The 72,089-nt window shown below is 37.6% G+C and overlaps 1 long non-coding RNA gene across 3 annotated transcripts; it reads right to left on the bottom strand.

Moving 5' to 3' along the window:
* Positions 1–48,854: 48,854 nt before the first annotated feature.
* Positions 48,855–56,782, bottom strand: LOC149199437 (uncharacterized). 3 transcript variants are annotated; one of them, XR_016253782.1, is made up of 4 exons: positions 54,990–55,553; positions 54,568–54,779; positions 49,124–49,281; positions 48,855–49,003 (listed from the first exon to the last, which is right to left on the bottom strand). It is a non-coding gene; the product is annotated as an uncharacterized LOC149199437 (long non-coding RNA). The 3 variants fall into 3 exon arrangements; XR_016253783.1 differs by lacking the exons at positions 48,855–49,003; positions 49,124–49,281 and adding an exon at positions 52,040–53,750 and having other exon boundaries at positions 54,990–55,140; XR_016253784.1 differs by lacking the exons at positions 48,855–49,003; positions 49,124–49,281 and having other exon boundaries at positions 54,512–54,779; positions 54,990–56,782.
* Between the last annotated feature and the right edge of the window lie 15,307 nt (positions 56,783–72,089).

The following is a 72,089-nucleotide window of genomic DNA, read 5'->3' as shown; positions in this document are numbered from 1 at the left end:
ATTGGCAACAACCCTTTTCGGGTGCGCTTGGGGTTCCAGCCACTATGTCCCATTGATGTGGCCATATCATTTGCAGCTACTCAGGCAGATTCGGCTCATGTCTAGTCCGAAGCCGATAAGGCAAAAAACTTCATTGAGCACATCAAACATATCTTCCAGCAAATCCGTGACATTCTGGAGAAATCAAATGCCAAGTACAAGCAATGACATGATCAACATCAGGTGCCACACAAGTTTCTATTGGGCGACAAACTCTAGTTGCATTTGCAAAAGGAAAGCCTTACCGGAGCCTATCGGAAACTCAGACCACTCTGATATGGTCCTTACACCATTACCAAGGCTATGGGAGACAATACATTTGAGTTCAACATTCCCCCATTCCTTGGCCTGCACCCAGTGTTTAATGTGGACTGCCTTCGACCATACTTCCCACCATTGTTATACAGATAAAACATTGCATAACAACTCACACCTATAGAGTTAAGTCCAGACTGTATGGAACAAGCCACAACTAATTGGATCATGGACACGCAGGTTAAGAACACCCGAAAATAAAGGATCCAACTATATTGAGTTGTCAAAGTAGGCCAACTCCTTCACCAATGACCAAGTTCAACAGAAGTTTCCTCATCTCATGGAGGAACTCAACGCAATGGGGACCATTGCTTCCTAGGGGGGAGGAATGATCTAGGTAGATATTGGTGGCGACCCACCTATTCCACTTGGACCCTCACCATTGTTTCTTTTAGTTTTTTTAGTTTCCTTATTTGTAGCACAATTTACTATTTTTGGTAGTTTTTCATGTCCTAAACTTCCGAAGCCGTTTTGAGGCCCTAAACGATGTTTTTTTGGGAAAAATGGGACCAACATGTTGCTTTGATTGATGTTGTTCATTCAAAAGTTGTATTTCTCAGATAGATCTTTCTAACGAGGTATTTTGCGCGTCAAATGGAGATCATATGCCAAAGTTACGACCCCGTGAAGTTGATGTACCAATTTACCCAAATGGGGCCCATAGTTTGGCGCTTCATCTCCTAACGTTAAGTTTTTGGATGTTTAGGGTTTTCCATTGTTTCTCAGTAATAAATAGGCCTTTGAGCCTCATTGTAACACAGTTCAAAGGCATGTAGCCGCCACATCTCTTCTCAAAGATAAGCTACCATCGCCTGAGCTAGTCTTATTTCCAACATGTTTGTAAGCATATTTCAGTATTTGATATTAATGAAATGAAGTGTTATTTCTCCTGCATCTTTGTATTTATGGTTATATCTGTAATTTGTTACGTTCCTCTTTAAATCTGGATCACAAATCCAGGAGTTACTGCAAAAATGGCACATCTGACCAAATTCCTCACCTTGTGGGATCCAAATTGTACTTGTACCAAAGAAGGATGGGATTTGGAGGCTCTGCATTGATTATCGGGCATTAAATAAAATCACTATCAGGAACAGGTATCCAATCCCATGGATTAATGACCTATTGGAACAACTTAAGGGGGCCAAGTACTTCACCAAGATTGATCTGAAGTTAGGTTATCACCAGGTTCCAAAATAGCCTACAGATGTATGGAAGACCGCCTTTAAATCTAAGGAAGGCGTTTTTGAATGGTTGGTTATACCCTTCGGGTTGACAAATGCCCTTGCTACTTTTATGAGGCTAATGGATGACATATTGTGGCCCTTCACCAACTCGTTCATGGTGGTTTATCTGGACAACATCCTCATCTTTAATAAGATTTGGGAAGAACACTTGCAACACATTCAGCAGGTTCTTCGAATCTTTGACATAACAAACTATGTGCCAACTTGGAGAAATTCACCTTTAGCATGAACTAGGTCCAATACTTGGGTTACATCACAGATGAGCGTGGTGTGCATGTGGACTCGAGTAAGGTCCAAGTCATTAGGGAATTGCTAGCCGCGACCACTCTAATAAAGCTTCGTAGCTTTTTAGGCCATGCAATTTTTTATCAGAGGTTCGCATTGGAACTCTCCCATATTACTTGGCCTTTGAGTCAGATTACTAAGGTTGGGGCGAAAGCAAAGTTTTCTTGGTTCGAGTCCCAACATAAGCCGTTTGTTGAGTTGAATCACTGCCTCTACTCTGCACTGGTACTCACACTGCCAGACCTGCAACAACCATTTGAAATCGAGACAGACACCTCAGATTATGCTATTGGTGCAGTCTTCACCCAACATGACCATTCAGTGGCCTATCATAGTGAGACACTTTATGATACAATTCAGAAGTACCCCACCTATGATAAAGACATTTATTCCATTGTGCAGGCTTGCCGACAATGGAAGCACTACATTCTGGGGAAGGAGATGGTCATCCACACCGATCACTGACCTCTTTAGTTTATACAGACATAGGGGGATTTACATAACGATCACCATTAGAAGTGGTCTACATATCTACAACAATCCCACTTGAACATTAAATACAAAAAGGGCAACACCTATCATGTTGCAGACTACCTCAAATGAACCCCAGTTGCAACACTTACTACTGTTCTCAACTCTTGTGGTCATGAGACCTCTGGATGGCTGCAATTATACAAAAATGATCCAGAGTTCGCCTCCACATACCAGATGCTAGTAGATAGAAAAAAATTTCTTTATTTCCACCTCTAGGATGCATTATTATTCTACCCAGGCCACCTTTGTGTTCCTTCAAACGAGCGTGCCCAGTTGATTTGGGAGGCGCACTATAGTCGGGTCGCAAGACACTTTGGTGTGGAGAAAATTGTGGTTGTACTACAAAAGTACTTCTATCGGCCCAAAATCTGACTGGATGTTGGGAGATATGTCATATCCTGCATCACTTATGTCATCGCCAAGTCAACCATCAAGAAACAAGGCTTGTACACTCATCTGCCTACTCTCAGCCAGTCGTGGAAATCCATCTCCATGGACTATATGTTTGGCCTCCCTTCTACCAAGCATGGTAATGACTGTGTATTCGTGGTCGTGGACATATTTTATAAGATGGCAATATTGGTGGCCTACAAGAAAAGTATCACCGCAGAGGACACTGCCAAAATCTTCTTTGAACGAGTATGGGTACATTTTTGGATCCCGTAGACCATTATATCAGATCAGGATAACAGTCTCCTGAGCACATTTTGGTCAAGCCTCTGGACACTATTAGACACCAAGCTCACCAAGTTGATTGCTTTCCATCCCCAGACTGATGGCCAGACGAAGGCCGCCAATAGGATGATAGTGCACATACTCTACATGTACAACTCCAAGCATCGTCAAACCTAGGATGAGACACTTCCATATGTGCAACACAATTATAATAGAGCTCTCCATAACTTGACTGGTCACAATCCATTTCATGTCGGTCTAGGATTTCAACCATTGTGTCTAAATGATGTTGTCATGCCTCACGCAACTCCACAGTCAGAATCCACACATGTATTTCCCGAGGCAGATAAAGCGACTAAATTTATTGAATTCATCCAACACATATGCCAACAGGTTCACGACATCCTAGAGAAGTCAAATTCCAAGTACAAGCAGTGACATGACCAACATCAGGTACCACATAATTTTTAGGTGGGCGACAAAGTTTGGTTGCATTTACAGAAAGAACGGCTTACCGAAGCCCATCGGAAGCTCAAACCACTCTGATATGGTCCTTACACCATTACCAAGGTTGTGGGAGACAGTGCTTTTAAGCTCATCATTCCCCCTTTCCTTGGCATGCACCTAATGTTCAATGTGGACCGCCTTCGACCATACTTCCCACCATTACTGGACACATAAGACATCACAGATTAGCTTACACCAATAGAGTTAAACCCAGACTACATAGAACATGCTACAACTAATTGGATTATGGACACACAGGTCAAGAACACTCGCTAGCAGAAGATCCAACTATATCGGGTTGTCAAAGCTGGCCAACTCCTCCACCAAGGCAAGTGGCTCACGAGGGACCAAGTTCACTAGAAATTTCCTCACCTCATGGAGGCTCCACACATAATGGGGGAGGAATGATCCAGGTGGATATTGGTGGCCACCCATCTATTCCACCTAGACCTCCAGTTGGTTTCATTTGTTTCCTTGTTTATTTCAACATTTACTATTTTTAGCAGTTTTTTGGGTCCCGAACTTCTGGAGCAGTTTTGACCCCCTAATCGACGTTTTTTTGAGGTCTGCTGCAGGGATGTAGCCATAGGAAAGGGCCCATGGAAAAACCTATAGTACTCAGAGAGACCTTTCCAACAAGGTATCATACACATCAAATATAGATAATATGACCAAGTTATGACCCCGGGAAGTTGGCTGCCCAGTTGACCCAAACGGGGCCCACAAAATTTTGGCGTTACATCTCCTGGGTTAGGGTTTTGGTTGTTTAGGGTTTTCTCATTTTTTTCAATAATAAATAGGCACTTGAGCATCATTGCAACATAGTTCAGAGGCATGTAGCCACCACATCTCTTCTCAGAGATAAACTACCATCGCTTGGGCTAGTCTTATTTGCATTTTGTTTGTAAGCATATTTCAGTATTTGATATTAATGAAATGAAGTATTATTTCTACTGCATCTTTGTATTTCTGGTTATATCTGTAATTTGTTGCGTTCTTATTTAAATTCAGATCAGGGTTGCAACAAAGTCTATAGATTAAGAGATAGGAAAATTCCTAACGGTGTAGGTGGAGATATTCAGTGGCATCCATGCTTGTTTATTTCCTAGTGATCTAGTGAGGATTACGGTAAAGCCTAATTCTAATGATGAGGGTGAGATCATTTATCCTTGGGAAACATTGATTGGTTCTTTTGGTTTGAGTCCCACATTCATGCTTGGAATATGGCACGGGGGTGATTAGCTGAAGAGAGACTTGGCTCAACCAATCTACGGTCGGGTGGAGCGTGGTAGTCCCATACCAGGTTAGCTTTTGCATTCATTAATAAGAGTTTCTTTCCTTGGTATTTTATGAGAAAATGTAATGGATTATATGTGGCATCTATGGATGTTGTATCCTCATTATTTCTATTGTTTATATGTTGGTTATGAATATGTTTTATGATGGTGAAAATGTATGGTTGTCATTATGTTTTGATTTGTGAATGAATGAACAATGAATATATGCCCTAATAGATGATAATGCAACTAATGTGATAAGGCACCAATGATTCTTAGTGATTCTCAGACAAGTATGAGACCCCTATGCCTAGACTCGTTGTTTAAACCTATAAATGCATATTTGTGATATGTTTAACGAAATGCTTGCCATAGCTAGTAGGGGTCCAATCAAGTCCTTGTTTAAGAATTTGCATTGGCATCATTGTATCTATGTTTCTTTTCATTTCTGTGAAGTCCATGAAGTTTTGAGCAGTGACTGGGTCTTAGTCTTGTAGTCTAGCCTTAAATCTCGTAGTCGCTAGCATAGTACTAGAAGAAAAAGGTTATAGTCACACTCAAGCAGGCTCAACGGAGCGACTGGGACCCTCTGTCGCTTGGAGGGCTTGGAAATAGAGCGACTAGGGCTCTAGGTCCTTGAACTTCTTAGTTTACTCAAGGGTTGGTCACCTGGAAAGGTGGGGTAGCTCCTAGAGGTTTTGTTGGATGTGTGGATGGTTAGTTTGGTTGTGTTTTGTTGGTTCCACTTCCTTAATCTGACCTAGGAGGTTGAATCAGATCATAGTAGCCTCTTGTCACATGTCTACTGCGGTTGGTCGGTTACTTGGGTAGATGTGGGAGGAGGGTGTTACAATAATTAGGACCCTCATTTGTAATCAAATCATCTCATATATTCTTGTATGTATTGTCGATGTTCTATCTACAATTACTGTCAATGATGATAAGACATTGAAGTAATTGTTGCAAGCATAAAACATACCATAAACATTAATAGTTTTGTAAATCAATGTTGGTGTAGGGGGGTGTGGCATTGGAAAATTCCTTTGAAGATTATTATTTTTGGTTGGCTTGCATGGAAGTATCACATCCTCACTTGGGATAATATTTGTAAAAGAGGTATCAATAGTCTAGGATGGTGTACTTTATGTAGGGTCTCGCAAGAGAATGTCCTTTATTTATTCTTGTAGTGCCCCTTTTTTATTGTGGTGTAGTTAGAGGCTCTCAAGGGTTTCTTGTTGTCTTTAGGTTATCTCTCTCTGGAGTTGGAAGGGCTAGTTTCCAATTTTGCAAGTGGTTTGTGGTTACCCCTGTGATCCTCTTTTCAACCTAGAGGTAATTACAGGGTGCTAACAAGAGGCATGTTTTAAATGGTGGTTTAGTAGGCGAGGGAAGTATAAAACATTACCTTTGTTCATCACCTAGGAATTATGGTAGGCAAGGAACACAATGATTTTTGAAGGATACCCTATAGACATTGCTAGAATCTGTAATAACATACGAGCTCATTTTGATGAAGGAGGTCAGATGAAAAAATTGGTTAAGGTGCCCAAAATTCTAAAGAATTTCCATCAGATGGTGCGCCCAACAAGATATTTTGATGGTGCTACTCAACATGGGCGATGTGGTTGCGGGTGTTGTTGGGAAAAGTATCCATTCAGAACACCCCTATCCCACTCTAAGGTGTGATAGTGCCTTAGCAACAAACAAGGAAAACTATCTTCGTATTCTTCTTTATGAAATGTAAATGGAGAAGAAGGATGTAACTAACCTGTGTCTTTCGCTAGTTTGTTGATCCACTCGTTCTCCTCATTGTTCGCTTCCCACTGCCTGCTCCCTCACTGGTCCAGCTCACAGAAGAGAGAAACTACACGAAAGACATAGATTTACATTCATAACTAGTTTAGGATCAGATTTAAACTAAACATGCAAATATAACAAAGCATCATTGATATACAAGCATATAGGAGAAACTCAAATAGTTTTATTGATATGATAAGAAAGTCCAAGAGGAGATACAACCAAGTGAGTCCCGATCCAGCATCTACCTCCCAGCAAAGGAATCCCTTCCTCTCCTCCAACAAAGCATAAATCACCCAATGCACTAATCTCAATCTCAAACCAACAACAATTCTCTGCAAAGTACAAAATTCCAGCCTCTGGATCTCTTGGATGAGGGATCCATATATAGATGTAAGCAGAGAGGATGAGTCAGCTTATGTTTTGACTTGTGGCTTCTCTCTGTCAGTTCTGGCTTCCACTTGGAGGCTGAGAGCCTCTTACTCATCACTGGTCGAATTCATTGAGGCAAGTGTCATTGAGGAAGATTCTGGAAGCTTCCAGTGTCTGTACACCTCGCGGAATGACACTGCCATTTGGAATTTATCGCTCAGCGCACCCTGGTAGTGCATTTAGGTGTGTTGCAACGCACCTAGCTAGTGTACTGGGGTGCATTGCAACGCAGACAGCTAGTAGAGCATCTGAATTGATCCTGATTTGACTAGTTCTGAGTGGTTTTTGGTGGAGAACTTCTGGGAGAAGCTGTCATTGGTTGACCTTGTTCCTTTAGGGGCAGGAACAACTCTTTTAGGGACTTTGGATCCCTTGGATTATGGACATTTCATGCTCAATGCTGTAAGGCACAAAAATGTCTATAATAGTTGCCCCCTAAAGTATGAGGCCGTTTATCGGGTGAAATGCTTTATTAGGAGGATCCGAAGTTCTTTCAATGCTGGGAGGAGACTTGTAATAAGATACAATACAATACATTATTTTTCATACTGTTTTCATGATCTAGCTGAGGCGGGCATTCCCATGCTCAGCTTTATAAATTCATTTTTATGTACATAGAATAGACAATCGTCTGATGGTAGACTAATGATTTTGATGAAATAATCATCCTTTTGGTAGGATGATTATCTGTGCTACAATGTTGTACATGTCAATGTCTTTATTTTTCCTGAATATATATCGCAGCCCGGATGGATGAAACTAGATCCGGGGTCTTCAATCTCGTCCGATCTTCACTCTAAGTACAAGTCGATCCATGTGAGAAATGTTCTGAAGTCGAACATGGAAAGACATCGCTTGATTACCAGTCAATGATGTAAACTGTTAACAAGCGCGAGAGGAATCACCGATAATGGTAATGACCCTCAAGGTACTGTAGTACAATTCACGTGGTGTGAATAAAGGACTTGGTGTCGAACACCATGCAAAATCTTTCGGTCGAAGGTCATTGATGTATACCTGTCGTCGGAAGTGAGAAACTTGCCATTGAGGAATGCAAGCTTCAAAGTACTAAAGGGGGTGTTCCTAGATCAACTTCTTTGATAATGAGCTGATGTCGACAAGAAGCGATCCGTCAAAGGAGGGCCTTAATGTATCCCACATCAGTGACATGGAACGAAGCAAATGATTTTGATGGAGGTGAAAACGATCTGATGATATATGGTTCAGGGTGGCGGTCATGAAAGAATGAAGGATAATGTATGGTAGTGGATGGGACACGGGTGACTTCTCTGGATGACTTCTCTTGAACATATCGACGACACTTATATGATGGATTGGTAGCATTTACCCCAAAGGTGGATGGTATGGCGAGACCATGGTGATGTGACCGGTGAATGAAACAACCCAACCCGACTCAGGCATGGGGTGGAAGTGTCATGTTCAAGAGCGACTTGCTACCAATAAAAGTTCTTTGAGTTTCTTCCCAATTTTTGCCCAGTCATTGCTGACCAGTACCTATTTATTTTTGTCAAGCTTGAGGAGGATAACATATGCTTGTTCTATAATTTTCCCTTCGGGCAAACCCATCACTATGTTTTAATGAGCCTAGCGATAGTGAAACTCGTTCTCGTCTAAAGACAAGTTTGTCGCTATTAATGTTTTTAACGAGTCTAACGACAAAGATAACTCGGTCCTTTTCATTTTTAGAGAGTCTGAAAAGGTACGTAAAGATAACTCTGGAAGTCCTTTTTCGTCATCTAATCCCTTAAGTCCGAAAAAGCATAAAACAATACAGAAGGGATGAGTTTTCAATAGTTTTAACGAGCCGAACAAAACAAGCGCTCGATCTTTTTGTGCAATAATCCCTCAGGTCCAAAAAGATTAAAATCTAGAGGAGGGATAGCACTTCCGGTCGCTTTAACGAGCTGGAAGGCAAAAAATCGGCAATCTTTTCATATTTTACGAGTCAGATGAAAAGAGCTTAAAGAAGACTCGTCTTTTGAGGAACGGGTGATAAAACGGGTAGCAGCTGATTCCAGGTAAGGGTTGGAATTTTCCAATCACGGCAGTGTCACAAGGATGGCTAGTGAAATCACTCTTCGCAACTGTTCCTCAAAATGGGTAAACAATCAAATGGAGGTGAATGATCGGCCAATGGAAAAGTGGAGGTGACGGTGCAAACACGACCAAGGCTTTAATGGCTGATAATGTTACATTCACAGTGGTTATTTACCGGAGGATAGTTCATTTTTTAACGAGCTTAAACGCGGATTGAAACACTTGCTCGGTCTTATGATTATTTTTTAACGAGCATGAACTATGTGCTAAAACTGCTCGATTTTGTGTTTATTTTTTAACGAGCATGAACTATGCGCTTAAACTGCTCGATTTTATGTTTATTTTTTAACGAGCATGAACTATGCGCTAAAACTGCTCGATAACTTGGTCTAGTTTTGATTTTTTACCATAAATAGCTTTGCCTTTTCAAAGATAGTACTGTACCCTCAATTGCTGCATCAAACTAGTTAGAAATGAATAACATTTGCTTGAAAATGAGATTAAAACGCTAATATTTCACTTTGAACTATGTAAAAAGCAATTAAAAAGTGTTTTTACCTCTCATTTTACCATTTCATTTGAACTTGGTTTGTTGGAGCTTTGGAGGTGCCTCTTCCCCCTTGATTTTCATCAGCTGATTTCGGGAGATTCTGTGGAGGATTCCCGGCGCCGTCTGGACTAGGTAGGAGCTAAACCTGAGCTCTTTCATTTCATGGTTTCCTTTCTGCATTCTGTGCTTCATTCCCTGCTTTTCTGAGCCCCTGGGGTTTGATGGGCTCGTTCTGCCATCAGCGCACCTTGGGCACTCGAAACCTGCGCTGAATGTCAAGCAGTATGAAGGCAATTTGACCTTCAACGCAGGTGGAACACTGTACAGGTGAGTTGGGCGCAGAAAAGGATTTTGTTGCATAGTTTTTGATGAAATTTTTTACCTGTTTCTCATCAAAACCAGGATCTAACTCCCCTCTTGTTTGTTTTTCAGAGATCTTGGAGAAAAATGACCCTTACATGGCGAGAACGAGAACATGAAGAAGAGGACATGATTGCCCTACATGATCCAGTCACGGTGAACGCGCTGCGGAAATGTGGTTTGTTGAAGTTCTTCCGCATCTCTAGCATGAGACAGCAGATCAACCTACTGCAGTATTTGCTCGATGCTTGGGATCCTATCAATCAAGTTTTCCAGATTAGGGGAAAATCTATCCCCTTGACCGTAGTAGACATTTAATTCTTGACTGGCTTGTCGAGGCGGGGTGCCCCCATCTCTTTGTCAGGTTCGGCCCGAGGGAGTGACTCTGTGAGATATTATGTCCGCCAGTATTGCAGGGAAGGATCTCAGCCGAGTAAAGACGGCAAGATCATCATCCGTGATGTTACTGACAGGTCCCTTAGGTCTATCCTGTATACTTTTGGTAGGATGGCCAGGAGTGCGTCTCTTCATGTAGCCAACAGATCCTATATGCAACATGCCTTGGAATGCCTCCAACCGAAAATATTCAACTGGTGTGATGCAGTACTTCTTGTGATGAAAAGTTAGTTGACCAAGATAAAGGACGGGAGGTTGAAGAACTTTGGGTTCGGTTCTATTTTGACCACCTTTGCCTTGGAGAAGATACCACTGATGCAGCCGCAGTACATTGCACTTGACTTACCTTCTCCTACTGAACCACGCATGCAGAGATGGGTTGACCATATGTCTAGGCATGCTGGTCAATCTCAGATTTCTTTCTCTGATACCTTCTTCAGGTGGTTTGAGCGTCAGGAGATGGTCTATTCCGAGTATCCATATGTTGGCATGGACTTCCGGGGTGATCCGGATTTGGTACTGCCGGATGGCGAGCAGTGGGGCGCTATTGGTAAAATATTTGACCATATCACTGTTTACTGTTTTATTTATAATGTCCTTGTGCTTTATTCTATCAAGACTTTAATCAAACTCATGTGTGCATGCAGATGTTGGTCCTGTTCGTCCAGTAGTTCGCCTGAGAGAGCCAGCCGCTGCCCCAGCAGGAGAGGGCGCTGGGAGGGTTATCCTTCGTGACCTTGATGTGGCCGAGACTCTCACAGCTGTGCAGGAGCAGGTTGAGAGCCTTACTCTCGGTATTCCAGATGTGAGGATCGACAAGCTACCTTTGCAGTTACAGTGGCATACTACTGGTGTGCCTAGACGATGGACTCGTCTCTTGCGCATGATCGCACAGGCTGTGACTTGCTATCACGAGCATCACTAGACTAGGGTGCCCCCTAGCATTTTGAGTTTTTGGGTCATGTGACCGATTTTGTCTTGGTTACAGAACATTATATGTAAACCATAAACAGCTATATATGTATATTTTGATTTTCGGGGTTTTATTCTGGTTGAGTTATATGATCCACATGTAAAACATTGATGATGTGTTTCTTTTTATAAATGTCGCAAATGTCTATCTAACACATAGTTTGCTAATGAGTCGGTTAATGTGTTTAAGTTTCTGGAAATATGTTGATATTGAATCAAATCAAATTGTCTTTCCAAAATCTTAACCCTTAGGAACATGCGATAAATGGCCGGGTTTCGGACGGAATATATACCATTAAGTTGTAGTATTACGAGTTGTGAGTCTAGCCTGACGATTAGTCGGCGTATACCATGGGTGATGGAATCAGAGAGAAGTTCTATCAACGCGCTATACTCAACGATGTTATTTGTTGATTGACCGATACATACACCTCTGAAACTTACTAACTCACCGCTTGGATAAAAAATGGCCCAGGCTGCGGAGGACAGGTTCCGCGAACTACGACTCGCTCCGTCGGCATATCCAACACATGGTTCCAATGGGTTTGACATCTGCAATAAATGTAAAAAGGTGGATTACTCGACCAAAACGAACACTTTAGCGAAAACAAAATACAACAAAAGCATATTGGTCACTATTTAAGCATAGTAACACTTGAGGTACAACCCATTACGAGGTTGCGCCAGTGGAATTCCGTCATAATCCATTAACTCGTAGGCTCCTTTTGCTAACACTCGTTTAACAATATAGGGGCCCATCCATAAAGAATTAAATTTACCTGCTCCCAATTTATCGGATTCTTGGTCGTAAAGCAAGACCAAGTCACCTTCTGAGAAGACACGGGGTTTGACATTTTTGTCGAACTGCGCCTTGACTCGTTTCTTATGGGCTTTGTTAGCCAAAGCGGCATCACGACGGGTTTCATCCAATTGTATTAATTCCAAGAAACGAGCCTCTTCTTCTGAAGTTCCGGGGAGGAGATCGATTGCGAGTTTAAGAGACGAGATTTCGCACTGGACTGGTAAGACTGCTTCCAGGCCATATACCAGTTGGAAGGGTGTGAACCCAGTCGCATTCCTTACTGAAGTTCGGTAAGCCCACAAGGCTTAGTACAGGATTAGGTGCCACCTTCTTTTGTGAACTCCGATCATCCTTTGCAACATACGCTTCAGGACCTTGTTGATCGCTTCAACTTGTCCGTTGGCTTGCGGATAATACGGAGTAGAGCTGTCTTGAGACAATCCTAGTTTGGCAGCTAATTCGAGCATCATGTGATTGCGAAAATGAGATCCATGATCCGTAACTATAGCCTGTGGTATGCCGAATCTGGCGACTACATGATTGAAAAAGAAAAGGGCAGCTGTTTCACCAGTGTTATCTAATGTAGGCATCGCCTCGGCCCATTTGGTAAAATAGTCAACGACGACTATAATATACCCATGCCCCCCGGTCAAGGTGGGGTTACATGTCATGAAATCGATGCCCCATTTGGCGAAAGGCCCAACAGCAACTATTGGCTGTAAAGGTGCGGGAGGTCTTCTGGTTTTGCTATCAAAAATTTGACAAGCATGGCAACTTCTGACTGCGGTTATGCAATCTTTGAAAATGGTTGGCCAGAAGTATCCTGCTCGTAAGATTTTTTGTGTTGTAGCATATCCAGATTGATGCACCCCACACGCACCTGAATGACACTCATTCAGGGCTTTTTCGGCCTCCTCAAGGGTGAGGCACCTTCTCAGAACTGTATCGATACCACGCCGGTAAAGCGTATCACCGACGATCATGTAGTCTTTTGCTTGGTATCGTATACGTTTCTATTCAGAGTGAGAGGTGTTAGGCCTAAACTTTTGGGTTTGGAGATAAATTATTATATCTCCATACCACTCATTGCTTGTAGATATCAATAACAAATTCTCGTCCACGATTGATTCTTTGGATGTTTCATCGTTGGACGACAATGGGAGATCGCATAATAGTTCTGCAAAAGCTAGAGCTTTCTTTGATTTGGATTTTACAAATTCCAGATCAAACTCTTGAAGTATTGCTATCCATTTTGAATATTTGCCCCCTAGCAACTGTCGCGACAATATATAAGTCATGGGGTTGCAATCTGACAGAATGGTAGTTTTCCGAAAGAGGACATAGTGCCGAAATCTTTGTATCGCTTGAACAGCTGCAAGCGCTAGTTTTTCAACATAAGAATATTTGCTTTCTGTATCATTTAAGTTCTTACTTAAATAATATATAGGGTGTTCAATTCCATCGACTTCTTGAACTAAAACCATTGCGATGGTTGTGTCTGCTGCAGCCAGATACAGGTTAAAATCTCTTTGATAATCGGGGGCGTACATTAATGATGCTTTTATTAAGGAATCTTTTAAAGCATCAAAGGAAGCTTGCGCAACCTGATCCCAGACGAAGGGTACCTCCTTTTTCAAGAGATGTGTATAACCTTTAGCAAGTTCGGCATAATTTGGAATGAACCTCCTCAGAAAGTTTGCTTTCCCTTGGAGTTTCTGAATCTGAAGCAAATTTGAAGGTGGAGGCAAATTTATGATTGCCTGGACCTTGCAAGGGTCGAGACGAATCCCATCCTTGGAGACTACAAAGCCAAGTAAATGACTAGAACCGACGCAAAATACACATTTGTGCGGATTGAGTCGTATCTTGTAGTGTCGGCAACGTAGAAATATCGCTCTTAAATGCTGCAGATGATCAGTCCGCTTTCGCGAATGAGCCGGAAGGTCATCGAGGTATGGTTGAACGATGTTCTTGATGTCATGGAAGGCATAATTCATTGCCCTCTGAAAGGTCGCCCCTGCGTTCTTTAAACCAAAGGGTAATTTTCGATATGCGAATGTTCCCCACGGACAAATGAATGCAGTCTTTGACTGGTCCTGTGGGCAGATGTTTATTTGATTATACCCAGAAAATCCATCCATGAATGAAAAGATTTCGCATCCGGCGCATTCATCAATTATCTGGTCGATGAAGGGTGTAGGGTAGTTGTCTTTCGGACAAGCTTGATTTACATCCCTATAATCGACACACACTCTAATTGTCCCCTGTTTCTTCATAACAGGGACAATATTTGATACCCAATCGGTTAGAGGAATCGGGTAGATGAAACCAGCATGGAGAAGTTTTTCAACTTTTGCCTTAATGGCAGCGGCTTTCTTGGGGTGCACCTGCCTGAGCCCTTGTTGTACTGGTTTGACATCTGGATACATCTTAATTTCGTGTTCAACGATACTCGAGTCAATGCCTAGCATTTCACCATATGACCAAGCAAAGACATCTCTGAACTCGCGAAAAAGAGCGTTATATATTTCCAGTTCTGAAGGAGAACAACATTTGCCGACATAAATATTCTCTACAATATTTGTTTTAGTCGAGATATTTATGGCTATAGTCTCTTCAATATTGGATAAGTTTCGCTCGGAATCCACCGTATTTACAATATTTGATAGGAATTCAAAAAGTGAAGGATGATAAAGGTCATCTTGAGTATCTTCTTCATAATCTGGAAGAAGGGAACGATGGTGGCAATCATTCCATGGTGTCCCTTCAATCAACATTGATTGTACGATTCCTTCGTCGGTTCCATGCACTCGCGACCAAGGATCTGAAGGGGTACCATATTCTCTAGACCTATCTACCCAAACGCTTGATGAGCGTTGATTTGGGTTTGCCTCCCATGCTAGAAACATTGATTGCTACAATATTTCTATTGGGCTTGGGGGAAAAACCATTGCATGATCCATGTTGATATCGTCTTCTGAGATCTTCGTGGAAGATATCATATTGCAGGTTCCTATCGACGCTACTTCTGCCAAGTTCATTGGAGGCGGAAGAGCGAAAGTTTCCATTAGTATAGGATCTTTTAGTAGGCCTACTCCGATATTCTGAAGCAAATGGGGGCTTCCATGGATCATGGGAATGCTTCCTGTAACTTGTGAACCATTGGGGAGGAAGTTTTGTTGGTTGACGATTGTAATCCCTCCTTGAAAGGGAAATGCAATCTTTCTAAAATAGGTCGACACAACAGCTGCCATGGCATATATCCACAGTCTTCCTAGCAGGATGTTGTAATCAAGATTCCCATCGATGACTTCAACATCTATTTCTATTGTTTTTCCCCCTAGTTCAATCTTCAAGTTATTTAGTATACCATATGGGGTATATGTCCTTCCGTCGAATGCTTTTAATGTCGTCGAAGATCGCGACAAGGTTGGAGATCCTAAAGTTTTCCAACAACTCATTGACATAATACATGTAGATGCCCCCTCATCAATAATTGTTCGATGAACAGTTTTGTTGAGGGCTTTCACTTGAATAAGGAAAGATAGTTGAGCTGGTAACTGAGGATCGTATCCTTTGTGGTCAAAGGATACAAGATTGGAATCCTTAGGATCAACCCCACCAATGGCTGATAACAAAGCCTGCCTTTGGGATGGGCAATTTTGTAGTACTTCAAGAGTTGACATAGCGGATGGCGATTGGGCCAAATCTTCCACTATGTTATAATGATGCGCCGCTCTAGCGCGAGGATTAAATGTCGACTTGTGCACTACTCCCTTTGGCGGTTTTATTGTTAATTCAGGAATGATGGGTGGTACAACTTCTGTCGAAGTTGTTGTCGAACTACTTGGTTGATATTTATCCTTGTTGTTCGACAGCTGAGGATTCCCGTAATCTTTGTTCCTTGTCGAAATCAGAGCATCATTTTGCTGCTTCGAAATCGACAACATCAGCACTTGCGACATGGAAGCATTTCCACTTTCAACCAGATTTGTTCCTGGATTTGGAAACGGATCAGTTAACACAGCTGAGGTTTGCGAACTTTTAAAGAATCTTTTAAGCTCAGCTTTGTATGGACATTCTCTCGTCCAGTGATTCTCATCGCATATCATGCATGGATATTTTTGTTTCCTATTTCCAGGAGGGTTTGAAGAAGTTTTTTCAGGAGATGATTCACCCTGTTTCTTCTTCTTCCCTTTGCTTTGTTTCTTCTTGCTTCCTGGTTGTTTGGTTTCTTTGCCTTTATCTGCTGATACGACATTTACCTCCGAAGCAAGAACTTCGTCTTTTGCATTTTGATTTGAAATCTTACGGGCTTTCTTGGACGTAGCCTTTGTCGATTTCGCGTTTGTCGTGCCAATCACGCCATCGCCGGCATGAGAGTCATTGTTTGATTTAGGAGGAGGAGGAATTGAGAATTCCGGTCTAGGGGCGTCAGGTATTTTGTCGTAGAGCGTGCCGGACTGAGTATAGACCAAGTCCAGATATTGCGCATGAGCGATAACTTGCTATTCCGTTACGACTCCCCCCTTTGCCACATCTTCCGTTATAGCAGGAAGTAATGACTTGATAAACCATTCAGCTAATAGCTGATCGGGAACGTACGTTTTTACCATCCTACGACGTCGTCGCCACTCATGTATATGATCAGATATGTGAGTGGCCGTTGTCTGTTTGAAGTTGGTTAAGATTTCCGTTCCCGTTGCATACCTTATCCGTAATTGAAAATGGGTTAAGAAAGTCGTGGCTAAGGTGCTGAAATTGTCGAACGAAGCTCTAGGCAATTCAATATACCATTTTGCCACTGGACCCGTTAACGTCCTCTGAAAAAGGCGAAGCCTTATTGAATCATCGTTTAGGGTGTTTGATGAACACCATAGATGAAATGTCATCACGTGTTTTGATGGGTCTTCACCTGGATTTCCATTAAATTTAGGAATATATGATGGAATTTTATGAGGAATCGCTGGCCACCAAGGGGCGTAAGTAATTGGATCGTTTGTTAACCGGTGTAAATCGGGTAACTCTAAAGTTGCCACGAATGGTAACTGTTGATTCAGGTTAGGTGAAGCATACCCAGGATACGATGGAATTGCCTGAGCAGTTGGCCTTTGCATACCAGCATAATGTAGTTGATGCTGGTACGACTGGTACGGTTGGTGGACATGACCACTGTAAAGTGGTTGATTTTGACCGTTTTGAATGTATGGCGATCCACTGTTCGCAAAGATCTGCTGCTCAGAACCTTGGTACACTTGTTGGAATTGTGGTTGTTGGTATTACACCAGCCACGGTTGTGAAGCCATGTTCTGTTGTGCTATACTAACCGTTGGACCAAGGTGTGGGGTAATTGTACTCGTTTGGACCTGTGTCGTCCCACCAGCTGGCGATTGTGGTTGAGTCACAGGGTCAAGGGGCTGTTGCATTACAACCTGAGAAATCTGAGGTTGACATACAACAGGCAGCGTTTGAACTTGTGACACTGTCACAATAGCCGGTGTAGTAGGTATATTCGACACAGGTACGCATTGTTGCATCGAATATACAACCCTTGGTTGTTGGGGTAGTATAGGTACCCAACCACTTGATGTAACTCCAGTATAACCTGAATACTGTTGTGAAATCCCGTATGGATATCCTCCTGGAGGGGGTAATGAAAGGGCATACTGCCCCCCATACGGTGGTAATCCGGAACTCAAGGGGATAGTCTGCCCTTGGGGACTGGATTGCCCAAATTGACCTCCAAATGGATCAATTTGTCGAGTTTCAACATAAGAGTTGCGGGATATTATTCTGGAGGAACAAACAGGAATGTACCATACTGTCGAAATAGTCCCTTGATGGACTCCTTCTAGCGGTTGTGAGCTAGTCAGGACAGATGGCACGCCGGCAAACATTATTGAAGTGACGACAGGGAGTTCTGCTGTCGTTATGTCAGTCGACACAGTCCTAGATGTTGACGGTTGCTCAGACATTTTGAGTCTATCCAAAAGATTACCTAGCGATTCTACAGGAACTTCTACTAATGGTAGACTAACTTCTGATGTCGAAGGAAATAGAGTGACCCCGACTCCAAAATGTGTTGGAGTACTTGCTTGCGGGTCTTCTACAATTTCCTCTATCACAATCAATCCAGGTGGAAGGGGAAGACCGTCAGGTCCGTAAAATATTTCTGGTGCCAAAGAAGGGGTTGAATCGACAGCGATAGATGTTTGAGGAGCCAGACTCTCCGAACTGGTTGCAAATGGAACTGGCTCAGTAACACAAGTGTTTGCTCTCAGACTAGGATCAGTATCACTGTCCCTCTGTGGCTGTTGAACTTCTTCTGTAGAGGCAGGGTTTCCAGAAATGTTTGGAGTAACCGGAATCTCGGATGTTGTTGGAACACTTGTTCTAACTTTAATAGGAGATTTCGAACCGGTTAAACGAGTTCGCTTTGTCCGTACTGTTTTCGATTCCGGAGACAAAGACGGTTGACTCGTAAGCCTCCGCGAACGACGGGGTTTCAATTGACTTTCTTCCATGATTGTGGATTACTCGATCAACAAAAATACAAAAGGGGAAAATGTGTTTCCGAATTAAATGAATTTTTAGACGCTTTAGACACAACTTGCTTTTTCAATTTTAAAGAGTCGAGAAAAAGCAAAAGATGACTCTAGTCTCCTTCGATTTTTAATGAGCCTGAAGTGACAAGTGCTCAGATGGACCTTTTTCGTTAAGGAGTCTGAAAAGGAACGAAAGGGACTGCTCTGGAGTTCTAGGTAGAGTGTGTGCCAAACTTTTCGCAAAACCGTAGAATACTTTTTAAGGTACGGGCGGTCAATCTTCCCGAATGCTGTGTTCAGTGCATTGCGATCAGTAGGGCGGCCGACACAGATTCCTATGGATAAAGGTTTTATGCCTATAGGGGTCTCCCAATATATACTCGACGGTACGTGGGAGCACAATCCATACTGGCACTTGTTGTCTCTTAGGAGGAATCACCCAACCATCAGTGAGGCAACAGTTACCAGGTTTTACGACGCCGGAACACGTCTCTAGCCTAGACCTCTATGTTGTGCGTTAAGTTACAAAGCGTTGTTAAGTTCATTCAATTTATTTTAGGTTGATCTTTCTTAGAAGTTTGCTTTTTTGGATCACCACGAGATGTAGATACAATTCCTAAATGCAGTATAAAGATGATAAGCAAGCTTTTATATCTTTTCAACAATGAAAATCCTAGCTACAAGGGGAAAAGAAAGACACAATCTTTTCTCAAAGAGCATAGAGCACACTGTAAATGCACTTTTCCTAAATCAATCCATACAAACTGTCAAAATGCAAATGCACATATGCATGTATTTGTTTTCACTTTCTTAATATTGATGCCTAAAAAGAAAGCTGTTGTACAAATTTGAATTCGATTTCAAGTGAAAAACACAAACAAGCTTCTTTCGAAATCAAAAAAGATGATTACGACACTTTATGATTTTGAAGTAAACACTTGTTTCAACACTATAAATTCATAAATTCAAACCAAAAGACAAAAGTAAAAGCGTAATCAACTGTCAACAGCAAACAAACTTACTCCTAAGATCAAAATGACACTTACAACAGGTCTAGATCTAAGGGCGACAGTATGACTAGTTTAATTTTGTAATGGGAAACTGCAAATGATGTAACAAATACACAAAAACAAATACAGTTTCTTTTATACAACCGAGGCAGAATTAAGGCAAATAAAAGGGGCTTTCAGATAGGTACACACACTGATAACATGCTGCAAAAATCAGAGATAAAACTGAGCAAAAAGAAGCAGAGAACCACAATTGCACAAGGCAAAGGCTGATCAATGCACCCCTTCCACAGAGAAACTGAATTGCAGCACAGGTAGCCCTCTCGGGACCTGCGTTGAAATGCAAAACCTCTTCACAGAGCCTGCGCTGAAGCAGAAACGAGAATTGTCTCTGGGTTCTGGGTCACGGTTTGCAGTTTAATCTACGGTTTTTGGCCGGATAAAAGCTATCAATAAGGTACAATTAGAGGGATGATTTAAAGGAGGACTAAGAGCTATCACAAAGGGCTGTTAGAGCATTTGTGGATCAGCTGTTCAAATCATAAACAGGTCCAGCGAATGGACTAGAGTAGCAGATCTCTACTTTGCATTTGTAAATGGCAAATGCAGTTCGATTCGACACTCCTGAGTTTATGAGATGAACAACAATAGAAACACAAATAAACTAACAAGATACGATCCCCAGCGGAGTCGCCAATTTGTTGTTGGGAAATGTATCCATTCAGAACGCCCCTATGCCACTCTAAGGTGTGATAGTGCCTTAGCAACAAACAAGGAAAACTATCTTCGTATTCTTCTTTATGAAATGTAAATGGAGAAGAAGGATGTAACTAACTTGTGTCTTTCGCTAGTTTGTTGATCCACTCGTTCTCCTCTTTGTTCGCTTCCCGCTGCCTGCTCCCTCACTGGTCCAGCTCACAGAAGAGAGAAACTACACGAAAGACATAGATTTACATTCATAACTAGTTTAGGATCAGATTTAAACTAAACATGCAAATATAACAAAGCATCATTGATATACAAGCATATAGGAGAAACTCAAATAGTTTTATTGATATGATAAGAACGTCCAAGAGGAGATACAACCAAGTGAGTCCCGATCCAGCATCTACCTCCCAGCAAAGGAATCCCTTCCTCTCCTCCAACAAAGCATAAATCACCCAATGCACTAATCTCAATCTCAAACCAACATCAATTCTCTGCAAAGTACAAAATTCCAGCCTCTGGATCTCTTGGATGAGGGATCCATATATAGATGTAAGTAGAGAGGATGAGTCAGCTTATGTTTTGACTTGTGGCTTCTCTCTGTCAGTTCTTGCTTCCACTTGGAGGCTGAGAGCCTCTTACTCATCACTGGTCGAATTCATTGAGGCAAGTGTCATTGAGGAAGATTCTGGAAGCTTCCAGTGTCTGTACACCTCACAGAATGACACTGCCATTTGGCATTTCTCGCTCAGCTCACCCTGGTAGTGCATTTAGGTGTGTTGCAACGCACCTAGCTAGTGTACTGGGGTGCATTGCAACACAGGCAGCTAGTAGAGCATCTGAATTGATCCTGATTTGACTAGTTCTGAGTGGTTTTTGGTGGACAACTTCTGGGAGAAGCTGTCATTGGTTGACCTTGTTCCTTTAGGGGCAGGAACAACTCTTTTAGGGACTTTGGATCCCTTGGATTATGGACATTTCATGCTCAATGCTGTAAGGCACAAAAATGTCTATAACAGCAGGGTTGTGATTTTGATCAAGTAAAATATGTAGCTTTAGGTTTTTTGGTTTGGTGGAGGGGGCACAAATACTAGAGCATAGATTATTTCTCTATGGGGGTTGTTATATATGGCTAAGAATCTCAATTTGGAGCAAATTTCCGTCTATGAAGATTCAAAGGTCATTATTGAATGGGCATCTAGAAGAGAAAATCTATACTTCCCCTAACTTGGCAAATTGGAAGCTACGCATTAAGAAGAAAGAGAAATCCTTTACAAACACTTCTTTTCAACATGTGTACAAGGAGTTAAATGTCATGGCAGATGTGATGTCAAAGAAAAGTTTGGATGTTTCTCTACAGCTTTTCACTACAACTTTAGATATAATGGGGAGGTGTAGGACAAAGGCTTGTCACCTATATTCTAATCCTTTCTTTTTTCTATTTGCAAGACAAAGGATTGTCACCTATTTGTTATGATGGATTGTTTTATTACTCTTTTATGAGTTTTTTATCTTAAGGTTGGATATTTCTATAGTTTTGTTGTAAATGAACTCTTATATGAGAATTTTCTTGGGTATTAGGCTTGCATAGTTAAGGTATTGAGGTGTGGAGGCATAGTTGAATATGATGTTATTTGTGTTATATGTATAGGAATTTTCATATTAATATGATTTCTAACGTTTTTTTTTTCTTTCCTGAATATATATATATATAATTTAAAATTATCAATTTCTTTTTGCATAAGAGGCAGGTACTAAGTAGCAACGATGCATATTACACTTGTTTTAAAAAATGTGTTCATGTTTAAGTATTTAATGTTGTATATATTAGGATATATATCATTTAATATTTTAAAAGAGTTATGAAAGTTTAAGTGGAGGTTATTCTTAATATTATTAGGATTTTTTATTCTCGATAATTTTTGGGATACTTTATTTCCTCAAATGTGACTCCAATCCTCAACCCTTGCCTAAAAAAATTTGATGAGCACTAAATATTTGCACAAATCAATTGAATTACATCTCATGAGTAAAATTCAATCGAAGAATATATATTCCATCATATAAAACATTTTTATAGTGCTCACTGTTTTTGGAGTAAAAACTATGTGACTAGAATTTTGGATCTATGTAAAAATTGTGTGACTGTAATTTTGGATTTGTCCAACGTTATGAATGGACACTCCACCAATCCTTAGGGGCCAAAAAAAAGCATAATAATCCATCAAATATTTTTGTATGAGATACATATTCTTTTTTATTGCATTGATGCACTTTACAATATGGTCAGTGGTTGAGACCAAAAAAATATAATGTTGAACAACCCTGAACTTTACCACTGTGAAATTTTTCATGAACTTGAATACTATGATGACATTCTAGATACTTAATAATAATTATTATAAATATTTATTTGAGAAGGAATAAATATGTTTTGACCATCAACTAATGTATAGGAGCTATTTAATATAATCTGAATTATTTAATTCATGATCATTACCTTTATCTCAAATTTTATAAAATATACATTATAGTGAGTTGATGTTGGTGTTGTAATTTATTAATTATGTGAATTTGAACATAATTAATTTTATTTTATTTTACCATGGTGAATCGATAACTCAGTAGAGTAATCTCGACAAGGCCCAAGATCAAACCTAGCAGTTGCCACTATAACACCAAGAGTATATCCAACAACCCATAAGCTAGATATACCAATAATTATGACTTGGCAAGGGCCGAGACTCCACAAGGGGCGGGGGGGGGGGGAGCCTACTCCTTCAGCCTCATAACAACACAACAAATATGTCCCCCCATGGGATTTGAAGCTGAGTAGAGGGGATAACATGCCATTGTACCAACCACTTGGTCGTCCTACGAAGAGGCAAATTTAAACATGACTAATTAATTGCAACATTGATAATGAGAAAAGGAATAAATATGTTTGGAACAACAACTAATGTATAAGGACCAATTAATATGATCTCAATTATTATTCCTTGCCATAACAAGGCGCATTGAAATCAATTTTCAATCAAAATGATTTGACTTTTATTCCTGACCAAAGATTTGTCCAATATTTTCAAATGTTTTATAATATTGTTTTATAAAAGTAATTTTTTTTTTTGTAAATCTTTTTTTTTTGTAATTTTTGAAAAGTAGCAAACGATTTTCTGATTGGTTGCAAAATTTGTTGAACTAAATACTTGTGGTTGGATGTGACATTTAAAAATAAATAAATAAAATTAAATGATTGTTTTTTAACACATTACACATAATCCATGTACTAAAAATAACATGTAATCTCTACATTGATTGTGTTGAAAATAGCAACAAGAAATGATAAAAATAGAATCCAGAATATTCCAATTTTAATTTGTCCTTGAATTAAAATTCGAATTTAGTCTCACCAGTTGCTTGAAAAATAATTAATGAATTCATCTTGAGTTCATTAGTTGGAGAAATTCAAGTTAGAAGTCTTTGTGAAGTCATGCAACAGTTATCCCTTAAATTAAGGAGATTATCCCTTAATTAAGGAGATAAGATTTTTTTTCTCGGTAAAAAACTATACTATTATATTATGTACAGGAGTCAAAAATTACATCATGATAAATCAAGAGAGAACCAGGCTCTGGGTATGTCACCCGAGAGCAGTTGAGGCCAACCAGGAAACTAGCCCACGCAGGGGCGCCAACCATATAAACGAGACTGTCCATAAGAGCAAGCCCACGCAGGGGCACCAACCGTTTTATCCCACGCAGGGGAGACTAACCTTACCCATCCCATTAACAAAGTTTCAGAAACATATACAGCAAAACAAACAGCAAAAGAGACCAGAAGAGTTGATGCTAGAACTAAGCCAAAACAAGATAGCTAAAGAGACCAGAGGACCAGACAGAAGAGCCAAAAGAACCTTGTGCTCGGGCATCATCAATCGTCCATTTGCACTTCCTCTACCCGGCACCAACCGTAGGCTTCCCTTTCAGCAGTAGTGGGAAAAGTATCTTCCTCTTCGTCGATCCCCTCCCTCTGATCGTGTTTGCTTTGCGATGCATTTTCCAGGTCTGAGGCAGGACCTTTAACCTCCTGCTCCAGATCAGCTTCAGGAACCTGTGCTTCATGCATCTTGTTGTCAGTCTTCCTCTGCCCATGCTCACCCAGAGAATCATTGTATTCCTGGGCATTTTCAATGAACATGACCGAGACATGCGCACTAATCCGCGGGGTATTCATGGAACTACTAAAATTGAAGATAGCAGAGCCGAAGGCAGGCAAGGCAGCCGAGCTCGAAGCCCCTGCATCCATGAATTGACTGGAGTGGAGGGGATTAGCTCCAGTGGAGCGTGCAATATTGCAGTGGCAGCAATGGACAACATTATCCACCTCGTGACTGTGAGAGGTTCCCCCTCTGGAAGTGCCTCGACGGCTAAGCAGACGCTGTCGAGGTCTCACCATTCTCACAGGGGGCAAGGGGAGGAAATTCCAACAGACCACGGGGTAATCCAAACACCCAGCTACTGGAACCGACTGTGGAATGAGCCAGACAGACAGAGAGGATATCCCGGCGGAGACGGAGAGGCAGGGCAACCGGAGTTGCAGAGACCTGCTTGAAGGAGGAGCCACCAACATTCCCTGACCATACGCTGCAACATCACTTATAATCTCACCTGCTTTGCCTTGGAGCTCACCCGCCATAACTGCAACCTCCGCTTGAGCCGAATTGCCGTGCCGGGCATTAACTATTCTCTGCAGCTTCACCTTATACCAGCTGCGTCCCTTTCCTGCGTTTTCGACATCTGCCACGTGATGGCCAGTGGCCGGCATGTGGCCATCCACCCACGCCTGTCCCATCTTATCTAGCACCCGCATCCGGGGAGGAGATAAGATTGAGTTATATTTGAGTTGTAATTAGTTAGCTTATTTTACTGAGTTAAGTCCAGTTAAAGTAGTTCCAAACTGTTTGAGGAACTAATTGTGAGTTATCAGTCAGTTGATGCATGCATGAACTCAACTAGCGTACTCCAGATAATTGAAGATTCTCTCATCATTAACTCACGCATGTCTATTATGAGAAAGACCCAGTTGAGCTAAATGTCAAGGACAATGTACTATCAGTTGCATGTTTTCTCCTATAAAGGAAACTCATGCATCCAGTCAAGCAAAGGTTCCTTGAGGATTGCACAATTCTGATAGGGTGTAGGATCAGCGTGAGTGATCATTCTTCCACTTGGTAATAGGAGGATCACCTAGGAGAAAATGGCAAGGAAACAAGAGCTTGGAGGGTAGAGGAGAAGGCTCGTGAGAAGCTTTGATTGCCTATGAGCATCCAGGAGGATTGTATTGAGAGCTGGCTAGCTGTGAGAGCTAAGGCTTTGTATAATTCTGATGTATTTCCACCTTGTATGATAATACAGATAGTGGGGCTTTTAGCTGAGGCTTTCCCCTGAGTATTTTATGTGTTTCATGTGTATTGATTCTTCTTCTTATGGTTATATGTGTTAAACTTTGATACAACTTGATCTTTAAGCTTCCGCAAGTTTGATAGTAGAAGTAGATTATAGTATTTTGCTTTGGTATATTGCATTATCGAGTTAATATACAGTCAGATTTTCTACATAGATCTCAGAGGTATATTTGTAGAGAATTTGCAAGAAATTCTACATGGTATTGGAGCAAAGGTTATTAGAGCTATGAACAATATACGGAGAAGAGAATTCGAAGTTTGAAGTTCAGGGTTGTATGTACAAAATCGAATTCTTATCATACTTCTAGGTCAGTCAATGACATTCTATGGCTTGAGACTCGAGTATGCCTTGGATGGCAGCTTGAATTACATAGCATGGAAAGATCACATGGAGGTTGTATTAGAAGACAACGGCTTGAAGGATTTCATTGATCAAGAAATCCCAAAGCGAGGTTCAACTAATGCACTAGAGTTGGCTGAATGGAAGAAGTGTGCGGCGAGGGTGAGACAGATCATCCTTAAGGGAGTTCGAGACCATATTGTCTCGAGTCTCCATGGGAAGGATACTCCACATTCAATGTGGAAGACATTGAAGGACCTCTACCATAATAGTAGCGACCAGAGGAAATTGGCGCTCAAGGATAAGCTTCGAAGAATCAAGATGGAGAACGACGATATTATTTCCACATATCTGAACAAGCTCACCACTTGCAGAGATGAGCTTGGAAGTGTGGGAATAACTACTGTTGATGATGATATGGTGAGCCTCCCTCTCCTTGGCCTGCCAAAGAGCTGGAATAGCTACGAATGGAAGGGAGAAACTGCTGGATTGGGAACGACTGTGGTCAGATCTCATGCAGGAGGAGATTAGGAGGAGCACACGAGATGGTTATTCATCCAAGGATGATGAAGAAAATCTAGCCTTAGAAAGTAAGGCAAGGAAAGGGAAGGAGAAGGATTCTCATTCCAAATCTAATTCTTCTCATGGAGGGAAGAAGGTTGACAAGTCCAAAGTGAGATTCTTTAATTGTCACGAGATGGGTCATTATGCGACTAATTTCCCATCGAAGAAGTCCAAGAAGGGATCCTATGAAGGATTGGAAGGTGAGGCATTAGCCTCTCAGTTCAAGATGGACTTTACCCTCATCACATGCATGGTTTCATCGATGATGGGTTGTGGTTGGTTTCTTGACAGTGGAGCCTCATTCCACATGACCGACAATAAAAGTTTATTCAATACCTTGGAGGAGAAAGACCTCAAGATGCGCATAGGTATGGGTGACGATGAAAGGTATAGTGTTTGAGGAGTGGGCATGGTTGCCTTTCAGAGGGAGCATGGAGCTCTTATAACCTTGAAAGATGTGAAATATGTGCCTGGACTGAAGAAGAATTTGGTATTGATCACGATGTTGGAGGACAAAGGCTACGATGTTGTCTCCAGTAAGGGAAAGGTTTTCCTTAGACACATCACCACGGGATAGGTGAAACATATCGGTTCACGAGTTAAGAACTTGTATTCTCTTGAGGTTCAAGATGCATGCAAAGCCTTGAGGAGCAAGGCAAATGTTAGAGACTTGGTGGTTGAGAGGGAGAGTAAATTACCTCTCAACATATAGCCCCAGAAGAAGTCTCAGAAAATTGTGGAGGATCCATAATTGGAGATGCTGAGAGGAGACCGAGTGGAGGCATCCACTCATGCAGAGACCTCTAGTAGGGGGATTTCATGCCAAGTGGGTAGAGGGATCACATGCATCCATACCTCCAGGTGTGAGGTGGGGCGATGTGAAGTGATAGTCCCAAGAAGGCTGAAATTGGGCACGGTCCATTGAGAGGTTTTATCTCATGTATCGTACTTGCTACGGGAGCCCAAAGTACATGGTAGTGGGAGGAATCAGTGGGATTGATGCAGTCAAAGATCAAAGTGACAGAGGCTAGAGCAGTTAGATACCGAAGAGCACAGAGAAGGATTGGAAACAGTGCAGAAATGTTGAGTCATTAGAAGCGCAGAGTTTTTCAGTCGACAGAAGAAATAGTAGTTAGAGACTTTGATGACAGAGGCATCATTCTAATTAAGGTTGGATGTTTTTTTTTTTGTTTCTGGAGTTGTTGGAGCAACAACACTTGATAGAAGTGTTGCATGTAGAACATTCCAAAGGTTCATGATCGGGATCGAGTTGAATTCCTTTCTTGTTGAGAGGGAGCATTGAAAATAGCAACAAGAAATGATAAAAATAGAATCGAGAATATTCCAATTTTAGTTTGTCCTTGAATTTAAATTTGAATTTAGTCTCACCAGTTGCTGAAAAATAATTAATTAATTCATCTTGAGTTAATTAGTTGGAGAAATTCAAGTTAGAAGTCTTTGTGAAGTCATGCAATAGTTATCCCTTAAATTAAGGAGATTATCCCTTAATTAAGGAGATAAGGTTGAGTTATATTTGAGTTGTAATTAGTTAGCTTAGTTTACTGAGTTAAGTCCAGTTAAATTAGTTCCAAACTGTTTGAGGAACTAATTATGAGTTATCAGTCAGTTGATGCATGCATGCACTCATCTAGTGTACTCCAGATAACTGAAGATTCTCTCATCATTAACTCATGCATGTCTATTATAAGAAAGACCCAGTTGAGCTAAATGTCAAGGACAGTGCACTATTAGTTGCATGTTTTCTCCTATAAAGGAAACTCATGCATGCAGTCAAGAAAAGGTTCCTTGAGGATTGTGCAGTTCTAATAGGGTGTAGGATCAGTGTGAGTGATCAGTCTTCCACTTGGTAACAAGAGGATCACCTAGGAGAAACTGCACAAGGAAGTAGGAGCTTGGAGGGCAGAGGAGAAAGCTTGTGAGAAGCTTTGATTGCTTGTGAACATCCATGAGGATTGTACTGAGAGCTGGCTAGCTGTGAGAGCTAAGGCTTTGTATAAATCTGATGTATTTCCACCTTGTATGATAATATAGATAATGGGGTTTTTAGCTGAGGCTTTCCCCTGGGTATTTTCTGTGTTTCATGTGTATTGATTCTTCTTCTTATGGTTATATTTGTTCAGCTTTGATACAACTCGATCTTTAAGCTTTCGCAAGTTTGATAATAGAAGTAGATTATAGTATTTTACTTTGGTATATTGCATTATCGAGTTAATCTACAGTCATATTTTCTACATAGATCTCAGAGGTAGATTTGTAGAGAATTTGCAGGAAATTCTATAGATTGATGGCATTCAATATTGACATGCATCCATCAAATCATTAAGACAAATTAGAGTTTTAAAGAGAGATTTTGATTCAAAGGTATGACCTATTGAGGACCTTTTATTTATCTATATTTTCCTTTGAAATTCATTAATGGCAATTTTTCTAGAGCAATTATGATGTCCTTGTATTCTTTCAGCTCTTCATTATTCTTTCCATGGTTTCATGCTTTGGGTGTAGGACCTCAACATATTTAAGTTTTTGTTCATAAGTTATGAGTAGTTCTTATTTTGAAGAATTTTGGCCTTTGTAGATCTATTGTGTTATATGTGCCTTTGTCATTTCAGTTTAATAGTTTTTGTTTAGCAACGGTGTAAAGTCTTGATGGTTTAAGGTTTTGTCCTATTTGATATTTTAATGTTGGAAATATTGAGAAGGGGTGAATACATATTTCTCTTCAATTAATATATTTTAAATTCAGAGCATTAATTAACATTATCATCAGATGAAACATAAATCAATAATAAAAAACACCATTCAACAATGCACAATAATTAAGACAATAAACACAAGAGATTTTAGGTGGAAACCCCTCTGAGAGAAAAACCACTGAATGCTTCTTAATATTTGTCTTCAATAAAGTTTACATCAATATTTTTCAGCTCCAACTAAAGGAGGTTCCAACCCCCTGATTTACAAACTAAAACTTGAAGGACACACAAACACCCTGATTCACTAACTGCAACTGGAAGGACGGTCCAACGTCCTAGTTCACAGGCTCCAACCTGTAGGATGCTCCAACACCTTGTTTACTATCGAAAATTGGACAAATGCTACAACGCCCTATGTAGGCCCCAACCTACCCTAGCACCACCCTACCATCGTGATCAGTTTTGTGATCAGTTGGTGGACTGTGTTTCACAATTTTTCAGACTAGATCCACCTGTGTTCGATCCAATACAAGAGACACAACTATCTTCAAATAAAAACTTCGCTTTAACAATCAAATCTGCTTTTGTGCATCAAACCCTAATTTGGAAAATCCTCCGCTTACATCAACCGACCATCAACATTGTTACCATTATTGTTGTTTTACCTCTGATAAACATCTTTTTCAAGTTCCTTGCCAAAATGGTTCTTCTCAAGTTAAAAATGCCTTTATCAAACCCTAGTTGTTATTTCCACTGTTGCACTTTAGTTGAAACTCAATTCATATCCATTCTCTGCTCAACCACAAATCCTCAATCGTCTCTCTATTATCCAAAAACATTTAATTGTCAACAATGCCCTTTGTTCATCAATGGTATCAACACTTAGCATCAACAAGACAATTTAGTCCAATCAGTATAGGAGAAACATATAAAACCAAAATCAATCAAGAGTGAAAACATGAACATCAAATGATGTCTCATATCAAGAATCACAATGTCTCGCTGCCAAACCATGGAAAACCTATAATATAAGCAATCTTCATCCAACTCGTCATAAATTATATGCTCAAATCATGTCAGCCTATTATATATCATTAAAAATCATGGCACTTACATAAGCCAATTATATTGCTCAAACAATTCTTATATTGATACCAATGATATCCAACATCAGTAAATATATGCTTCAACCAACCTGTTTATCAAATCATTCATCTCATTCTTGTCAATATCATTGATCAGTATGATATATCTAGCTCATCATTTCCAGATCATGTGAAAATAATTATGCAATGCAATCTTCATCTTAACAAGTCAACCCTAACATGTCAACATTGTCAATCATTGGAATCACCAACAATCTATGGCAGATTCATTTTAGCAATATGAACCAAATCAATGATATGGTACCTAGACCAGTGAGTATTTCAATTTTTAACAGTCAAAGTTTAGTCACCACCTTCATAAACAACAATTATGCATTATCCATGTTTAGGACCAACACTTGATTACTAATTTGAGTGTTGGAATGCTCAATGCACTAATTTGAATAATATCTCCAAGTCACTATTCTCAACAACATAATCTCAAACACATTTGAAAACATTATTTAATTTGTCATGATGTCTATGCAACATAAATATTAGAGTGACTATTGATCACCAGATGGATACACAGATTTGGCCCTTGATGCAACTTTTTTCCAATCAAATCATTGCAATGCATTAACAATATGGCTCTACCTAATATTTCAGTGTTGAAAGCTTCAGAGGCTCTGTTTATTCTAATGCATCAAGATCTCAAAGGAATTCACAAGATCCATATGTTCTCAATAAAAAATGACAGTACATGGGGACCATTATTCTGTTCATGACAATAAGTCTCCAGGTTAAATTTTATCATTGATCTATTTGATGCTTGTTTCAACTCATCAAATAACTCCCTCAAAACATGTGTCAACACTTAAACTACCCAAAAGAATGCTTGTCAAAAAGGTCAACACTTAATTTGTCGAGAAGAATGCTTCAAATTATTACAATGATCATACATGAGTGACTTCCAATTAGGTCAGCTTAATTAGAGCTGCAAGTACATGTATAAATATATTCCTTTTGTGTCCAGCGTTTATCATGAAGCATAACCAATCATCCAAGACTTCAAGACAAAGAAATAAGAACCATGCTACTATGATTACTTCAAAAGTTTCTCTAGGTCAAAGACATACAAAATAATAGGGATGCATGCTTTCGTCCTCAATAGTAGTGAAGGTTGTTGAGACAATTTCTACATTGCCACAAAACATCAATGCAAGAACCCAAAATAATAGCCTTCAAAGGAAGTAACCATTAGCAACAAGACTGTAGAAGTTACAATCAAAATTCACATTGTCTTTATCCGGGTTGGCTTGCTCACATAAATTTCACAAAGGTTTATCCAAAAGTAAAACAAGATGCACGCGACAAGAGGTTAAGGCTACTTCAATTTCTTGTACAGGAGTATGCCCTAGCCAGGGTTGAAACGCACAACAAAAATTACAAATTCGAGTTCCGAGAAGCTATCATAAATGTTAGGCAATAGGGTCATAAGTCTAATGTAATAGTCAACATATGGTGATGCAAGGATTGTTCTTCATGTTTTCTCCAGGTTGTGCCGAAAACCATCAATTATTCATAACCCAAATAAGTGAGTGAGCTAGGAGATCCTTTAACGCATTGAAAAATAGGAGTCTTAGTATTAAAGAAATTTGAACTATAGCAGATAGTCTTTTTTTATATTATGTCCTTTATTCGTGCTACATGAGTTGCTTTAATTCATGCCATATACACCATATCAAAGTTACTTCAAGTGTGTGAGCCGAGTGGAATGTTTAACAAACTTGTTTGGATCAGGATTCAAGAAATAAAAAATTGCTTCAAATTTATTTGAAACAATAGGTTTAAAACCTAATGAGACCCATCCCAATAACATGAACCATATACCAATAAATCATTCAACTTTCGACCTTCCAAAATGATTTGCAAGACCATTCCTAGCTGAAAAAACCAGAGAGATTTCAGATCCTTTGCCAATTTAGATCAATTGAGTGCCTTTATATAGAGAGAATGGGAGGTTTCTTAAGGATAGGAAACTTAATTAAATTATGGAAGCTGACTTGGAGGAATAATAAAATTTGAATTTCAAATTTTATTTTAGGAGCCAAAACCCCTCCAATGTTCAATATTAACATTGTAATTTAATTTCAAGCAAATATTTTCCTTTATTTTGATATTTGAATCTTGGATTTCCCTCAAACTTGAATTTTGGATTTTATTAATTGAATTTTCTTCATCATAGAATTATACTCTTTTTCTTAATGAAGAGTTTCATAGAATAACCAATATTAAATTGAAACATCATCTCCTTTGGGGTTATTGACCATGATAAGGGGTCTTTAATCTTTCAAGAGGCATAACTTGCAAACTGTGAGGAGTCTCATGATAAGCCACACGCCGTTGAAGTTGGCATGATGAAGAGCATCAACTAACGATGGTGATGGAGGAAAATGCATTGATCTTCAACAAGTATGGGGCTATTTGCAGTTTAAATGGATTCTTGGGTTTTCTAGTCATTTGGAGCTTTAATTAATGCAAATCAGACAAATATTAAGAGCATTCAAGAACCAATGTTCGCATCAACGACAACACCATTCAACAATCTCTCCCTTTGTCATTGATGGCAAAACATGTACTCCCCCTGACTCCATGCCTTTGTTCTTCCTGACATGTTTTCTCTCCCCCTTTGACATCAATGGAAAAGGTTGGCTCCCCCTGACAATCTACCTGTTGTTGTTTACCTGTAACATACCATTGCTCCCCTTGACGAAATGCCTTCCTCTGTCTTCATGTAGGATGTTTGTCTTCCTTTAACTACTTCTATTCCTTAATGCTTGCCGCAATAACAAATTATCTCCCCTTGACACGATATGCTTCACCCAGATTTCCAGAGTTGATTCTACTTGTCGATATGCATCAATGACATGGGTCCTTTTGAGATTTTGTCCTTAAATTTTCCTGCCAAAGCTACTACTCCATTGAAATTGCTCATAATGCTTAATGTCATTCTAAATATTTTTTCATATATGTAAACTATCGACCTATCAAAAGGATAGATATTTAAAACACAAATACTACTACATAGACTCCCCCTCTTCAATGTTTACAGGAAGTCCACACGTTGGATTCTTTAGAATAATGTATGAACCAACTCTTTGGCCGGATCATCCTGAACATTCACATCTTCCAATGTACCTGTTGATTCATCATGACCTTTTGCCTTTACAAAACCTAAAAGCATGATTGTAGAGACTTTTCATCTGACCTGTTCTTCTTGTTTTTCATTTCTTCGCCAAACCTTCATGTAGCTGGTGTTAGGGTTGTCTTTCATGGAAGATTCCATCTTGAACATGCAATCATGAACTATATTTCCATAGTTATGGTATTTGTAACATTCAATGTTGGATTTGAATGACAAAGAAACTAACATAAACTTTCTATTGGCAAGGTCATTTTGGAACTTGTCTTGTGATCCTGTGAACTTGCTTCTAGGGTTTCGATAATGGCTTTGGTAATCACACCTCTCATATATTATGCAATACCTAGCCATATGCCTGAAGTTAGAACATGAAAAACAATAACCATTAAACATGTTCGGGTACTGGGATGTGTTATCTTTTCTTGAATATCTTCTGAAGTTATCCTTCTTTGGAGGAGGTGCACCCTTTTGTTAATTACTTCTTGAAGCAACAACATTTTTAACCTTCTTCTATCCTTCATTTCGATTTGGCTTCCGAGAGATCTTGCTATCAATCTTGCTCTCTAGGAACTTGGAGCTTGTGCCCTTGTTTCATGGAGCTTCACATGCTTCCTTTTCTTTTATCTTCAATTTAGCAATATCGTTATTCTTCCTTTCATCATCCAACAATTTCTCCTTCCTGAGCTTGTCTATTTCAGTTATGGCAACGTCAAGTTCTTTTTGTTTTTTACCAATATCTTCCTAAAACCAAATTTTCAATACTTTTCTTCTTTCTTCTGCTTCCTCTACTTGTAGCTTTAGAAGAGTGACATTTTTTGTTACTCTATTAAGGTCTTGTATTTGTTCCTTCTACCTTTCATTTTCTTTTCTAAGCCTGTCTATTTCTACAACAACTGCATCAAGTTCCTTTTTCTTTTGATTAACTTCAACTACGTACCTCTAATAAAATTCCTCTAATTGGCTTACTAGGTATTTCTCTTTCTTTTTTGATTCATGCACTTGGATTTTTAGAAAGGAAACTTCTTCTTCGAGTGCCTTATTTCACTTTCTTGATTTGCTAAGCTCACATAAGGCACTGAGAAATTTTGTTTCCAAGTCTACCACTTGTTCTTCCTCATCTGTTTCGTTGGAATCACAATCATCATTATTATTTTCATCTTGACTTGCATACTCCTTTTAGTAGAGATCATGGAGCTTCTTCCAAAAAATTATGGGTGATGAACATCGATTAACTTTAGCTTTTACAAGATTTGGAAGACCACTAAGAATAGTATTCATGGCTTTCGTGTTGTAATTTCTAGATTCATCGGTAGATGTGTCTCCAGAGACAACAAAGTGCCATATATAATATCCACGAGCTTTCAAATAGGCTTCCATTTTACCTTTCCAAAATATAAAACTTGATTCATTGAACAAAGGAATTGGACCAACTTGTTTCTCTTCATCAACAATAATAGGTTTTGAAATTTTTTCAATATCATGGACTTCCTTGGATTACTTTGAATGCTTGGCGGCTTACTTCATTGGCTTTCCCATCCTGATTCGCCTAAGATTTTCCTTTCAGTTATTAAGTTGTAACTAAAGGAACTCACTCTAATACCATTTGTTTTAAATACTAAGAGGGGAGTGAATCAATATTTCTCTTCAATTAGTATATTTTAACTTTAGAGCATTAATTAACATGATCATCAGATGAAACATAAATAAATAGTAAACAACACCATTCAACAATGCACAATAATGAAGACAATAGACACAATAGGTTTTAGGTGAAAACCATTCGAGGGGAAAACCACTGAATGCTTCTTAATAATTGTCTTCAATAAAATGTACATCAATATTTTTAAGCTCCAACTGAATGAGAATCCAACCCCCTGATTTATAGGCTCCAACCTAAAGGACACTCCAATGCCATGATTCACCAGCTCCAATTGGAAGGGCACTCCAACGTTTTCGTTCATAGGCTCCAACACCCTATTTACCAGTTGTAACTGGACGGACGCTCCAATGCCCTATAAAGGCTCTAACCTGCCTTAGCACCGCCCTTCTACACTGATCAATCAACATACCATGTTTCACAATTTTCAGATGGGATCCACATGTGCTCAATATAATGCAAGATACAAAACTCTCTCTAAATACAAATTATTCTTTAACAATCAAATTTGCATTTGTGCATCAAACCCTAATTTGGAAAAGCCTATGCTTACATCAACCAACCATCAACACTGTTACCAATACTGTTTTTTTGCCTCTAATAAACAACTTAGTCATGTGCCTTGCCAAAAGTCTCTACTCAAGTTACAAATGCCATTGTCAAACCCTAGTTGTTATTTCCACTATTGTACTTCAGTTGAAACCCAATTCATCAACATTCTCTGCTCAACCACAAACCCTTAATCATCTCTTTGTTATCCAATAACATTAAGTTTTCAACAATTCACTTTGTTCACCAATGGCGTCAACACTTAGCATTAACAAGACAATTCAGTTCAATCAGTATGGGAGTAGCATATCAAATCAAAAGCAATCAATAGTGAAACCATGAACGTCAAATGATGTCTCATATCAAGAAGCACAATGTCTCATTTCCAAACCATGGAAAACCTGTAATATAAGCAAGCTTTGTTCAACTTATCATAAAGTCTATGCTCGAATCATGTCAGCTTGTTATATAGCATTGAAAATCATGGCACGTACACAAGCCAATTATATTGCTCAAACAATTCTTGTATCGATACCAATGATTTCCAACATTAGTAAATCTTTGCTTCAACCAAACTGCTTATCAAATCATTCATATCAATCATGTCAATATCATTGATCAATATGATATCTCTAGCTCATCAATGTTAGATCATGCGAAAATAATTCTACATTGCAAGCTTCATCTTAACAAGTCAACCCTAACATGTTAACATTGTCAATAATTGGAATCACCAACACCCTATGGAAGATTCACTTTAGTAGTATGCATTAAATCAATGATATGATATCTGGATCAATGTGTATTTCAATTTTTAATAGTCAAAGGTCAGTCACTAGCTTCAAAAACAAGAATTAGGCATTATCCATTTGTAGGACCAACACTTGATTACTAATTTGAGTGTTGGGATGTTCAATGAACTAATTTGAATAATATCTCCAAATCATTGTTCTCAACAACATAATATCAACATAATTAACAACATTATTCAATTTGTCATTATTTCCATGCAACATAAATGTTAGAGTGACTAATGATGACCAAATCGAGATTTGCACAGATTTAGCCCTTGATGCAACTTTTGTCCAATCAAATCACTGCAATGCATTAACAATTTGGCTCTCCTAATATCTCAGTGTTGAAAGCTCCAAAGGCTTTGTTTATTCTAATGCATCAAACTCTCAAAGCAATTCACAAGATCCAAATGCTCTCAATTAACAATGACAATTCACGGGACCATCATTCTATTCATGACAATAAGTCTTTAGTTTCAATTTTATCACTGATCTATTTGATGCTTTTCAACTCATCAAATAACTACCTCAAAACATGTGCCAACACTTAAATTGCCTAGAAGAATGCTTGTCAACAAGGTCAACCCTTAAACTGCCTAGAAGAATGCTTCAAATTATTACAATGATCATACTGAGTGACTTCCCATTAGGTCAACTTAATTAGAGCTGCAAACACATGTATATATATATATTCCTTTTGTGTCTAACGTTTATTGTGAAGCATAACCAATCATCCAGGGCTTCAAGACAATGAAATAAGAACCATGCTATTGTGATTACTTCAGAATGTTCTCTAGGCTGAAGACATAAAAAATAATAGGGTTGCATGGTTTCGTCCTCAACAATAGTAAAGGTTATTGAGACAATTTATACGCTGCCACAAAACATCAATGCAGGAATCCATAATAGTAGCCTTCAAATGAAGTAATTATTAGTAACAAGACCACAAAAGTTACAATCAAAATCCACAGTCTTTATCTCAGCTAGACTGCTCACATAATTTGCATAGAGATCTATCCAAAAGTCAAACAGGATGCATGTGCCCAGAGGTTAAGACTGCTTCAATTTCTTGCACATGATTATGCTCTAACAAGGGTTGAACCACAACAAAAATTGCAAATTCAAGTTCCCAGAAGCTGCTACAAAGGTTAGGCAATAGAACCGCAATTCTGATGCAATAAATCAACAGATGGTTATGCAAAGATCGTTCTTCGTGTTTGCTCCAGGTTGTGCCAAAAACCATCAATAATTCATGACCCAAATAAGCGAGTGAGCTCGGAGATCCTTTAACGCATTACAAAAGAGGATTCTGGTTCTCAAAGAAATCTAAACTATAGCAAATGGTCCTTTATTCCTGCTACAGGAGTTGCTCTAATCCGTGCCACAAACTTCAGATCAGAGTTACTTCAAGTGTGTGAGCCGAGTGGAATCTTCAACAAACTTGTTTGGATCAAGCTTCAAGAATGGTAAGATTGCTTCAGAGTTGTTCGCAACAATAGGGTTAAAACCCAATGAGACCCATCCCAAGAACATGAACCATAAATCCAGATATCGTTAAGCTTTCGGCCTTCCAAAATGATTTGCAAGACTGTTCCTGGCCGAAAAAATCAGAGAGAGATTTCAGATCCCTTGTCAATTGAGAGAAATCGAGTGCCTTTATATAGAGAGAATGGGAGGATTCTTAAGGACATCCAACTTGATTAAATAATGGAACTCAACTTTTAGGGAGAATAAAATTTGAATTTCAAATTTTGTTTTAAGAGCCAAAACCCCTCCAATGTTCAATCTTAACATTGTAATTTATTTTCAAACAAATATTTTCCTTTATTTTGATATTTGAATTTTGGATTTTATTAATTGAATTTTCTTCATCTGGGGTCACTCCAATAACATCAAGTTGTGGATATTGTTGTGGTATAGAGGGGCTTCTGGCTCCCCATTTACTATTTGGACCTATCTAACATGCACATCGCCTGGTGCATGTCCACACGTCCGTTGTCGCAAGGTGTATCACGAACTATATTCCTGTTTTGACCTTGAGGCTACATATCTGCAAGCACAAAAAAATAATATCAGTATCATCATATATACAACTAGCACAACCATATTTACCAATGTGGTTGATATATGCCGATAGGCATATATGAAGCATATATACAACCACATTTTCGAATGTGGTTAATATACCCTGATAGACTATATCAACCACATTAATAATTATTATGTGTATTTTTTAAAAACCAACTATAATTATTATGTGTACTTTTTTTAAAAACCAACTATATAAATAATAACAACCATATTCTTATATATTTATGATTATTATATTAATATTATAATAATAATATTAACGGATAATAATGGTAATATTAATTATTATTAATAATAATAACTCATAATAATATTATATAATTATTATATTAATATAATAATATAATAATTATTATATTACTATAATAATAATATATTATTATTATTATTATTATAATATAGCATAATTACTATATAATAATAATAATAATAATAATAATATAATATTAATTCATAATAATATTAGTAATTTGTTTGATGGACATGTTTTTGGAAAAAGTCACATCAGAGGAATTTCGTCAACGCGTTTCGAACTTGTCCTCACGATGAAACACACTAGTGGGTTCGAAACGCGTCGACGAAATTCTTCTGATGTGATTTTTTCCAAAAACATTTCTATCAAACAGATTATGGATCACAGAAGCTTAAATTCGAATATTAATAATATTAACAATAATAATTTTCATAACAATAATTATTTTAGTAAATGTGGTTGATATACCCATAAGACTTCATTTTTATCTATAACACAAATCATTGATAAATATATAATAATAATAATAATAATAATTTATTATTCATTTTTTATAAAATGTAAATAAATAATTATTTATTTTATTAAAAAAATAAATTTTAATATTGTTTTTAGAAAAAATATAAATATAATTTTATTTTATTTTATAAGTTGTAATAAAAATAATAAAAAGGATATTAATAAAAAAAATTGTACTCATAAAAATTAATAAATAATAGTTAAATAGTTAATTATTGTTAAACAATAATAATAATTTTTTAATCAAATATTATTAAAAAATAATAATATGAATACTAATTAATTAAATAATGATAATGATAATTAATTCATCTTTAAATAATAATAATAATTAATTCTTTGTCACAATGTGACATTGGACCATGGTTGGCCATGATTGATTTTCATATTGAGACAATTTGTGTCACAGAGCAGCATTTGAGCATGGTTGGCCATGGTTGACTATGATTCACTATGGTCAACCCAAAGGAATAACAAACCATTGGGATTAATACTAAAAACCCAAGATTGACCATGACTTGACCATGATCAACCATGCGTGCCCATGGTTGACAATGATTGTCCATGACTTGACCATGATCAACCATGGGTGCCCATGGTTGACAATGATTGTCCATGATTTTTATATGGAGACAATTTTTTTCACAATGCGACATCCCACCATGGTTGGTTATGGTTGACCATGATTGGTTTATAAACCGAAGTTAATAATATTCCCAATGAATTGATATTATGAACCCAATGGAAAAATAAACTCAAGGGATTCTACTAAAACCCCATGATTGACTGTGGTTGACAATGATTGACCATTATTGATATTATAAACCTAAGTGAATAATAAACCCAAGGGAATAATAAACATAAGGGATAATAATTATAAACCCAAGGTATATAAACCCTAACATCAATATTATAAACCCTAAAATAAACATGGTTGACCATGGTTGACTATGGTTGATTTCCATATAGAGACAATCCTTGTCACAATGCAACGTTGGACCATGGTCAACCATGGTTGACCATGATTGATTTTCATATCGAGACAATATTTATGGGACGCAACGTTAGACCATGGTTGACCATGCTTGATTTCCATATCCAACCTTGTTTGACCATGGTTGAACATGGTTGGTTATGATTGACCATGGTTGACAATGATTAATATTATAAACCCAATGGATTGATATTATAAACCCAAGGGATTAATACTAAAACCCCAAGGGATTATGAACCCAAGGGAATAATATTAAACCCAAGGGACTAATATTATAAACCCAACGTATATAAACCCTAAGATAAATATTATAGACACTAAAATAAACATGATTGAGCATCGTTGATTTTCATATTGAGACAATCCTTATCACAATTCCATGTTGGACCATGGTTGACCATGGTTGACATCATAATAAACCATGGTTGACCAGGGAATAATAAACCCAAGTGATTGATATTATAAACCCAAAGGAACAATAAACCTAAGGGATTAATACTAAAACCCCATGGGATTATGAACCTAAGGGCATAATATTAAACCCAAGGGACTAATATTATAAACCCAAGGTATAAAAACCCTAAGATAAATATTAAAAATACTAAAATAAACATGGTTGAGCATGATTGATTTTCATATTGAGACAATCCTTGTCACAATGCGACATTGGACCATGGTTGAACATGGTTGACCATTGTTGAATAATATTAAACCCTAGGAATATGAACGCTTGCATCAATAAACCCAAGGGATTGATATTATAAACCCAAGGGAATAATAAACCAAAGGTATAAAAATTATAAACCCAAGGTATATAAACCCTAACATGAATATTATAAAGGCTAAAATAAAAATGGTTGACCATTGTTGATTTCCATATAGAGACAATCGTTGTCACAATGCAACGTGGGACCATGGTTACCATGGTTGACCATGATTGATTTTCATATTGAAACAATTTTTTTCAGAACACAACGTTGGACCATGGTTGATCATGGTCGATTTCCATATTCATATGGTTTGACCGTGGTTGAACATGGTTGGCTATGACTAACCATGATTTATCATGATTAATATTATAAACATAATAGATTGATATTATAAACCCAAGGGAATAAAAAACCCAAGGGATTAATGCCAAAACCCCAAGAGATTATGAACCCAAGGGAATAAGATTAAACCCAAGGGACTAATATTATAAACCCAATGTATATAAACCCTAAGATAAATTTTATAAATAATAAAGTAAACATTATTTACCATGGTTGATTTTCATATTGAGAAAATCCTTATCACAATGTCATGTTGGACCATGGTTAATTTTCATATCGAGACAATTTTTGTCATAATGCAATGTTGGGCCATGGTTGATCATGGTTGATTTTCATATCGAGACAATTTTTGTCACAGCGTGACATTCAAGCATGTTTGACCATGATTGACAATGGTTGACCATGTTTGTTTCTATAAAACATGGTTGACTATCATCAACCATGGCTGACCATGGTTGACCATGTTTGTTTCTATAAAACATGGTTGACCATCATCAACCATGGCTGACCATGGTTGACCATGATTGTCCATGATTGTCAATGATTTTTATATGGAGACAAATTTTGTCATAATGCGAGATCGGACCATGATTGACTATAGTTGACCATGGTTGGTTATGGTTGACCATGGTTGACCATGATTGATATTATAAACCCAAGTTAATAATAAATCCAAGGGAAACATAAACCTAAGGGATTAATACTGAAACCCCAAGGGATTATGAACCCAAGGGAATAATATTAAACCCAAGGGACTAATATTATAAATCCAACATTGGTAAACCCTAATATAAATATTATAAACACTAAAATAAACATGGTTTATTTTCATAGTGAGACAATCCTTGTCACAATGTGACATTCAACCATGGTTGACCATGGTTGGCTATGATTGACAATGGTTGACCATGATTTATATTATAAACTGAAGGGAATAATAAACCCAAGGGATTGATATTATAAACCCAAAGGAATAATAAACCCAAGGGATTAATACTAAAACCCCAAGGGATTATGAACCCAAGGGAATAATATTAAACCCAAGGGACTAATATTATAAACCCAACGTATATAAAACCTAAGATAAATATTATAAACACTAAAATAAACATGATTCACCATCATTGATTGTCATATTGAGACAATCCTTATTACAATTCCATGTTGGACCATATTTGACATGGGAATAATAAACCTAAGCTATAGATATTATAAACCCAAAGGAACAATAAACCCAAGGGATTAATACTAAAAACCCAAGGGATTATGAACTGAAGAGAAAAATATTAAACTCAAGCGACTAATATTATAAACCCAAGGTATATTAACTTTAAGTGAAGACAATTTTTGTCATAATACGAGATAAGACAATTATTGCCCATAGTTGACCATGGTTGCTTTTAATTAAATATTATTAAATATTAATAATATGAATTTAATTAGTCAAATAATAATAATAATAATAATTAATTGTTTGTCACAATGTAACGTTGGACCATGGTTGACCGTGGTTGGCCATGGTTGATTTTCATATTGAGACAATCTTTGTCTCAAAGCGACATTCAAGCATGGTTGACCATGGTTGACTATGATTCACTGTGGTTGACCTAGAAGAATAACAAACCATTGGGATTAGTAATAAAAACCCAAGATTGACCATGGTTGACCATGTTTGATTCTATAAAACATGCTTGACCATGATCAACCATGGGTGACCATGGTTGACAATGATTATCCATGATTTTTATATGGAGACAATTTTTTTCACAATGCGACATCCCATCATGGTTGGTTATGGTTGACCATGATTGATATTATAAACCCAAGTTAATAATAATCCCAAGGGATTGATATTATGAACCCAAGGGAAAAATAAACCCAAGGGATTCTACTAAACCCCATGATTGACCATGGTTGACAATGGTTGACCATGATTGATATTATAAACCTAAGGGAATAATAAACCCAAGGGATTGATATTATAAACCCAAAGGAATAATAAACCCAAGGGATTAATACAAAAATCCCAAGGGATTATGAACCCAAGGGAATAATATTAAACCCAAGGGACTAATATTATAAACCCAATGTATAAAAACCCTAAGATAAATATTAAAAATACTAAAATAAACATGGTTGAGCATGGTTGATTTTCATATTGAGACAATCCTTGTCACAATGCGACATTGGACCATGGTTGATTATGGTTAACCATTGTTGAATAATATTAAACCCTAGGAATATGAACCATTAGATCAATAAACCCAAGGGATTTATATTATAAACCCAAGGGAATAATAAACCTAAGGGATAACAATTATAAACCCAAGGTATATAAACCCTAACATCAATATTATAAACCCTAAAATAAACATGGTTGACCATGGTTGACTATGGTTGATTTCCATATAGAGATAATCCTTGTCACAATGCAACGTTGGACCACGGTCAACCATGATTGATTTTCATATCAAGACAATCTTTGTGGGATGCAACAATAGACCATGGTTGATCATGCTTGATATCCATATCCAACCTCGTTTGACCATGGTTGGCTATGATTGACCATGGTTGACAATGATTAATATTATAAACCCAATGGATTGATATTATAAACCCAAGGGATTAATACTAAAACCCCAAGGGATTATGAACCCAAGGGAATAATATTAAACCCAAGGGACTAATATTATAAACCCAACATACATAAATAATGGAACTCAACTTTTAGGGAGAATAAAATTTGAATTTCAAATTTTGTTTTAGGAGCCAAAACCCCTCCAATGTTCAATCTTAACATTGTAATTTATTTTCAAACAAATATTTTCCTTTATTTTGATATTTGAATTTTGGATTTTATTAATTGAATTTTCTTCATCTGAACAAAGGGGGCCACTCCAACAACATCAAGTTGTGGATATTGTTGTGGTATAGGGGGGCTTCTCACTCCCCATTTACTAGTTGGACCTATCTAACATGCACATCGCCTGGTGCATGTCCATTGTCACGAGGTGCGTCATGAACTATATGCTTCTCTTGACCTTGAGGCCACATATCTGCAAGCACAAAACAATAATATTAGTATCATCATATATATAAACATGAAAAATCATAAAATAAATAAATTAAAGCATATAAATCACAACACTCATACATATTTGAAGGCCCCTATATGACAAAAAGGGGAAACCCCATGTCTGGGTCACCATAGAAGTCCATATCCACATGTGAATACTCTAAGATAATTTGTGGATTAGACATCCTCCAAGAGTAGATCATCTCTATCAAGTACCTCCTCGTCTCACCCCCCCCCCCACAAGGCATGAAGAGTCCCCATCACTTGATCCTTGGATCTTGAGGACTAGAGCTCGGGTGATTGGTCGAATAAGGATCATCCACCAATAAAATAAACAATAAAGAAGAGTTCTAAATGTGAACTCTCAAAGGCATCCCATCAGTGCCTATGTCATTCGTGCCAATAGACTACGGTGCATCACCCATGCCAAGTCAAAGAAGATGTTGATGTGCACCTGATCGAGTACATCCAGTTGTCACCCTATGATCTGATGCGGGGTTCTCCCACAAAAAATGCATACAATCATCACCATTGTATATTGTACTCCCACATCTAGTATCAATGTGACCTTGATCATGCCACCCTCTAAGACCTAGGGCCGACACCACTGGTTGGCCTAGTACTCCTAAGGAAGAGCATATCACGAAGGTTTGATGGGAACCTCCTACCTTTAGGGCCATAATCTAGTCAATAAGTAAATATCGACCTTCGTTGATATATCTAGGCCACTACCCCTAACATCGAAGACCTCCCGCTGAGGCTACCATAACCCTATCAAGAGTTGCAGGAGATCCTCCTACGATCGAATCAATGGGCACTCAAAATACTTGAGAACCCCCCATGCATCTAATTCTGCCCTCACCTACGGATTCACCATGACTGCATCCCACAACTCGGCATCATTGCACTCCCTCTAGTAAAGCGCCATCTAGACGGTAAATACAGTGAGTAAAAAAAACAACTTTCTCCAAATTTTAGCTAGATTGTCGTGATTATACCAGACACAACCATGGGGCCCACATGCCTATTTATATTATAGACACGTAGGTGGCACAATGTTCACTTCAGTTGTATCATTCTTATGCACGCGGGTTTTCCCACAATTGTTAGCATAGTTGTGGCGTCCCTTGCAACTCCTACTCCCACAGGCGCAACATCCCACAAATGTTATTGATTGATAGTCATGAACATTGTTGTGACTATCCCTCCTATACCTATGCAAGCATCCCGATGCCTATGTAACATACATCCACGACCATCGTTGTGGTTGTATTTCCCACTCCCACGACTACCCTCGCGGTTCCTTTAGAGTTGCTTGCGCAATTATGGGACCCAAACCTTAAACATGGTCGTATGATACTGTAGTGTTCTTGCTATCAAATTGACAAATATGTCATTATGATGACTTACCTAGATCTCATTGCTCATTAAATGAACACTTCGACCAACCACAATCAACAATGACAACTCATGGGTACAAGCAGCTACCACCTCAACAAAATTGAAATTAGGTGGCACTATGGCCCCCATAGCCCTTACATATGTCCTTCTTTCCATCTTCTAGACATCACTACGTGATCCCACAACAATGTAAACTTTGAAAAGTGAACTACAAACTCAAAATGAGAATTCTAGCAAAAAAAAATCTCCAAAAACATGAAAAATCAACTCGAAAATGAGAAGTGTTAATGCTAGAATAACAACTTTTTTTTCTAGGGTAAATTTTTAACATGTTTTAAAAAGGGCAGTGAAAACCAATTTTTTGTGCAAAAATTGTGCAAAAAACACCCTGAAAACAAAAAGTGTTGATGTTGAAATAACGTCTGTTTTTTTCACCATAAATTTTCAACATTTTGAAATAATGGCGTAAAAGATTTTATCATGACTCCGAAAAACATTAAAATTTCAAAAGAATAATAAAAACATAAATATAAAAATTAAAACAATGAAAAAAAATAACAAAAAGTAAATAAAAATATATATTAAAAAAATATAAAATTAAAAGAAATGACAAAAAAATTCAAATATATAAAAAAAGACAAAAAAAATTCAAACATAAAAATAAAATAAAAACAAAAACAAAATTAACCTCAAAAAGACACAAAAAAATCAATCATAAAAATGTTAAAAAAGAAAAACAAAATTAACCTATAAAAGATAAGAATTAAAAAATTAAAAAAAAATACAAATAAATAAATAACAACAAAAACATATTTTCAATAAAAACATTAAAAAAATTGTAATACATCTTTTTAAAAAAATAAATAAATAAAAATACAAAAAATGAAAAAATTGAAAAAAAAAATAATCTTTTTTAAAAACTACAAAAATAAATAAATAAAAATACAAAAATTTAAAAAACTAATATGGGAAAAAAAAAACAACAAAAAACACTTAAACTTGTTTGGAAAAAAAACCAAAAAAAAACCAAAAAGGTAAAAATAATTTAAAAGCAAACAAAAAACATATAAAAAAGTTATATTAAACATAAAAAAAACATAATTAATTAAAAATGACAACATTAAAAAAAAAAAAATTATTAACAAAACTTAAAAAAAAAATGGATGGCAGCTCCCGCCCAGGTGCCCGGGGGATGCGGCCCTGGGCGGGCAGAGCTACTCGTTTCTCTGCCTGCCCAGGGATGTGCCCCCTGGCCGCTGGGCAGTAGCTGCCATCCATTTTTTTAAAAGTTATATATATATATATATATATATATATATATATATATATGTCTTTTTTTAATATTTAATATCATTTTTTTTGTTTTTTTTTTTTAATTGTATTTTTTTTCAATTTTTTTTATGTTTACAAGATTATTATTATTATTATTATTTTCTACATTTTTTATGTTTTTTTTTTTTTTTTTGTCTATATATATATAAGTAATCAACATTTAAAAAAAGAGAAATAAGACAACTAGAAAAATTTGTTAAGTAATCAACGTTTAAAAAACAATTAAAAATAAAAAAAAATTAAAGTGTCAAAAAATGTAATATTAAAAAAAAAAAAATCTCACTTAATACATTAGAAAATTTAAAGTTTCAAATAAGAGCCAGATAGTAGCTAGTACCTTGCCGCTTAGCTTAAATATAGCTTAATTAAACTAAAAAATAATGAAGACAAAAATTTCATCGCAAAAATAAAACAGCTAATAAAACATTTTTTTGTTAAATGTCATCACAAAAAATTAACAAATATGATTAACTAATATTGTTTACCTTAACATATATATACTAGCATTTGCACCCAATGTTGCAAAGAAGACGCCGTAAGGCTCAGCGTGTGGAGAAATATTGAAATGTGAATAGGCTTTTGCGGGTTTTTCTGAAAGCTAAGGGTCGATGATTTCAAGTTTTAATTTGAGGAGGCCATGCCAAAAAACCATTGAAATGGAATGCAAGTAGCCATAAATATGCATCAATATTCAAATGGGAAATTAAGTTAATATGCGAACAACAACTGGGAAGCCATATTGATTTGGAAAGGGCTAGTTAAGAAATCATTAATCAAATGGGAAATTAAATTAATATGAAGATATATTGAAAACATGAATTTATATTCGTTAAAATGAATTGACTTTGCCAACAAATTATGTTAAAACCCATTGACAATGAATTGGTTGTGAGGACATAAACTATCAAAATGGTATTGATCTTGAAACATTCCTTCTTAAGTTTGAAACAGAAAACAGAAATAGTTGTGAAGACACAAACTATGAAAATGGTATTTGATGTTGAAACATCATTTTCTAAGTGTGTAATGGAAAATACAAATAGTGTATTGTAACATCCTTTATAAAGTTTGAAATGGAAAATACAAATAGTGTATTGTAACATCCTTTTTAAAGTTTGAAATGGAAAACACAAATAGTTGTGAGGAAACAAACCATGAAAATGGTATCTGATCTTGAAACATCATTTTTCAAGTTTGAAATGGAAAATACAAACAGTGAATTGTAACAAAAGAGGTTCGAAACATCCTTTTTCAAGTTTGAAATGGAAAATACAAATAGTGAATCATAACAAAAGAGGTTCGAGAAGGAACACAATAGTCTAAAGAACACTGTGCTTGTCATTCCATATTTGAAGTTGTATGAAAAAATGGTGGAGGTAGTGAAGACCTGAAGAAGCAGTAATGGACCTGCAAAATGTATATTTAGTTAGAATTAGCAATATGTAAATCAGTTGCGGAAATTTATTAGTAATACTTTGCAGGTGAGCTGTGTTAAAATGAATCTGGAATGAATGGAAATGAAGTTACCTTTGCTATGGGGATTTATATATTGTTAGTGGAAGATGCATGGAGAATAATGGCATAGTGAACACCATTGGAGGTTAATGCGTAGCTGGAGATGCAGTTTTTTTGCTTGCCAGGCGACCTGCAGCTGTGCAGGTATGTTATTTCTGAGGCCATGTGGCCTGTTGCAAAAGAAAGAAAAGGCTAGAATGAGATGTACAGACAATATAAAGACATTCAAATATTTGCTTATTTACTAATATTCATTAAAGTTGGTTGTTGTTAAAAGATATGAAAAGTATGTTATGAAATAGAATGAGGTAAATAAATGGAGGAAACCTTTTGGTGAAGTCAAAGTATGGGTTGGAGCAGATTATCTGGGGGCGGCATTGAACGGAGAATTTCTTCGGCGTTTTTTCTGGGAGCAATGTTTTTGTTGTCCTTCGTTTTATTGTAACGATCGAAACTGAATGCGGGGTTAATCCGAAGAACTTGTAGAGAAGGCACTCTTGAAATAGCTGTGAATGTGAGACCTTCACGTTCTGTTTTTCCAATGTCAATTGTTGCTTTTGGAAGCGTCATACCTTGAGATTTATGTGTGGTTAAAGCCCAAGCCATCTTCAGTGGAATTTGTGTACGACCATTTCTTTTTACTACTGGAATAGGCAAGTGAGTGGGGTTTCTTTCATCCCAAGGAGGCCCAATGTATTTGGGGAAATCTACAACAACAAATGTTGGAATTTGGGGTGGTGCAGTTGAATCTTTGTAAAAGATGGTCACAATTTTTCCGAGGGAACCATTAACAAGGCCGGCTGAAACCCAAAGGTTGGAAGTCAACATAACTTTTTTGCCATTGCATAGTAATACAATTCGTTCAAGTTGCTCATCTTCAGAGGAATTATTGGAATATGTGTTGTCATCTTCAGCAATGGACCGTGCGATAGGAGTGTTTAGAGATTTCATCATTTGCTTATTATGGACCATTGTTTGAGCATTTGTTGGAAACAGATGCATGGAATCATGGAATGAACATATTTCTTCTTCTGATAAAAAGGAATCTGTGCACGACATGAGTATGTTGTAGTCGGCGATTGTTGGATCTGCATCTCTAATGTTCTGGAGAATGTTCCTGAAAGTAACCTGTTGGATATCGTCGCCTTGTTGAAGGTGTTCCATAGTGCGCTTTTGTGGCTCGTCCCTGCATATAGAGGTATGTCTTTGACGGGTGGTAGCTGACCGAGATCACCAACCAATATTATGGAACAGCGACCGAAAGGAGTGTTTCTTTGGTGGGGAAATGCCTCGCGAAGACGTTCATCAATATGGCTGAGAAGCTTTGGCCCAATGAAGCTCATTTCATCGATTAGTATGTATCTTATATGCCTGAGTTCTTCCTGGACTTTTGTTGTAACTACTATTTCCAGACGCACCTTATGCAGACTTGTTTTGTATTACACATTAGAAGCACAAGAGATCTGATAAAACCTATTCCAGCCAAGAAAAATGTTTGTGATCAAGTTGAAAGTTGAAACAGAATAGACCAAATAGATGTTTGAGGTGTGACATTCATTTAAGGGAAATGACATTTTGTTGAACAAACAACCTTCTTTATCTATACATTGAGATGGCATTTTGTTGAACAAACTATCTTCATTTTCTGTACTTTGAGTGTAATCCAAGATGTAAATGAATAAGACAGAATGTTCAACAAGGAACCATAAATGTTGTTTCCAAATTTTAATATTTTGTGGCTGGGTCAATTCTTCAGCTTGACAATTTTAATAGTCATAAATTACGTTCCACCTTCAAGATTACACAGTTTGATCACAATTTGACATGAAACATTGTTTGACCGTGATAGAGGGTGGTGCATAAATGCACGATTACCATAATCGGTCGTGGCTATTGTCTTGTCCCACATTTTTCCTTTCAGCTATTGTTGGGAATGTTTCTACTGACTTGGATGTTTCCCATTTTTATTGCTTCTGCATGATGATTTGAATTAGGCTAGATTGGATTGGTCTTGCGGCCATGAGCATCAAATCCTGGTGACCAACTTAGATAGCAATATAACAACTAAGCAGAAAGAATTCCCTTATACCGTGGTCTATAAATTGCATCCAGATGTTGATCGGCTCCCATTGACTCCTACCCACACTAATCTGACCAACTGAATCTCATACCAGACTTGGAACTATACTTGAATCCCATGGAATTTACATATTAATCTTCATAAATTGATGCCATACTTGATTGCATTTCTAGTAATTACTGTATCAGATCTGTAGAAATGCCATGAAGGATGGTTCATTGACCCACTATCCCCCGGTGACTTCTCTAATGTATGACCTCTTCATGGTGTCTTGGTGCCCCTTATTGCTAGTCAAGGTAACCCCGATGTCCCATGTGTCTGTAAGGTTTCTAAGGTTTCAGTATCTTGCTTATCACTATAACAAACTGAATTTTCATTTTTATCTAGTTCATAACATGCAACAAAAATAAAAGACAAAGCAAAGGCTAAAAGAAAAACTCCATTGCTTCAACTTCGTGAACATCAGGAATTTAAGAAAGAAAGATGTTAACAAAGCAATCAATAAGTTTTCACGTGAAGGCAATGTTATAGATACATCTGATGGCATTTGTAACCATTTGTTTTGAAGGTGTATCTTTCCAAGTTAAATACACCAAATCATAAGATACAAGAATGACACAGGTCTATTTGAGGCATTATATTTATCTCAAGTTTTATTAATTTTTCTATCACTTTCATAAACTAAACCCTTCCCTCAGCAGAATTATAAAAATGTCGAGGCAATGCATCCAACTGTGGCTACCTATTGAAAAATGTTAAGTTTCTGCTTATCTTAAAGACACAGTCTATCTGTTTCTTGAAAAGAGTCATGAAAGCAGGATGAGGTAAAAACTTCGAAAGTGTTATGCCCTATGCCTCTTCAGAAAACACTAATTCCTTGTACAGAAATCATTTTCCAGATTTATTGATGAAGAAAGAACAAAGAGTTTCTCACAGGTATTCCAATTGCCATCCATTTTACAAAAATGAGATAATATGGAAGCAATTTTCGCCTATACATGGCCTTCTAAACAGGCACGAAGAGTTAAAAACCATAAACGAGCGTCATCAAAAAATTACAAAACTGAGCAATATGATCTCCAGGCTTAATCTCAAAACCCTGATCAAAGTGATTGAAGAGAACAAAACTCACTGGACCATGGTAATCTGCATCTATGACACCAGCACCAACGTCCAACGTCTATCTTGATTTCTGAAATGAGGATGATGGTTATGTGTATATATACAGGCTGCATCAGGAGCTGTTCAATGCCAAATGATAGACATGGTTCACCCAGGAGTTGTCTCCATGCACAAGGTTTAAATTAAATAAAACTCACAATGGCTTTTGAGCACAATTGCCATGTAATTCTATTTGAATCCATGCTCAGGTTGTTGGTCTGAATCGCTGCTCGTCTTTTGATGATTCACTCTGCCTATAATGTTTGAAATCTATGGAGAATCTATGATACTATATTTACTAGCACATACCCTCATAAACGCACGTCTGATATGCACCTAGAGGTTGCTCAGGTGAGGATAAATATCTCGAGTTTACACAAGTGACCTTGGTACTTGAGATTTTTCAACCTGCAGGTGCATATTAGACCGGAGTTTAGAGGGTCTGTGCTGGTGTTCATAGTCAATGGACCTAATGCACCGTCTGGATTCGATACACAATTAAACACATCACTTTACATACAAAGAGTTGATGGATCACTCCTACCCACCTCACCAGGGCTGAAAAGTGCATTCATTTCAAGTTTGATGAATAAACCTGCTCTTCGAGTAGTTAAGATATGAAGCACTTAATGATGAATAGTTTTAATAAAAAATTTCAAGTCTGATGATTCATTGATTGAAGTATTTGATGACCCTTTGGAATTTGCTACATTGCAGGTAAATTTCAATGCAAAAACAGAGTATGACATGATCCAGAATTATAAAATTCTGCAAGACGTGTTTACTAAATTGAAGATAGACAAGGTATTGGACTTTTGTTGTAACTACTATTTCCAGACGCACCTTATGCAGACTTGTTTTGTATTACACATTAGAAGCACAAGAGATCTGATAAAACCTATTCCAGCCAAGAAAAATGTTTGTGATCAAGTTGAAAGTTGAAACAGAATAGACCAAATAGATGTTTGAGGTGTGACATTCATTTAAGGGAAATGACATTTTGTTGAACAAACAACCTTCTTTATCTATACATTGAGATGGCATTTTGTTGAACAAACTATCTTCATTTTCTGTACTTTGAGTGTAATCCAAGATGTAAATGAATAAGACAGAATGTTCAAAAAGGAACCATAAATGTTGTTTCCAACTTTTAATATTTTGTGGCTGGGTCAATTCTTCAGCTTGACAATTTTAATAGTCATAAATTACGTTCCACCTTCAAGATTACACAGTTTGATCACAATTTGACATGAAACATTGTCTGACCGTGATAGAGGGTGGTGCATAAATGCACGATTACCATAATCGGTCGTGGATATTGTCTTGTCCCACATTGTTCCTTTCAGCTATTGTTGGGAATGTTTCTACTGACTTGGATGTTTCCCATTTTTATTGCTTCTGCATGATGATTTGAATTAAGGCTAGATTGGATTGGTCTTGAAATAATACATCTAAACCTAAAAATAATACACTGTTAGAGCAAACTAAAATCCATCAGCATGGTAAATCTAAAGCACAGTAAATCTAAACACAGGAATAATACATCTACATTCAGAAATAATCCGATCAGATTTTTTTCCTGCAGTTGGTACATTAAAATAATTTCCTGCAAATGGTATAATTTAATGTATCAATAGTATTACTATACATGAGAACAAAATCTCAGCTCAAATACCACTTGCCTCTGTTGAGAAAATCATTCTTCCCCTTGCCTGCAAGTGTATTACCAACATATAAAATTCATGGCCAGCGTAAGGCTGAGACATAAAATCTCTCTGGGCACCATCTCTCCAGGGAAACAAACAGCTAGAGATGGTGCACCTGTCAGAATTTATACCTGTAGGTGCTAAGCTTATTTGAATATTATCTATTTGTTTAAAGAGTAAACTCAATAAGTTCTGATGTTTATTTTCAATCAGTAAGTTCTGATATTTATTTTGATATTTATTTTCAACTTATTTGAATTGATATATACACTTAATTTGGAGTAATTTTTAATTTTTTTAAATTAAATTATATATCTAATTTAAAACTATCTCATTTAAATTTAATTTGTTATCAACAAATTTCACAATTTACATAACTAAACTATCACCATTGAAGTGTCAATGGGCTAATTCAAACTTGAAATAAGTAAACCGTAGTGGCTTTTTTTCTCATTGAGTATAATACAATGCTTGATTCATTCAGTAAAAAATTTCGAACAGATACTTACTCGGCCTTAAAAACTCAGGGCCAGAGTTTACGAGATTCATGAGCCCTGAGCGTCCATAGAACTTGGCCAGAAACACTGTTGCATTTGCCTGGGATTCAGAGGTCTTTATCCACTGAAGGCATGGCCGCAGCTCACATGAATCGCTGCAACCCTTTCGCAGAACTCGACAGCCATTACAGCTCACCCTCATTGCACTCTATCAACTAAAATTTCTGTCAAAATAACATAGAACAAAAAAAAACTTTATCAACATTAATGCTAAAATAACATATAACAAAAAGTTAACTCTATATTGTTCCTATAATAAATCATACTGTTAATTTTTTATTATCTTGATAATAAACTACACTGACTAATTTGAAATATTCAACCCAAAATTACTCATTGTGATAGATCCAGATAAACTACATGAAAGCTCATACCTCTCACTGAAATGAATTGTTCAGTTATTTATCTGCAGAAACTATGTATGACAATTGCATGAATATTTAACACCCATAGAAGCAGCACAGTGATTTTTAAGATGGTGGTGGGATGCGATTTCTGGAGGTCGGTTCAAGGAGTCTGTCCATCAGCTGGATGGATGACGTGGCCTGTAGTTGATGGGTCGTGGCATCCTGAGATTTCTGAGCCCAGGGTCTCCTACCACGTATCCAACATCACTTTCACTGGAATACCTATCATTATCCTCTGACCTTTCACTGGTGGATTCACTCGTCCTGCTTTTCGGGAAGCCATCCAGTCGCAGGCAAGTGGGTGATAATGGTGGGAAAAAAATCCAAAAACATCATTCTCATCCTTATAGTTTTGGCGTTATCCCTTGTACCAGATAAACATGCAATTGTTTACTCCAACCTCGGCCTGTCCATGTGGCAGACTTATTTTCCCTAGTGGCCCGGACACTGTTCTAGATGACCCCTCCCCCAATGTGCGTAGCAGACTTGAAGCACAATTCTCATGGGGTCTACTGCGTTAGTTGACATTTCTGGGAAACCACATAAATATATTCATAAACTTATGGGCCTGTCGGTTCGACCACACCCAATTTCGTACAAAGATGATGGAAAGAGTAAAACCATGGAATACCTTTCTTATTTTTTGGTTTAGATGTATTATTTCTGTGGCTACCTATTGAAAAATGTTAAGTTTCTGCTTATCTTAAAGACAGAGTCTATCTGTTTCTTGAAAAGAGTCATGAAAGCAGGATGAGGTAAAAACTTCGAAAGTGTTATGCCCTGTGCCTCTTCAGAAAACACTAATTCCTTGTACAGAAATCATTTTCCAGATTTATTGATGAAGAAAGAACAAAGAGTTTCTCACAGGTATTCCAATTGCCATCCATTTTACAAAAATGAGATAATATGGAAGCAATTTTCGCCTATACATGGCCTTCTAAACAGGCACGAAGAGTTAAAAACCATAAACGAGCGTCATCAAAAAATTACATTTAAACCCCCGTAGACCCAAACCCACAAACTCCCCTGAAAGTGGAATCCAAATCCTCCACTTCCAGAACCTGCGAGATGAGAATTTTCTCAATAATTAACTGAGCAATATGATCTCCAGCCTTAATCTCAAAACCCTGATATTAGACCGGAGTTTAGAGGGTCTGTGCTGGTGTTCATAGTCAATGGACCTAATGCACCGTCTGGATTCGATGCACAATTAAACACATCACTTTACATACAAAGAGTTGATGGATCACTCCTACCCACCTCACCAGGGCTGAAAAGTGCATGCATTTCATGTTTGATGAATAAACCTGCTCTTCGAGTAGTTAAGATATGAAGCACTTAACGATGAATAGTTTTAATAAAAAATTTCAAGTCTGATGATTCATTGATTGAAGTATTTGATGACCCTTTGGAATTTGCTACATTGCAGGTAAATTTCGATGCAAAAACAGAGCATGACATGATCCAGAATTATAAAATTCTGCAAGACGTGTTTACTAAATTGAAGATAACAACTAAGCCGAAAGAATTCCCTTATACCGTGGTCTATAAATTGCATCCAGATGTTGATCGGCTCCCATTGACTCCTACCCGCACCAATCTGACCAACTGAATCTCATACCAGACTTGGAACTATACTTGAATCCCATGGAATTTACATATTAATCTTCATAAATTGATGCCATACTTGATTGCATTTCTAGTAATTACTGTATCAGATCCGTATATAAATTAGAAGCCTACAAGTCCTAATTTGGGTCACTATCATACCATGTAAAATGCTTTAAGAACTTCAATAAGAGACAGTCATTAATAAAAAATGAGCAAGGAAACCAGAGAGGAGTTAAGAATAGGCAGAGGAACGAACCGAAAAATGTGAAGGCCGGCCGACCCCAAACTTTCTTTCGTCTTACAAATGCGTGCCTATTTTCTGTGTTTTTTCACCAGATATCCGCAAATAATGGCCCATGTGTCTGTAATGTTTCTAAATCATAGCCTTCTTACTAGTTTTCCTCGAGTTTTAATGCCGACTCAGAGGAAGTTTCTAAATCATAGCATTCTTACTAGTTTTCCTCGAGTTTTAATGCCGACTCAGAGGAAGGATACACATGTGAAACAATGTGCTGCGTCTTATTACTAACATTAACCTATATAGCAACTGGAAAAGGATATGGGATAAACAACACTGGTAATTTACCCAGAAAGCAATTTTGACATCAAATCCCTCCAAGGAGCGCACAGGGTTGCTATGGACATGGATAGGCCGAAGGAGCGTGCGATTCGCGAGGCAGGTGGGAATAAGAAAAAACAATGCATCAGATTTTCCACATAGCCTTCAAATAGGTACAAAGAGTAGGGAATAAAGACATGAAGAGTCTCTGCGAAGAGTCTCATCGCCAGCAAAAAGTCTCATTGCCAGCAGGCAGTCTCTGTGAAGAGTCTCATTGACAGTCGAAGAGTCTCATCGCCAGGCTCTTCACATTGCCAGGCTCTTCACATTGCCAGCCGAAGAGTCTCATCGCCAGCAAGCCAGGCCTGGGCTTTCATGCCCCATTACCATGGAAAAAAACCATTTTTCTATGAAAAAAACAGATAAAACAAACGGCAGAAAACACTCCAATCATCTAACACACAGAATCAATGGCTCAGGATTGCACACGTCACATTTTAGGGATGTCTTTCTCAGAGGGAACGCCTTACGGCGTAATAAATATAGCTTAATTAAACTAAAAAATAATGACGACAAAAATTTCATCCCAAAAATAAAACAACTAATAAAACATTGTATGGTTAAAGGTTATCACCTAAAATTAACAAATATGATTAACTAATATTGTTTACCTTAACATATATATAGACTTTAATATATATGTTTATTTTTTATTATATATTTATGTCTTTTATTTTTTATTAATATATATAATTTTGTATAATTTATTAAATATGTTTTTAGTATAATAATAAGCCATCATAGTAGCTAGTGCTTGTTGCTTAGCTTAAATATAACTTAATTAAACTAAAAAATAATAAAGACAATGAATTCATCACGAAAATAAAACAATTAATAAAATATTGTATTGTTAATGTCATCAACAAAAATTAAGAAATATGATTAACTAATATTGTTTATATTAACACACTATCTTAAATTGAAAATATGGAGAAAAACTATAATTCATGAAAATGGAAATAATAGAAAAATGAAAAAAATCAAAATAAAAAAGTTAAATAAAAAAGAAATAAATCTAAAAACAAAAAATCGGTAACTAACAAAATTGGAAGTTTTTGAAACACTTTCAAATCACATTAAGAAAGCTTGGTCAACGAATCAACAAGTGTGATTCATCATCGTGACAAGATGAAGTATGAGATCTTGGTAAAAAATAGGGATATAATTAATTTAATCTTAATTGAGTTAAACGTAAATAAATAGATATTGATATTATTATATTTTTTTTTTTAACAAGATCATATAGTTGTTATATTATCAAATTTTTTTTTGGAGCAAGCTCCTTTTACATTCCGCTGCTCTGATATGATAGGCTAGCGGTTAAATAGGCACGCAAACCTTTCTTTTGTGCTTGGTATCAAAACTTCAGAAGTTTTTTTAGCTATTCTAGAGTATTGTATAACATATTGACCCACTAAAAAAACAAATTTACATAGCATATTTCATAGAAATTTATGGGTTGTAAACTCGCAGAGTAAATTCTGTTGCCTTTTCCTTATGTTTTGCGTTTTGCTGTTCCTTAAGTTTGCTGTTCCTTGTGCTGTTATTCGTTCTGCTTGCTATCCCTTGCTGCTGCTTCATCAACCGGTTGTTCCTTTGGTCTGTTTTTCTTTCGTCTACTGTTCCTTTTTCTGCTTGTTGTTCCTTGCTGTTGTTCCTTCGGCCTGTTGTTCCTTCAGTCTGTTGTTCCTTCGGCTGCTGTTCTTTCTGTTGTTGTTCCTTTTGGTTGTTGTTCCTTTTGTTGTTGTTCCTTCTACTATTGTTCCTTCGTCTTCTTGTTGTTCCTTCTGCTGCTTTTCCTTCGGCCTGCTGTTCCTTCGGTTGTTGTTCCTTCTGCTGCTGTTCCTTTTGGTTGTTGTTCCTTCTGGCGTTGTTCCTTCTACTGTTGTTCCTTCGTCTTTTTGTTTTTCCTTCTTCTGCTATTCCTTCAGTCTGCCTCGATTTTCCCCAGTGCCTCTGCTTTTCTCATGAAATTTGTGATCCGAGCTGCCGTCACTGACTTCTTTCATGTGCTGTTCCTCGCTTTCATGATTTTTCCTTTGACTATCCAAGTTTTTTTGGATTTCCCGATGGTTTTGGATTCCTTGTTGCGCTGTGGATTCCTGGTTCTTGTTTCGAGCCATAGTCTTGATTATGATGGTTGACTCTCCTATGATGATAGGATTTTGAATTCCTTTTTTTTAATCAGCCTTGTTCCCATCAGTAAACTGTATGCTTCCGCTTGATTATTTGACATTTGTCCTAATCTCCACTCGTAGGTGGTTATTTTTTCCCCATTTGGATCATAAATTATTCCACCCGCTCTTGCTTTTCCGGGATTATTCTTTGAGGCTCCTTCAAAATACATACAGTGTCTATTTTAAGCTTTCTTCCAGATTTCCAACTCCTCTTCCGTCATTCTTAATTTCCATTTTTCTTTTGTATTTTCTTTTCTCTGACCTTTCTACCCATTGTTGTCTATTATGGCCTTGCTGAGCCAATCCCTTTCCTCTTGTTGGAGAATGCTATAATATGTTGGTGCAGTTCCTTTTGCATTGAGAATTTCAGAAGTCATTCCCCAAGTTTTGGATAGTGTTTTCCCAATTCTTGGGTTTTGATTTTTGAAAATGTTCTTGTTTCGAGCTAACCAGATTTGCCAACAAAGCATTGTTGTTATACATTTCCATATTCTTATAATCGTGGCTTTCTTCTTTGTTTCATAAGGGTAATCTTTCTCAAGGTTTACCAGAAATTCCGGCAATGGTTTTTCAAAGCTTAAGTTAATTTCCAATGGCTGTATTAGCTGCTTCCAGCATTCCTTTGACAATTCACACTCTTGGAATAAATGTTGTATGTTTTCTTTCTCTTGCCGGCATAAAGGGCATTTTGATGGCCCTTGAATGCCCTTTTTTTTTTTAATTTTCTGTAGTCAAAATCTTCCCTTTTAACAAGGTCCATATGAAAATTTTTATTTTTGGCAGGCTTTTTGACTTCCAGGCTAATTTCCAGGAGTCCCATTCCCGGTGATCAATCTGGTCTTGGAGGATATTATATCCAGATTTAACTGTGTATTTCCCATTGTTTGGATCCCATAGGTAGCTGTCTTCCTCATCATAGTGGATAGGAGTTGCCCCTTTTAAATGTTGTTTGATTTTTGTCCATTGTCCTTCTAGGTTTACTGGAATGGCTGGAATTTTCCACTCCTGCCACTCCTTCTGGTTCCATAGAGAGATTGAATGGAGAGTGTTGTATCCATTTTCTTTTAGCCATTCTTGAATGCCTTCAACTTCCAGGAGATTTTGGATTTGATCTTTCCCCATGACCCTGTCCTCCCATATCGAAATGGTTTTCCTGTTACCTGGAATTTTTGAGATGTGGCTTCTCATTAATGGAATTACTTTTTTGACTAGCTTCCATACTTGGGAACTTTGTCTGATTGGGCTGATTCCTTTCAACAACTTTTCTTTGGATCCATCCATGTATTTGTTAATTAGGATTTTTTTCCACCAGCTTTCTTTACCTGTTATGAGTCTCCACACTATTTTCATACCAAGAGCTGCATTCATTAGTCCAGGCAGTCGAATAGATAGCCCTCCTTTTTCATATGGTAACACTACTTGATCCCACTTGACCAGGCTGAACTTCTTGTTTTCCTGCTTCCCACCTTGCCATAGAAAGCTTCTTATAATTAACTCCATCTGTTTATGGGCGCTTGTTGGTGCCATGATTATAGCATATTGATAAATCGACAGTGCTGCAAGAAGAGCTTTAATTAGAGTCACCCTTCCAGCCATGTTTAACCACGTCATTCCCCAATTCTTTATCTTAGCTTGCATTTTTTCGATCTGCTTTGTCCATATTTTGGCTTTCATGCTCTCTTTGGAGATTGGGAGTCCCAGGTAGAGGAAATGGCTCCATCTTTCTTGTGCTGGGATTTCCATGATTTCGGCTATTCTTTGCATAATTCTAGGCGGAACATTCCAGCCATAAATCCTGCATTTAGTGTTGTTTAATAGCCCACCTGACACCTGTAGGAATTTATCTAATGTTTTTTAAAATCTTCTGGCTATTATTGTTGATGCTCCTCCCAGTAGTAGAGTATCATCCGCAAACAAGGAGTGATTTATGGTTTTTATTCCTTTTGCTATTCTTATCCCTTTTATAGCTAATTCTTTCCTCTAGGCTTCCAGAGCTCTACTTAAAGTCTCTGCCATTATTATTTAAAGAAAAGGGGAAAGAGGGCAGCCTTGCTTGAGACCTCTTGTGCTTTGGAAGAAATCGCTAGGTCTTCCATTTATGAGAGGGGCTATCCATGGAGTGGAGATGCATCCCTGAATCACACCTGTTATTTCTTTTGAGAAGCCAAGTTTCTGGAGGACAACCATGAGATAAGGGTGGCTGACCCTATCAAAGGCATTTGCCATGTCTAGTTTAACTATCATGCCTTTCTCTTGCTTGTAGATACTAGAATGGACAACTTCCTGGACAATTATGACATTATCAATGATTTTCCGATTTGGCACAAACCCTCAGTTTTCATATATGATTTGAGGTAGCACTTTATTGATTATGTTTGCCACTAATTTGGTTATCATCTTATAAGATGAATTACATAGAGAGATGGGCTTGAATCTATTGAAAGTAATGGGATTTGCCTCTTTTGGGACAAGTGCCAGATAGGAGGATTTTGTATTGCCTCCCATCTTTTTTTTTTGAAGGTGTTTTACACCATTCTTATAAAGTCCTTTATTATTGTATACCAGTGATTTCTAAAGAAAGCTACGATGAAACTGTTTGGCCCTGGTGCTTTATCCGGATGTAGACTCCATAGGGCCTCCACTATCTCTTCCTCTGTTGGCTCTTTGCACAAATCTGCGTTTTGTTCTCTCTTTATTTTCTTTTTTGTGTGCTGCAAAATTTCTTCATACTCACCCGTTTCATCTGTGTATGACAGTAGATCTTTGAAATGCTTGTGGGCTGCATTTTTATTTATTTCGCTCCTTTAATTTCTTGATTTTCCACTTGGATCTTTTCTATCTGATTTCTGGCTCTTCTAATCTTCATAGAATTATGGAAAAAGGACGAGTTCCTATCACTTGCCTTGAGCCATAGACTCCTGGACTTCAATCTGGCCTCTTCTTCATATTTCCTGTTTTCCCTATAGATTTCCCAAAATATTTCTCTCTCTTTTAAATAGTCCTGCCTGCTTTCCTCTTTGCCCTTTTTCTCCATTTGCATGCTGTCCATTTTCTGTTGGAGCTCTTTTTTCTTTTCTTTTATTTTTGTTCCTCTGTTCTTGCCCATTCTTTTAACTTGGCTCTTAAATTTTTAATTTTTGTCTCCCATATGTAGTGAGGTGAACCTACTACTCTTGGTTCCCATATTGTTTTAACTAACTTGCTGATTTCTATGTTGTTGTCCCAGGTTGAGTTGTATCTGAAGGGGAGCGGGCCCTGGTTCTCCAGCTTACCCAGAGCTATTAAAACTAGTTTATGATCTGAAGCAGTGGTGTGGATGATTTTTGATTTTATAGAGCTATATTCTGCTGCTATACTTTCTTGAATTAATATCCTATCCAACCTTTCTTTGATATTACTTTTACCTACTCTTTTGTTGTTCCAGGTGTATTTCCCGTTATTTGGGGGAATGTCAAGAAGGCTATGCTGCTCCATAATTTCTTCTAGAGAGTTCCTAGAGGGGTCCGTTTGATAATTTCCTCCAAATTTTTCCTCAATACTTCTTACCAGATTTAAATCTCCTCCTAAAATCACCTTCCCTGCTTGATTTTCCTGTAAGATTTCCTTCAAAGAAGCCCAACATTGTTCTTTATCCTTATAGTGATTGGGGGCATAGATGTTTATGACCCTGTACCTCTCCCTTGTATTTATTTTCTTGAGGTTCGTTATTATCCAATGCTGATATGTTTTCTTTTGAATCAATTCCCATATTCCTTTTTTCCATATTGTGCATATGCCTCCGGATGCTCCTATTGCCTGCATGGCTTCCCCTTCATACTTTCTAAACTTTTTTTTGAGATTTTCGGTGTCTTGATTGCCTGCCTTTGTCTCCTAGATCATTAGAATATCTGGGTTTTCATTTATTAATATATCTCTTGCTGCATTTTCCTTAATAGTTGACCCCATTCCTCTACAATTCTAGGAGACTATTATCATTATTTACCTGCTTGGTGGTACATGGTGCCCTTCCCCTTGGGTTGACTTCTCTCATTGTTCCCTGTGCTCTTCCCTAGGAAAGTGTCCATAGGTTGCTGCGTTCCTAGAGCCATTTCTTTTGCTGCTGCTTTGTCCCTTAGTTCCTTGTTCCTTGTTTGTCTTCCTTCCCACTTTTTTTTTTTTTTTTTTTTTTTTTTTCAGTATTAGGGAGTGCTTCCTTTGCTTGCTTTCTGGTTAAGATTCTGTCTACTGAGGGGGGCGGAGAGAGGTGGGGGTTTGAGATTCTAGGGGAATGGGGAGAAGGGTTAGGGGAATGAGGAGTTCTAAATCTAGATTTGGAATGGGGAAATGGGGGAGTAGAGAAATCCAATGGATCGAATGGGTTTGTAGTTGCAAGGTCTGCATTCGACGAGATAGGCTGGGCTTCTGTGGATGTTGAGGGCTGCGAAGAAGATTGGTTTGGTTGCTTGTTTGCAGTTTTTTTCCTCTTAACCTGTTCCCATTTATTTTCCAGATCCTCCATTTTTTCACTTTCATTTTCTTTTCTTTTTTTTGTACATCTATTTGCGAAATGACCATATTCATGACATACCTTGCATTTGAAGGGAATCTGCTCGTAGTCCAGCTGCTGTATGTGCGTCCACTAGTCCACTTTGATTTTGATAGCTTCTGGGAGTCCTCTCCCTAGATCCACTTCGACACATATTCAGGCGCATGCATGCATATTTTCCTTTGGCTCACATCGATCGATGTACTTCCCCACTGCATTTCCTATGGCTTTAACTGAGTCGTCTCCCCAACAGTGGAGAGGGAGGTGCAGCAATCTAACCCAGACAAGTACAACGCTTGGGACATCCATTTCTGGGTCAAAGTTTGGTGTCCATCTATTCAGATACAACCCCCTCGTATCCATGAAATACAGACCATTCCTGAAAATCAAGTCTCGATCCTCCTTGGTCTTGAAGTGAAAGGTATAATATCCTCTGCCACAAAACCTAATTGAGATCTTCCCATTTATTGAAGTCGACCAGTTTCTTTCTACCCACTTTTGGACAGTCCTCGGTGATGGCCACAACCTCATGAACTGCCCTACTAATCCTCGTTCTGCCAGGGAAAGAGTTGCTTTTCGTGGGAGGGCCGGAGGAAGAGATATCTCTGGTATTTCTTCCATTCTTTTAACAAACTTTGAGACTGTTGGTCTGTTCTTAGTTGGTCCCATTGCTGAAATGAGGGAGGCAAATGCTTTGGCTGTTTCTTCTGATTCCTGATGGTGGACTAAATGATGATCTTCATTCTCTAGTGGATCCATTTTCTCGAGCCTTAGCAGTAGGAGGCCGCTGAGGGCAGCAGTGAATTGCTTGCTACAGGGAGGTGCGCGATCTCTCTAGTCCAGAAGAAGTCGATCCTCAGTAGCTGGAGGCCGCTGAGGAGAAGCAGGCCTGTGTCTCTGAGAGCTGCAACAGCAGCTAGGGCTGCGCGCGGGCGGCCTCAGGAGCTCTCATCTCTCTTTCATGAGGAGATATGTTAATATTGATATTATTATTATTTAGTCTTGAACTAATTAAAATATTGATAAATGTATATTTTATTTAACCTTGAACTAATTAATTAAAAATATCTTTAATTATAATTTAAATAATTAAATATATATAAGAATATAAATTAAAATGCTAGAAAAATAACTTTGACTAGATTAAATATATAAATAAATAAAGGATTATAACTCGAATAAGGTTAGGGATAATGGGAATATTAACCTTAAAATAAATTTAACTGAAAATAACCTCTTAAGTCAAAGGAGGAATATAATTTATTATTATTATTATTATTTTAAACGCCCATAATATATATAATTGTTTATAGTTAAATTTATTAAAATATGTTTTTAGTATAATAATAAGTCAACCTTAAATTGAAAATGTTGTGAAATTTTTAGAATTTATGAAAATAGAAATAATAGAAAAAGAATAAGAAAAATAAAAAAGTTAATAAAAACGAAATTAAACTAAAAACAAAAAATTAGTAACTAATACAAATGGAAGTTACTAAACAACCCATAATAAGACCTCAACCAATCACCTTACAAATAAATAAATTTCAATAATAATAAAAAAATAATAATAATTGAATTCCTAATCTTAAACTATGGATAAGTGTCATAAATTTTTGGTCAAAGACAAACTAATACCCAGTTAAAAGCAAAATTAAATGCGTTATACCATGCCTACGGAGAGTATGATAAAGCCTCTAAAAAAAGGGGTTGATTATGCAGCAACATGTTTCAAAATAAGCATGAAAATCACTAACATTTAAAAACAAATATTTATATTTGATACATAAGAAAATTTAAAGTGTCAAAAAGATTCTACAAAAAAAAAAAAAAGTATTCTCAATCAATGTTTTTCAAAATCGGATGATTTTTTTGCTACCTCAAAAACACAGGTAATCGTATCAGTTCTTGTTTCAAAGTTTACATTGTTCCAAGAGCTCTATTAGCAAAATCATTTGTTGATCCAAAATGGATCCTAAAACCCTCTAAGTCTTCATATACTTAAAAAAACTATCGCCAGGGAAAAACATTAGCAAATGGCAAAAAACACTATCGCAAAGGAAAAACAAGAAGAAATGGTGAAAAAAGAGTCAAACGGAGGCTTAAGCAACTTCTTACAGGAGCCGTCGGATCTGGCCGATCAAAGGTCCAGATCTAATCGGCATATCGCAGTCAGAGGTGGCAAGCGGAGTCCATCGGAGGCAGCCTTATGGGAAATCACAATTAAATGAGGGCCGTTGATCTATGTGCGCAGATCAACGGTCCAGATCTACTCGTGCCATTGCATCGCTAACACACACACAGAAGGACTTATCGGGGGCCCGAGGACTATGCGATATGCAATTGTGATATATCGCATCACAAAATTGCATCGCGACAATACAAATGAGCGGGGCCAATACATATGCGATTGCGATAGCCGGACCCGACGGGTTTTATGGGTGCAAATATATATATTTTGAGTTCCGGAAAAAAGGGTTTTTCTATGTAAATTCGCATTTTTGTTAAATAAACAAAAAACAAAGGAAATGCGAACGGAGCGATAAAATAGACCTGAAAGGGTTTATACATGCAGCGATATATATTTTGAGTTTCGTAATGAGCGGGATTTCGGGCGGCCCTCCAGCGCTAAGTAGTATTGGACGGGCTCTGCCCGAGCCCATACATTGGCCGACACGTGGCTAGGCGCCGGAGAGAGAAAACCGCCTTTTCGAGCAAGTAATCTCCGGGCGGATAAGCCGCCCGAAATGAACAGCAACCATTGGATCAACGATCAATAGATCAATGGTGGACTTGCAATAGCACCCAAAGACGGATCCGAAAGGATTATAGGTCAGGATTGATAATATTTGAAGTCCGATAAACGACAATTTGGCAGATTTTATAGCGTTTCTATGTATTTCTCCATGTAAACGGAGAACGACTATTTTGGGGATTTTGAATGCGTCGATGGTCCCTTCCGTTGCAGAACTGGTGGCCACCTTCCCTAAAGACATTTAACAAATGATTGTTTAACGCTCAGAGGGGATTTGAGCAGACAAAGGCTGGGAGCCAGAGAGCCCAAAAGGGAAAATGAACAGACCAACACTGATTGTCTTAAAAGCCACATAATGACAGAGACAAGGGCATGAGGTGCTAAGAAAGAGAGAAAACAGAGACAGAGAGCAAGAGGGAGAGTCTGTGTACTCAAAAAGACTTGGGGGATCCAAGTAAAGCCCTGTTGTTTTACTCCTGTTGTGTTGAGACTCAATTTGAGCTCACATTTGTAAAAACTCTGCTCTTGAAGACATAATAGAGAGGTCACCACTGAAGGCTAGACCAGGAGACGTAGCCCAAGAGTTTTGGGTGAACTCCTTGATTATTTGTTGTGTTATGTGTGTGTGTCTGTTATGTTTCTCTAACTGCTTCATTGTCTATATTATTCGCAATCTTTTCGATCCATTGCACTAAGTAATATAGGCAAATCTTTCACATGAGTCTGTAATACCTTAATATTTATATAAGATCTCATTTTCATATCAAGTGGTATCAGATCTTTAGGTTTGCTAAGGTTAGACAAGCTTGTGCTGGATTTTTGAATGCTAACTAGGTCAAAGCTCAAACTAGGATAAGGAGAACTTGTTGAGGCTAATCCAGAGATTGGAAGAGTCTATTCTTAGAGGAGAATGGCAGGAGAAGTCCCATTGGAATTAGAACTTTCAGTTCATGAACAACTTTATGGCCATGAGAGCCATGGTGGAAGAGATGTATTGGGAATTTAAGAAGGGTCGAGGTGAAAGCACTTCAACACCAAAACAAGACAAAGGAGCATAGGAACCTTCTCTATATGCCAATCTAGATGGCAAAGGGAAAGGGGAAAAGCCTCCTCCCTCATCTCCTCCACCATCACCACCATCATCCTCATCTCCTAGCCCTGAAAAGAAAAAGAAGAAATCATCTTTGATTAAATTAGATGTCAAATTTGATTTGCCAATTTATGATGGAGAATTAAATGCAAAAAAGCTAGATAACTTGATTAGACAGATTGATGTATATTGAAGGGTGCAGAACATTGATTTAGAAAGAAGAAAGATTCAACTAGCTAGCCTTCGTCTTAGAGGAACTGCCCTAGTGTGGTGGGAAGGCAAGACACAAGCTGATCTGAAGAGACATGGTAAAATTCTTTCTACCTGGAATGAATTTGTTTCTGCCATTAAAAAACAGCTCTATCCTCTAGCTTATATGTAGTAAGCAATGATGAGTTGGCAAACTCTTTGCCAATTAAAGGGCAAAAGTGTACAAAGTTATATGTCTAAACTCACCTAAAACTTTGTTGAAGTATTATAGGTGGTCTGCATAGCTATTTGAAGCACACCATTCTCATGTTTAACCCCACTAGCCTAGATGATGTATCAGTTCAGGTTACATATCTAGAAGCTAGAGGCAACAATGTGAACCCAGAGATTGGGGGATCATCAAAACCCTCTGCAAGCAAGAACAAGGAAAAGAAGAAGCAGAAATGGAAGGAGAGGAAGACAAACGCTGTACAAAAGGACAAACCTTCATGCACTCACTACAGGAAGGATGGACATGATGAACACTGCTGGTCTTTGCATCCGGAGCTGAAACCTAAGAAGTTCGGTGGTAAAAAGAAGAAGATTGCTGCTGCTATTCAGAAAGACTTGGGGTCAGGCTCAGGTGATGAAACAAAAGTCACAACCACAGGTATAAAAGGTAAAAATTCTGAAGCATCTACAAGTACTTCTGCACAATCTATTGGTAATGAAGATAATGAGAGGAAAAGACATGAGCTTTTTCATATTAGAGTTATTTCCAAGCAACAAAAGATTGATCTTTATTTGATAGCGGATCACAAGTAAACTTGATTTCTGAAACAATTGTAAAGAAGTTGTGATTACTAACAACACCTCACAAGAAGCCATATCCATTAGGTTGGGTATGTGATAAAGCAAAGCTACAAGTGACTAGACAATGTAAACTTAGGTTTGCTATTGGGTCCACATTTGTAGATGAGGTTTAGTTATATTCCCTTGGATATATGTGGTATTGTTTTAGGAAGTCCTTACTTGTATGATAGAAAAGCCATTTTCTATAGAGCTGAAAATAAGTATCAACTCACTAAAGATGGAATAGAATATATTTTAAGAGCTCATAAACTCAAAAACAACTACTTTCTCATAAACTCAGGGTAGATGAAAAGAATTGTAAATTCATGCAAGCAATTTTTACTAATGGTTGCAAAGGAAAAGAACCCTGATAAAACCAATGTATTTGAAGGTTGTGATGCTAAACAAAAAGCTGATTTAGTTAAAGTTGTTTCAGAATATGATATCCTATTTCAAGAACCTAAAGGTCTACCACCCAAAAGGGAAATAGTACATGATATTCATTTGCAGCAAGATGCTCCATTGCCTAACATCAGAATGTACAGGTTATCCGCTTTAGAGAATGCATAGATCAAGAAGCAGGTATAGGAGCTGCTCGATAAAGGGTTCATAAGACCAAGCACATCACCATGTGGATCTCCAATTGTATTGGTGAGAAAGAAAGATGGTTCGTGGAGGATGTGCATTGATTATAGAGCACTGAATAAAATAATGATCAAGAATCGTTATCCTCTTCCTCGCATTGATGATCTATTAGATCAGTTGAAAGAAGCAATTTACTTTTCCAAGTTAGACTTGCATAGTGGCTATCATCAGGTCAGAGTTGCAGAACAAGATGCATGGAAGACTGCTTTCAAGACAAAGCAAGGGTTGTATGAATGGTTGGTTATGCCTTTTGGCTTAACTAATGCTCCTGCCACTTTCATGAGAGTTATGAATGATGTACTTAGACCTTTTATTGATGATTTTGTAATTGTATATTTAGATGACATTCTTGTTTTCAGTAAAACATGGGAAGAACATTTGAAGCATGTAAAGCAGACTTTAGATGTTTTGAAAAGAGAAAATCTCTATGTGAAGTTATCAAAATGTGAATTTGGAAAAACATCTTTAAATTATTTGGGTCATATTGTAGGGGGTGGTGAATTGAAGATAGATCTCTCTAAGTTTGAAGTCATTATGAACTGGCCTAAACCCAGATCTGCTATAGAAGTTAGGAGTTTCCTAGGAGCAGCACAATATTGGAGAAAGTTTATTGCTAACTTTTCCTTGATTACAGCTCCCTTACATGCTTTAATAGGATTGAACAAGGTGTTTCAGTGGGGAGACAAACAGCAGAAAGCCTTCGACACCTTAAAATAAAAAATTAGTATAACACCAGTACTAGCACTACCAGATCTTCAACGACCATTTGAGATTGAAACAGATGCCAGTGACTATGCCATGGGAGCAGTGTTGATGGAACACAGTAAACCCATATGTTATCATTCTGAGACATTTACTTCTGCAGTAGTTAATTATCCCACATATGATAAAGAATTGTATGCATTAGTATAGAGTGTGAAAAATTGGAAACATTACCTAATGGGTAAGGAAACAATCATACATACATATCATCAACCACTTCAATATTTGCACTCACAAACTAAAATGCAACAATCAAGACATTATAGGTCGATGGGTTTTCTACAAAAATTTCATCTTGTCATCAGATATAATAAGGGCATACACAATAAGGTTGCAAATATGCTATCAAGACCAATCATAAATGCATCTACTATACTTAAGCATAACTCAGTAATGCATGAAAGTTACATTGAACAATATGCTTAAGATGTAGATTTTAAAGATGTATATGCAACCTTAAGTCATGGCAAACAAGTAGAAGAATTGGATTATTATGTTAAGGACCAACTCTTATAGCATTTGGTAAAGTTATGCATTCCATAAACTGAAAGAGTTAACATGATCCTAGAAGCACATACTTCTCTTATATCAAGTCATTTTGGTGTAAGTAAAACAGTGGCACAGCTACAAAGGTTCTGTTATTGGCCAAGAATGCATGAAACTATTTCTAGATATCTTAAAGGGTGTACTATGTGTGCTAAAAGCAAGCCCAGTAATAGAAAAATTGTCTTGTACACTCCACTTCCAGTTCCTTCTTGTCCTTGGGAAAGAGTTTCCATGGACTTTGTTGGGGGATTGCCAAAATCTAGAAAAGGTCATGATTATTTGTATGTTATTGTGGATAGGTTCAACAAAATGTGTATTTTGATACCTTGTAACAAGCAGGTTCAACTAAACAAACAACAAAGTTATTCTTTCAACATGTATGGGTTCATTTTGGGTTACCCACTTCTATTGTATCTGATCGAGATTCCCGATTTGTTGGGAAGTTTTGGTCAAGTCTATGGGAGCTGATGGACAACAGATTGAAGAAGAGCACAACATTTCATCCACAAACAAATGGTCAAACAGAGGTGGTCAACAAGACAATGATCCAATTGCTCAGTGGCTATTGTAGCAAGCATCCCAAGCTTTGGGATGAACATTTGTGTTATGTCCAACATGCTTACAACCGTGCCAAGCACTCTTCTACTCAGAGATCTCCTTTTGAGACTAGTTTTGGTTTTATACCAAAGTCTCCCTTGGATTTTGTCTTTGGTAAAGACATAGCAGTTGACGGACACAGTGATGTGGACAAAGCAACCAAGTTCATTGAGCAGATCCAAGAAATTCACTAGGCAATGCAGGAACAGCTGGAAAGAAGCCAGGTCAAGTACAAGGCAAGGCATGACAAGCATCGAATTGAGCATAGCTTCCAAGTTGGTGATAAAGTCTGGCTATACATCAACAAAGACAGAATGCAAAGTGAAGGTAAGAAGCTGAAACCAATAACGTATGGGCCTTTCAAGATACTTGAGAAAATTGGTGAAAACGCTTTTCGCCTTGATTTGCTAGCTTATATGCATATTTATTTAGTCGTAAATGTAGAGAACTTGAGACTATATGAACCTTCATTGATTGAAGATCCTGAAGAGCAAACTCAGTTGCCTTCTATTGATGATCTGTTGCCTGAATATCTCAATGAGTTGCAGGAAGACAGTTCTGGACAGGAAGGTGTTACACAGTAATTTGTCACTGTCCTCGTCTCAGTCCTTCTGTTGTGCCATATGTCAAATAAACATGTTCATATCTTCCCACTGATGTAAGAAGATTAAGCAAATGCGCTCTCCTGCTGCCATTGAC

Source organism: Pinus tabuliformis, chromosome 2_1 (assembly GCF_031772625.1).
Source record: "Pinus tabuliformis cultivar Carrire ecotype Pingquan chromosome 2_1, CPIR1, whole genome shotgun sequence".
In the NCBI taxonomy this organism is placed as follows: Eukaryota; Viridiplantae; Streptophyta; class Pinopsida; order Pinales; family Pinaceae; genus Pinus; species Pinus tabuliformis.
Note: the sequence above shows the minus strand (reverse complement) of the source record. Positions and strands in the feature narration are given on the sequence as shown.